At 32.6% G+C, this 64,991-nt stretch overlaps 3 protein-coding genes across 3 annotated transcripts; 1 reads left to right on the top strand and 2 right to left on the bottom strand.

Moving 5' to 3' along the window:
• Positions 1-4,475: 4,475 nt before the first annotated feature.
• Positions 4,476-16,080, bottom strand: LOC124367426 (cytochrome c oxidase subunit 6C). Its single transcript, XM_046824238.1, has 3 exons — positions 15,928-16,080; positions 8,253-8,413; positions 4,476-4,652 (listed from the first exon to the last, which is right to left on the bottom strand). The coding sequence occupies exons 2-3, from the start codon at positions 8,411-8,413 to the stop codon at positions 4,589-4,591; spliced, it is 225 nt and encodes a 74-aa protein (XP_046680194.1). The 5' UTR covers positions 15,928-16,080; the 3' UTR covers positions 4,476-4,588.
• A 7,064-nt stretch (positions 16,081-23,144) lies between these two features.
• LOC124367420 (protein bcn92) lies at positions 23,145-31,095 on the top strand. Its single transcript, XM_046824226.1, has 3 exons — positions 23,145-23,351; positions 25,635-25,755; positions 30,665-31,095. The coding sequence occupies exons 1-3, from the start codon at positions 23,269-23,271 to the stop codon at positions 30,728-30,730; spliced, it is 270 nt and encodes an 89-aa protein (XP_046680182.1). The 5' UTR covers positions 23,145-23,268; the 3' UTR covers positions 30,731-31,095.
• A 12,092-nt stretch (positions 31,096-43,187) lies between these two features.
• On the bottom strand, positions 43,188-50,710 carry LOC124367413 (extracellular matrix-binding protein ebh-like). Its single transcript, XM_046824215.1, has 2 exons — positions 50,576-50,710; positions 43,188-46,922 (listed from the first exon to the last, which is right to left on the bottom strand). The coding sequence occupies exons 1-2, from the start codon at positions 50,624-50,626 to the stop codon at positions 43,278-43,280; spliced, it is 3,696 nt and encodes a 1,231-aa protein (XP_046680171.1). The 5' UTR covers positions 50,627-50,710; the 3' UTR covers positions 43,188-43,277.
• Between the last annotated feature and the right edge of the window lie 14,281 nt (positions 50,711-64,991).

The raw sequence follows: 64,991 nt of genomic DNA, 5'->3' as shown, positions 1-64,991 counted from the left end.
CTATTCTTGAATAAGTATTTAACTTTATTGTTATACAGGCAACATTGTGCTCGTTGCCAAACAGTTGACCTGATAGGACAGAGTGGTAAACAATAAGAAAGAAATCAGTCACTTCAGCTTAGCCTTGATCGGTAATAATGTGTTTGGACCAAGCAGTTCATAGTTGAGCACCAACAAATAGTACAGCTCTTGGATGAAAACCCAGGTAGCTGTATGCGTTTTTGGATGCTCAATGAGGAAACTTACTTCCCAAGTGTTTTAGTGAGTTGGATGAGGATCAACTGAATTTGCATGATCGTCTATTGCTTTTGTACAACTTGTCCAAGGACCTTAACTCCTCTCATTATCTGAAGCGATCCTACTACACACTCGTGAATCAATTCGTCTTTCACTCCCTCCTTAAAAAAATAGAGGCTTAAATTGTTGGAACTTGATCAACAACTTAAGACCGGGCAATTGGATGCCATTCAACCACAGGGTGTAGCTGTATATTTAGATTCTTTCTCTACTGAAGTGAGCAAATTTCTTGGCATCAATGAATCTATTTTGCCTTCATGCACCGTCATCAGGTTGATTTATCCTTTTTCATCTTGCCTGTCACAGAGGGGGTGCTGATGCTTTTTCAGGACTTCTGAAAGTCTGTTCTGAGGAATTCAGTCCTACCCTGACCTAGCTTGCCAATTCCTTTTCCTCAGGTGTTTTCCCAGTGTTATTGAAGATGGCGACACAAAAGTGGTGACCATATACCAATGTGCTAACTATATACCAATTTCTACATTGTCTACTTTTTATAAGGTCTTGAAGAGCTCATGCTCGGTCTTCTCTTATCTTACCTTTCAGTGATATTTTAATCCCTGAACCGTTTAGTTTCAGATCAAACATATCAACTGTCTTCTTTTGACTTAAGTCGAACCCTTGACTTGATCACTCACAAACTTTTACTGCATAAGCATGAGATTTTTGGGTATAGTGGAACAGTTTTTGACTAGTTAACTTCCTATCTAGTTAGTCGCCGTCAAATGGTCAGGTCTCATACGTTGATAATAAGGGATGTCTGAAGTGTCAGTTATCAGAAGAAAATTAATTCCCTCTGGAGTCCTTCAGGGTTTCATTCTTTTTAATACTTTTTGTAAATGGCATCTCTAGAACTACAAATCTTACCAAACTAAGTTAATATACAAATGACCTCTTTGCTTGTTTTTAATCTGGATCCCTCTTCAGCAAAAATTGATGTCTTTAGAGGGTAGCTCACTGTTTCAGTGATTCACAAACAACTCTCCAATGCCAACAACACACAGAAAACAAAGGTGATTCATTTTTACATTTGTTCTCCCAATACAAATTTTTAGTCAAACGTCTCCTGGGAGACACGGAACTGCCAAACTTAACAACAATTTGCTATCTTGGTTTAATTACGCCTATGACTCAGTCTCCATACCAACACTTGCAAGTAAGTTATATGTTTTAGGAATCCCAGCAAAATTTGTAATGCACATTTTTAAATAGTTTACTTGTAGAAGGTTGACCTTCATCAGAAATCAGGGTACCATCATCAGAACTGCATATAGAGGCCTTCCCCAGGGGTGTGTGCTCAGTCCAATATTATTTTCACTGTATACTGCAGACATCGGTAGGTATATGCCAAGACAGGTACAACCTCTACTGTACGCAGATGACATAACCCTAATCTGTAGTCATAAAGAGCTAGACATTAGTGCAGCTGGGATCCAAGAAGCCTTGAACAATACCTGTTAAAGGTATCGCTTAATATAAATCCAAGAAAGTGTAAAATTATCATAATAAGTAGAAGGAAAGAAATCATAAATCCCACATTGACTGTTGACAATCAAGTTATTCCTGTAGTCAATAACCATAAGATCTTAGGTATTATAATCGATAATAAATTAAACTTTAAGGAGCACATCCAATCACTGGTAAGCAAATCCCTAAAAGACCTTGACATCCTGAGGTCACTGGCTTGTGGGAGGCTAGGTGTCCACCCGCAGCTTCTAACAAAGGTATATAAAAGTGTAATTAGATCTAAGCTGGAGTATGGTTGCTTTATTTTTGGTCATGCCCCAAAAGTCAACCTTAAAAGCCTACAAATAGTCCAAAACCATGCTTTAAGATGCATTCTCGGAGCTATGAAATCTTCCCCAACTAATACTCTGCATGCAGAGGCAGCGTTACCTCCCTTACATATAAGGAGAGAATTCTGAACAGAGAAAATCTATAATATAAAAATGAAACTGTTCATGTGTAACAGCATCACTCACAAACGGCTGGACGGATTCGCCTAATTTTTTTTTTAATTTGTTCGTCTTGATCTGTAGAAGGTTATAGGATACTTTTTATCCCTTTCCCGATTCAGGATTCCGCCCCACTGGTTACAGAAATACCCGTAAGAAATGCATTGCAGCAAACATATGTTATTAAGTGAAAGAGTCTTTTCAAATTTTTAATCAGCTGTTCTTTGTAAACATATATAATGCGACAAAAAATATATTTATATATAAATTTCTTTACACTTATAGTTTTAAAGCATAGAGTAAGCTTAAGAGAAACGACAAATTTTGTTTAAACTGTTTCTGCAATCATAATATATAAAAATGAATGTTTGTGTGTTTGTCCTTTATAGACTCAGAAACTATTGGACCGATCACTATGAAAATTTGTATTTTTCTATGTAGAAGGTTTATACGCAATGCCCATTGATGTAACTAACCACCAGGCTGTACTGCAAGATATAAAAGTTATCAAAGCGCCTGCACATTATAAACTGCAATTACAACACAGTAGTTACGTATATTAAAATATCCAAACACTATTTGAAGGCAAAGAAATATACGGGCAAAGCTTAAGAGACGCGTGCGAAGCCGCGGGAAACAGCTAGTATTGTTTAAAACACTAAGTAATCCACAACACCCATGCTATGTGAATATAAGATATTTACATGCAGTAGCTTATCATCATAAGTACTGGGTCAAAATAACCAAACCTCTATACATGGAACTGGTGAACACAGTAGATAATCTGGTGAATCTAAACAATATTGCAGTAAGTGATTCAAATCTTTTGGAATTCGTTGATAGCCCCCTACTGCTTAAGAACTTAAAAATATCATTTGAACTAGAGATTGATGACACAGTTGGGACAAAATCATTACTCCCACCAGAAGCCATTAAAGCATTATTTCTAGAATTAATGAGAAAGAAATATGAAAACTATCTAAGAATTTACACTGATGGCTCACGAAGCAAGGATGGCACAGGCTCTGCCGTGTATATACAGGACTTAAAAATAGAATGCAAATATAAACTTCCAAACCAGGCATCCAGCTATTCCACAGAACTGTATGCCATAAAGAAAGCTGTTGAAATAGCAAACGAACAAAATTATGATAACATTGTAGTATGTTCTGACTCAAAAGCTGCTATACTAGCCATAAAGGCAGCAAGTTCAACAGATTATGAAGAAAATCTGGCATCAGCCATTACAATCTGCATGATGAGAGGTAATAAATACTTCACTTTTCAATGGGTACCAAGTCATGTGGGGATAGGTCCCAATGAACATGTAGATAGGCTGGCAAAAGAGGCAACCCAAGCAGGTGAAGAACCAACAGATTTTAAAGTGTCATTGGAAGATTTTGTTGGCGCAATTAAACAATCACTACTTGCCCCTGATAGCCCCTCCCCATGGTATAATAATTACAAACTGAGTAGAAATAAAATAGTAACGATAAATAGACTAAGAATTGGATATGCTTGGGTTAATGAAACCCTATTTAAGATAAATTGTTATTTCACTCCGTTATGCCTCAAATGCAATGCAGGTTCCATAGAAAGTCTTCAACATTTAATCTTTGATTGTGTGCAATATAACGACTTCAGACATGAATTGCTCACTAAACTGAAAGTGAAGAAAATAGAACCACCTTATATATTGAAAGATCTTTTAACGAGCTTTGATATGGAAATAATACTGGAAATTGTAAGTTTTCTTAAATCTATAAATAAGTCATACATACAAGAATGTTTATCGAGGTTCCATGCTCAAAGTAAGCAGAACCTGCTGAAATTCAGCCAACAAGTAGAAAGAAAGGTTCTATATTTTTTAAATCAGGTTTGAATTAATAGGACTGATAGGTAGGGATTGTTACTGGAATGCTCTCCAGGTAAAACTAAAATGGTCTCTACTGGTTGAGAAAAAGTGCAGTGTAATAACAAATGTCTAATTATGCATGCTTTCATGTGTTATTTCAAATCAGTGGACCCTACAAGGAAGATTTCAGGGTAAGCTTGCTGATTTTCATATTTTAAAGTCATACTAACTTGTTTGACAGGAGAATCATTAATGCAAGCAACAGAAATCTCTAATTAAAAAATAATTCAGAAAATATATTATACTAAGGTGTTATTTATTTAAAAGTTGACAAATGAACAAACAACCGGGGAAATAATTGTAGTCTTAGGTAAATGTTTAACTTAATAAAAATTTATTAAATTAAGGTAGGAGTCATCACAAGAGTCTTCCTATTATAGTAAGATGCTAAATGGTATTAGAAAGTAAATCATTTTAAGACTAGCTAACAAGATTGAAATACTCCCGCTTTCTTCATCCTCTCAAACTCCTTGTCAGCGTCATAGTTCCTGTAACATATTACTCAATTTTAGTAAGATATGACAGTAATTAACCTAATATAGAGAAGTAACATTATATAAGTTAAATAGGTCTATTCTTAGATTTTATTGAGAATGATAAATGTCTATTTATAAAAGTACCAAAATCAAGTGTTTAATTTTAGCTACAAAGAATATACCAGGAATTTATTTTTAAGGATTGAAAAGGTTATAATTGACTTATAAAAGCGTACTTGATAGTTATTATAACAATGGTAATTTGATTATGTAGAGTGATACAGTTTAATCAAGAAACTTCTGGTTCCATTGAAAACATAAAATGTGAGCTGAAACAAGAAGAATGGCAGCAACTTACTTTGTTTTTGTGTTGACAATGCTTTTAATTAATGAATATACTCGTGTACTAACAAAATTTTCAGAGGAATGATATATTTTAACCCATTGAGGTAAACACACATGCTGGTTACATGGTCGGCATTGGACATTACACTGTTCATGTACTTCACTGTATTGCTAGACATCATTCGTATGTCTCTTACTAGGTGTTTGGATGCCACAAACAAATAAATAATTTCATTTTTATACTGTTATTAACCTCAATTTTTAAATATTTTGTGTCCATATCCCTGCTGATAGCTCATTTTTTACACTGTTTTCTATGACTGTTTGGTTGCATTATGTATAATGATGGAGCGTGAAAACTGGTGGAATTGTGAAGTTGATAAAATGTTGTACAATGATTGTGAGTATAATTCAAGTGACAGTGATAATATTTTTAAATTTGTTTACCCTACTGTTCTTTTGTGTTTAAATTGAGGTGTGATGATTCAAAAATATTAAAATATATTATTTGTGAAAGACAACAGAAGTCAGTCATTGCCTATGTAACACCTTTTTTATTAATTCACAAATTCAGATTTTCATTGTTATTATTATTCCTGCTCATATTTACCACTTTTTTATAAAAACAATTCAAATAACTTGCAATCTCCTAACAACAAATTTGAAAATAATAACAAAATCTGACTCCAAATGTATATACAACCAAAATAATAAATTTTTGTAAAAGATATTGTTTGTGGATGAGTAAAATATTTTTTGTCCCGAATACATTACAACTATTTATTTTTTTGTATTGTTCCATAGTTTATGTAAATAACAATGTTTGAAAACATCATACAATTTTTCTCATAAACTATTACAATTTTAGTAAAAATTTGCAATTCTTTTTGGTATAATCTTTTCTGTGCAGAGTAATAAGGACTTGTTACAAAGTCAAACTCAATAAAGGCAATAACGAAATTATTAAAGGAATTTTAGCAAATTAATAAATAAAATATTATTGTTTGCAATATAAATGGATTTAACCCTTTCAGCACCAAGCATATTGGGCAGGTCGCGTCAATATAACGCCATAGTTACTGGTGCGGAGGGTTTAGTCGTGTGCTGCAACTTAGCCACTGGGTACGTCAAACAGAGCAATTTTTCGAGTTATGACACACATAGACATAAATTGTTCTTATATCACTAAATTTTATGATAAAATAAATGATTTTAGTCTCAAGTTTTTATGTAATACATGTTCAACTTAGGTAGGAAAAACAGCACTTAAATATTTTTTCTTAAATAAATGAAAGTCTACAGTAAATAACACACTTTATAGAAGTATAATAAGATAATATAAGATTATAACAATACTAAGGCCTACAGGTGGTTATCATCTAACCTCAAATGCCACTGCATGATACAACTTTATTAAACATTACAACTATTATAAAAATTGCGTAAATAGAACAAATTAGTTCATATTGTTGAAGCAAATGTAGTTCTACATAGATCAGTACTAATTTTATTGATGTTAATCAATAAATGGATGTGTACTGTATGAAAATGTTAAGAGCCTAAATAAAGGCTCTTAGCACTTTACATCTGATCTTGCTCAAGCCTATGTACAGGCCCTTCTCCCTCAAAGGGTTAAGTAAGGTGTTTGACAGTATAAATCATGTGTTTATCACCTTCCACTTGGATGGGGCCATTCTGGTGACATTATAAATCAATGGCTGTTCAACATCAATACGGCTGGCTTTAATTACAGTATGAAATTTTAAAAACTTATAAGACTTTAACAAAAAATTAGCAGACTAACCTCTAATTCAACTTTCAGTTGAAATTAAGCCACTTTGGTTATAAATATAAAAAAAAGAATTAACAGGAAACCTAAAAAGATGTTAACAATCAAAGAAACCTCAACCAATAACATTCGTACACACACCATGATACTGAGGTCTAGGGCTAAAACAAAGGCTGGAGGCAGCTACCTCAATCCTTCCCATTCCAACCATTGCCTTTCTTATTGTTTTAGAAGACATGCCACAATACCACAGGAAATGCCAACATAGATTTTCTTATTAGCGTTCCACTTTCACTGGTGGGTGTGTGTGTGTGTGATGTGTTGTTTATGATATTGACTTCCATCCAGTGACAATGCTTGGATTCTTTTCTCAGCCTTAGATTTCAAGCTGTTGGTGTACCAGTTAAGCATGATACAAATTATTAATCTTTAAGTTTATGTATTCAGATTTTTACACCTGAGGGACAGGGTAGATTGTAATCTTTGAAACATATTGTTATACATTTTGTAACATGCTACAATAGCAAAAGTCCAAAATCCCACAATCCTTTCGAATAATCCATCGTCAGTAACAAACTTTAAACAAAGGAGTTAGGAATGTTATTACTTTAACTTGCTAATCTAGTTATCCAAGCTGTTTTACCTTAATATTTAAAAAAAGGCAATGAATATATATTTTTTGGCTGTGAAGTTTCATAGTTGCATAAAATGTTTGTTACAACATTGTGATTTGCTGACGACTGACGTAGTTTATTGGTTTCATGAATCCTGAATGCTATTTTGCATTGGTGATTGCGTTGCGTTAATTGCTACCACCACGCTCCCAGAGGCTTAAATAACTATTACCTTAATGAGTAAATAGGTACTTTACTGACCAAAACTATCCGTGTGTACACATATTACAGCATTTTTTTAAACTAAATGGTTTGGAATGGAAACATTGAGGTAAGCATTAAAAATAAAATTATTAAATGTACAATTCAAGAGCTAGAATTAACACTGTGAGTGCAGATTCCGCCATTTTACAGAATTAATCTTTTACTTTATTTAATTGATTCAGAAGTCCTCTATAAGACGTGTGTAGTTTTCACACTTAATGACATCTATAAGGATCTTGGTAACACAAGTCACCACTAGAATGTTCAAAATGGGTAGTTTTACTGTTTACAAAGTGAATTAACAGCTGATTAGCTTGCATCTGTTTTTGTCAGCTGTGAGCTTCTTCTAAGGGTCGAAAAAAATTACAAAATCTAGTTAAATATTATTTGGTAAAAAATGCTTAAAGTTGTTATGAGTATAAAACATGTTTTAAATAGTTGTATGCAAAAAATACTATAATTTGCTAAGTATAGTTTGTAATAATTTTTTGAAACCATTGAACACAGGCAACATTGTCTTAAGGACTTGTATTCAGGGGGCAGCACTGAAAGTGTTAATAATCTAATGAATAACTTCTTCTGGTAATATTTAAAACTAACTTGTAGAATTCTGCATATTTTTTCTTCCTCGCTTCAAGAACTCCCCATTTGTACGCAGCGCCGGCAACAAAGGACAGTCCAATGGCAATGGTCAAATTCCTTTTGATGTTAGTCTCCAACAGTCTTCGGAGCTGAGGCTTTGCTACCGCCTTTGTTGCCATCTGCAAAGTACACACAACTATGAATACAATTTTTCTATGAAGGTGAAGACAGACAAATTTAACATGCAATTTCCACTCTTCTAAAAAGATGTCAGATTCTAAAGAAACTTCCCAAGACTTCAGACAATTCTGAAATTGTGTATGTAGGTAGTCAGTTATAGTGTAAATAGCATATTTTTTTCAAATAAATCAAAAGGGACATTTTTTGGGTTTTTCAAAAACTGTTTTTGGGAGAACCAAAAAATTCCAAATGTATGAAACATACGTCATATGATATATCAAATTAAAGAGCATTTTGAATAGAAAAGAATGAAAATTTGAGCACTTTTGCTTCAATAGTCTTCAGGCTACATTACTTAGAAAATATTATAACATGGTCAAAAACTGGCTTTTTGTGGATCTTTAAAAGCTTATCACTCAAAAACCAATAGGCAGAAAAATGTAAAATTTTGCATTTTAACTATTCTTGGTAGGTTCAACTTCTATACAAAAAATGATCTAACACATTGATATAACAATGTTCTTACTTTTTATATTATATTAAATATAGTTGCAATACATTTAGAATAGCCTACTTGTATCAAATTTTGGCTGCATTATAATAAGAGGCCACCACCAAAATAGAATCATAGTATACTCTTAAAAACAGTAAAAAGTAACTAAATGTTAAACTGTTTTGTTTCTAACATTTTATAAATATACAACATAGATATTTTTTTATATAACATAATTCATGTCAACATTTTTGTTTCTATAGTAAAAGTTTAGATAATCAAAAATATGATTCTATTGTGGTGGTGGTCTCTTATTATACTGCAGCTCAAATTTTGTCATGAACAAAGAAATATACATTGCTGTAGGTTTTTTTAAGTGATTCATATTTACGTAATGTTATTTCTAACAATAATTAGTAACTACATAACAACGAATTGAAATGAAAACCAAAACAAAATACACTCTAGCAAAAATTCACACGTTCATATCTGAGCAACAACATACAATGCAAACACTTCGCTGGAAACAAAAGCTGATGAAAATTATGTACACTAATGTTTAGTACAGAGTACAAGAAATCAAAAGACCATGAAACATAAAGAAAAACTCATGGGCTTTAAAACGGTAAAGGCTATAATATAATTTGATCTGTAGGTTATTAGCGTCAGCAAAATGAGTTTAGACATGAATGTTTATCATCAAAATTTTTGATGATGACGTTTAGTGAAAGTACGAGTTATCAAAAATATTGATGATGGATGCTTGTAGGGTTAAACTTGATCAAAATCAATTACAATTTCAAAATTAAGGCTTTTTTATATTTTAGTGCTTATTAGAGGTAAACTTTAATAAAAGGCCTACACTCGTTATTCGATTGCTATTATCGAATGGTTTGATTGTTTTTATACAAAGGATAATTTGATATTACTATTTATTTAACTTATACTATGATTATAACTTATTAGTTATAGCAATTTAATGTAAACAATAAACAACAAGCAGTAACAAATATTCTAAACTTTGAAAATGGCGATGAATATGAGGAAAATATGCAAGATATTTCTCACAAGTGACAAGATTTGTTTAAGTAGCTTCAACATGTGGTAGTAATTTGGCTCCTGGTAACAGACGGAGAGAATTCTTTCCTCCATTTCACAAAAGCAGTTACTTATTGATATCAAGCTAGCAAAGTTATAAATATTGTACGGTTTCTTTGATATTTAAGTCTAGGCCATAGTTTATTTTGAATGTTATTGTAAAATTGATGTATTTAAAATTGTAACATACAAGATTCTTCTTGTTATGGTAATTTATTATAACTCTTATTGTGTACGATTTTTAAATACACCAAAGTTAATATATATCAAGTATATATATTATATAAGTATAGTATAATATATATAAGTTACAATATATCAAATTGTTCGATAATAGCAATTGAATAATGAGTGTAGGCAACTTCTTAAAGTCTCCCACTCATTAGGTAAAAAGAGATATATTCCTGTTCAGCAAGTAATTTTACAAGGAAATAGATAAAAAGTATTGATTTTTCCACAAGTACTAATGACTACATATATTATATTCTGGACTAGGCTATAAAGAACAGTTTTAACCCTAGAAGTGGCAGGCGCCGGATGTACGGCGCGGTCGGCCGTTGTCTAAGTGGCAGCAACGGAATTCCGGTCCGATTACGTTGCGTCGCATTACGTTATTTTTGAAGGAGTAAATATAATCTGATTGTGATAAAAATCATATATTAGGAAAGATGAAGAATCATACTATACAATAATAACGTATTTTATTAGGTTTTATACTATTTATAGATATCCTTTTAGATACTACCTTATAGATTTATAGATACTATTTATGGATATATATATATATATATATATATCAACTATTTATATATATATATATATATATATAAATAGTTGTGCAGCAGACATCTGGCCCACCCGCACAACATTTGTTTACTTTCTTGTGTTGTTCCAAGTCCATAGTTTGGAGTTTATTTCAGCTAGTTATTACTTATGAGCTAAATAATACTATATTACACATATATTTTTGTAAATAATTTGTTATAAATAAAATGAGTGAAATCTTTAGAGATAGATCAAGTGACTTGAGAGAACTGCTATTCTGAACTGCTGGTACTTTGGGATTATACCGACCACACCTGTATAAAGAACACAAAAATATAAATTTATAGAAACAAACATGATAGAACGAAAAAACAACTCTTTAATCACAAAATTACAACGATTATCAATTGTTAATGGGTAATGGGATCAGATTCCGTTATATGCCCCCAACGCTTAAACTTTTTTCAATGAACTTAGAATGTTATAAAACGATATAGTTGAGTAATAGAACTAACATTCCATCAATCAACAAGCATTTCCAGGTATTGTGACGTATTGTTATCTTATCTTTCTCGAGAATCCCGATTACGGCAGGCCGCACGGCATCACATGATTATTTAAGTTTTTTGCACGGTACATAATTGCCTTTCCATTACAATTCAATTTATATTTCTGATCAGCCCCTCTAGAATTTGATATTTTACTGATAGGTACTATCTCGAGGGATGTTTTTCTATCGTTGACATCAGCGCGGGGCTGCCCCGCGCTGATGGCCGGAGGCACTCGCATTTTGGGTGGCGGAGTGTGATCAAGAATAAAAACAAGTTTTGTTTTTTTCAATAAAGAGTTTAGTTTTTGTTTGGTAATGTTTGTTTTTGTTGAATTTTTGTGTTTGGAGAAATGTAGGGGTAAAACACGGAAGTACAACAAAGCGACACACCAGCTGAACGGACGGCGAGACTCTGCAATCATGTTATCTACTAGACCGCTCGACTTTGACCTCTGTCTGAGGATGGGGAGGGGTTTACGATAAGACAATTCCTGTTTTATATTGACGAAATATTGTTCTACGCTAATCTAGTAATCAGTAGAAGAAAAATGTTAAATAACGATTCATGTCTGGGTGTGGTCGGTATAATCCCAAAGTACCAAGCTGCTTGAGAAGATGAATTCTATACTTGTATATATTGTAAATATAGGTATGTAACATCAATGCGTTTTATATTTATTTTTTAGTTGATTTATAACCAAAATGATTCATAAAAATGGTTTTAGGGTATTGAATACATTATATGTCAACATGTATATATCGGCTTTAGTACTATATACCTGTGTGCATAAAAAATAAGTTCGTTGGTAAATTTCCGTAAAAAAACATAAAAAGTGTAAATATGGATTTTAAAAGTCATATAAACTATATATTTCTGATAGGCTATCACCAATAAATTCTAGATATTAGAATTGTTTTTTTATACGCTTGAAGTCAATCAAAACGGAATCCGAGGATAAAATTTAATTTTTTTACTTTTTTTAAAAACTTTTTGCTGCATCAAAAATTTTTGACAAGAAAAATATTTGGGTAGGGTACAATAAGCGGACTCAGTTTTTTATATCGAAGTTGGCAAACAATATTACTTAATCACAACCATCTATATAATCAATCAATACTGATTAATTATTTTGAACAATTAACTTAAAAAAACCTATATCAACAGCTGTAAACACTTTCAAATAATACATGTACGGTAATATTTCAATTTTACATATAAGTAACATTTATTATTGAAAATGGCAGTAAATTTTAGAAAACTACACGACATTGCTGCTTTGAAAGATGACAAGATATGTTTTAGTGGCTTCAAAATTTTGGACTGAAAAACCCATTATGTGAAATTTGTGGGAAAGAAACAACTGTAACTGTGAGGGGAGCAAATACGTTCGTCTTCAGTTTTCATAATTTTAGTTATAATAATTTGTTTGATCACTGTAAATATTAAATTTAGGTATTTATTTACAATACCGTGACCATGGAAAATGGACTTTTTTTCATGGGTTGGGCATTTATAGCCAAGTTCAAAATGGCGTCCCTTCTTTATTTGAGAGAGCCGCGGAGTTATACGAAACTGTCCAATAAGGAGGTTAAGAATAGACACGGAGGAACAAAATAGTTCAAAATGGAGTCCCTTCTTTTATTTAGAGAGCCGTGGAGTAATACCAAACTGTCAAATATGGATAGTGTTGCCAGAGGTACTGTCAAAAACAGAGTTTTCAGAGAATTTAAAAAAATCGTAACTCCTTTGATTTTCGTTGCCGACGAATTTTTTCTTCACTATTGTTTTCAGGAAAAATTGTAGTTTTCAGGAAAAAAAAAATGAAGGTAATTCTAAGCAATATATGGGTCAACCTCGATTTTTCTCATATTACAATATAATGTTCCAATAGTCAATTAGAAAAGGAAATGACTAGAATTTCTTGCCGGAAAGCAGTTATAGGGAGCAGGCAACCGCCAGACGGTCATATATTGCTTAGAGTTACCTATTAGTGATCAGGGGAACTGACGTGATCTGGGCTTCAAATTTGGAACTACTCGAGTTAATTTTTTTTTCTAAAAGAGCAAGCAGCGCGAAGCGCTGCGCAGCGGGCAGGCATCGTGCGTGATCCTTTTTTTTATTAAAAATTTCTGATAAATTGTTATTACATATTACAATATAATGTAGGTAATGTATGTAAAACAATTTTAAACACATAATTACATGCTGGAAAGCAAAGTAAACCAATATAATCCCGCCCAATACAAAATCTCCGTAAAAATCTGGTAAAGGAATCTGTGTCATTCCTTTGGCCTGAATCAATTCAGTATATACGAAGATCACGCACGATGCTTGCCCGCTGCGCAGCGCTTCGCGCTGCTTGCTCTTTTAGAAAAAAAATTAACTCGAGTAGTTCCAAATTTGAAGCCCAGATCACGTCAGTGCCCCTGATCACTAATAGGTAATTCTCGCGGTTGCCTGCTCCCTATAACTGCTTTCCAGCAAGAAATTCTAGTCATTTCCTTTTCTAATTGACTATTGGAACATTATATTGTAATATGAGTTGCCTGCTCCCTATAACTGCTTTCCGGCAAGAAATTCTAGTCATTTCCTTTTCTAATTGACTATTGGAACATTATATTGTAATATGAGAAAAATCGAGGTTGACCCATATATTGCTTAGAATTACCAAAATGAACATACCTTTCTATGGTCACGGTATTGTAAATTGATACCTAAATTTATATTTTAATTTAAAACATGATTGTTATTGAGGACTATAGATACTTTTATATAGATTGATAGTCTAGGATTTGTGATGGGAATATTAGGTATCGATGATTACATTCTTCATATAAAAAAACTGGGTAGGCTATGCTTATCGTGAGGACTATAGATACTTTGGTACCAGTAAGATTAAACGCCGGGGCGGCAAATCACGAATTTGACGTTACCAACGTATTCTGCTCACCCTCCTGAACAAAAAATATATATAGTACTAGGGGGTGCAAATGACAAATAACATGATTTTAGGGGGTATATTGATAAGTGGTAAAGTTTCTAATGTTTTAATGTTCAGTTTGTGTGCTGTGTCTGGATAATCTGTTTACTTGAATATTATCTGCGGCCGGGACTGATAGCAGCCTGATAGCATACCTGTTATCTGAGTTGTCCGGGGCATAGGTCAGTTCTACACAAGATATCGTGTTCAGTAGGTCGGATTGAGTGAGTGAGTTTACAATGATGAATCAACCATCCACTAGTTCAACCAACCCTAGTGAATTGTGTGTGTCGGAGTGTTTCGTAGGGCACGTAAAGAGCTTACGTTTTAACCGAAACGAAATTATCTCTTTTTTAATAGAACAGGGCATTTTTAAAAATGAGTGTATTTGTTCGTCGTGCGGTCGAGTGGTGTTTTTAAACCGGGAGACTGTGTCGTTTCGTTGTGATAGACCACTTTTTTGTTGCTGCTGTTTAGCTATATCCGCCAACACACTAATGGTAAGTGTTCTCTGTTAATATCCATCTATATATTTGAGTTTTTCATGATTTATTTAGTTTTTAAACTTTACATAATTGCCTTTGCATTACATTTCAATTTAAATTTTTGATCAGCCCCTCTAGAATTTTATATTTTACTGATAGGTACTATCTCGAGGGATGTTTTTCTTTTATTGACATCAGCGCGGGGCAGCACCGAAGGTGCTGCCGAAGCCCGCGCTGATGGCCGGAGGCACTCGTAATTAATTTTTTTCTCGAAATTAAGAAAAACATTATTAATTTTGATCAAAATTCTGCTCATTTCTGTAATTTCTCATTTACGTTTGCAAAGATGGCGGCGCAACCGATGACGTCATCACGAGGTTCAATCATTGGCCACAAAAGGTCACGTGACGCTAGACGTGGATGTAGAACATGGAGATATTACTGGAAAGTTATTTAATTTTTTATTTTCTAGAACTTCGTTATTTCTCATTTCCACCCCATCAAACCTTATACTTTTTTTATATAGGACGATTCCAATAAGTTAAAAACGCAAAACTCGTATTTTTCCGCCCCGGCGGTTAATATGATAATTACCGATACTTTTATATAGATTGATAGTCTAGGATTTGTGATGGGAATATTAGGTATCGATGATTACATTCTTCATATAAAAAAACTGGGTATGCTTATCGTACTCTACCCAAATATTTGGTATTTATTTACAATAGTGTGACCATGGAAAATGGACTTTTTTTCATGGGTTGGGCATTTATAGCCAAGTATTATTATCACAGGTGCATATAAACTGGGGGGAAAGTATATTATTGTATTATATTGATGCCTTTCTGTTAAGTTTGGAGTATTAGTTGAGGTAGTAATATATATTAGAAAAATACACGAACAGTTGGCCTAAAACACCGTGCCACTACAGAGAATTTACAATGCTACCTCTAGGGTTAACATAAGAGGTCAAACACAGAACCAAATTTTAGGCCCAAAATAGGCAAATCTTCTTCTTTGGAATCATTAATTATCAGTCTATTAACGTGTAAGAAAATGAATACTATTAATTTGTAGCAATATGTGTACTAAATTTCTAATTTAATGTGATAACGGAGATCGTAGCACTACATAAGCTTACCTTATCTTAGAAAATCTTTCAATAACGAATTATGATCGACTCGTTTCCTTCTTTAGGTCACAGAAAAGGAACAGCTGACAAAAAATATTCTAACCAAGGAATAAGAAAATCTATGTGATATATCAAAGACAAACAAACTTTGTGTTAATAAAATTACATTTGGTTTAATCTCATAGCATAGAGAATAAAAGAAAAAGTCCTATAACGTTCAGTATTAGTCCAGCCAATATGCATTCATAAGCACATGACCTAGATGTTCGTGAAATGTGTAAAGTAATTTCCAGGCTTAAAAATATCAGACCATATTTTTAAGTGCCTACATAAAAAAATTGTATTGACTGTAAAACTAAGTTATAACGGCAGCCAACAGTATGGAGACCTATTGGTTGAAAACAGTTTACTTATTTCGATTGATAACAATAATAAAGCTATTATTTACATTTTTGTTTTTGATTTTAAATGACTCAATACAAAAAAATATTACCTAAGAACATTTTTGTCATTATTTAACAGTTTTGATACCTTTCCACAGTTTTGAATCTCGCAAAAACTGTCACATATGTTACAATTGATTTCTCAGTGCAATGATCTCTATCGGTTAAAAAAAGGTTTGATATGATCCACATTGGTTTACGGCTTCTAGACTAATCTATTCCAGGATTCAAATCACATTCATATACTAGTGTCTCAATCAGATGTTTAAGATATTGTAGCCTACTATAATTCATTTGATATTTGCTCAATGTAAACAAACACGTTAACATCTTTATTAACATTTAATACTATTTAAAGTTGTTTCAAATTGCTCTAAGAGTCTTCAAACAAACACATGTTAGTAAAAATATCAAAAACAATTATAATTCACTTCTTACATGATTATTCCAATTAATCCATTGTTTTCATAATAATGTTAAATAACCAGATATGTAACATTTACCTTTTTTATATATCCTCAAATTCAATAAATACACAGGTGCACCACACAAGGCCAGGACCATTGGCGACAAGTACACAGGAAAACAACCAGAAGATCAGTGGAAGTAAGTGATACTGTATACCAGCCCGTCAACATCAACTTTAGATTTGCATCTAAAACCTTACATCAAATCAAATTTAATACGGATTTAGAACAATTCAAGCGGTTTTAGAAATGTAAAAAACAACGATCTTTACTTTATTAAGAAAGCTTACAACGTCATCAACAAACAAAAATCTGGGCCAAAATAAAGTATCAGAAACAATGCAGACTGTACCTTACGCCTAAAATTTTGACAATTTCGTTCCTAAAAAGAATGTTTTTCAAACTGAAAACTTCGTTTGAAAAATTACTCAGATAAAAAAATATAAGTTCAAATAAATAATACTATGCTAAACTATCATTCAATTCAATTTGGCATAATAATTTCAACACTTTTTTATAATTTTCGCCACCTAAGTCACCTAACGAACTAACCTATGATGGCTGATTCAAACTTCTAACAGAACATTTAAAGCCTAAGAAAAATATTCTTGTCTCTCAACACTAGATTCTATCAATCTATTAAGATGATCAGCAATCGATTTCAGAGTTTGTAACCAGTCAAAGAAGTAACGTAAGAAACTGTGACTTCACATATGTTTGTGAATGTAGAACATTCAAGTTTTCGTAGATAATTTCCAAATTGGTTCATCACTAGAACCATGACATGGTAAATATTGAAGACACTAGTAAAATTTGAAGTAGATTCAGGATCAGGATACACTTTTTTACCGCGAAACACGTTCAACCAACTAAATTTAAGTTTATCATTTCAGCATACAAACATACCCAAAATGTTTATACTCCATATGGGAAGGTAGTAGCTTACGTAAGTTACAAATCGAATGCTTTCAAAAGTGAAATTTACGTCGTACCAGACAACTACCCGCCTATATTACAGCGATTATGGATCCGAAATCTCAAAATCACTTATTTGATGTCGATAACCAGCGAGCAACTTCTCAACCCTTCAACTCTATCAATAACGACGACGTTTCATCATAATTCACTGTAATTTTTGAACATAAAATAGGTTGCGGTACCTGATTTCAAAGCGTCACTCAAGCTACGAGAAGGCACCAAGTCCGTATATCACAGAGAACGTGATGTTCTTTACGCATTGCGAAGGGAAGTATATCTTGATTTAGATTATCTCAAAGCGGAAGAATACTTATGTATGTTGGGTATCCAGAAAGTAGCAGACGTTTTTGAATGGTGCGGCAGAGAGCGAGGCTAAAGCCGCCGTCTTGGTGTTAAAACACTCTGGCGTTCAGTACGTATCGAGCTGTAGAGGCCGTGAGAAACGAGGCGGTCCCTGACCTTGAGCAGAGAAAGCAGTTAGAACCGGATTTTCAGTGGTGGGGACGGCAGACGCTTAGTTCGCTGCTATCTCTTTCGCAGTAAACATCGTGCCATACGCGCCTTACTAAAAACATTATTTCTCGTGATATATACGTGAAGTGCCAATTTCATAGTATTTAAGTACCGTAAGTTTAGTAAAACGTGTTACGTACCGTTATAACAGTGTGTATTTTACAATTTATATATACTTAGTAAATATTTTTGTTATAAATTTGTGAATAGTGTCGAGATGGGTGACAACAGAAAAAGCAAGGTCGGTGGTAAAATTTTACACAGCCAAGCTAGAGAAATAATTTTTAACTTGTACACTTTTATGAAAAGGGAAGCAGAACAAGGGCCAATATTATTAAAACAAGTTCAACGGCGTGTAGCAGAGGCCACAGGAATTTCTAAAACTAGTGTAAAAAGAATTGTGAGTGAAGAAAGAACCGCGCCGAGAAATGGTCCACGTTTCTCAACTCCCAGAAAAACATGGTCGAAAAAATTAAAAAAACAGCTGTTGACGACTTTGACAAGACTGTTATACGGCGGACTGTTCATGAATTCCACAGAATAGATGGTCAGCGACCTACCCTAAAAACTCTTCTTCCGGTATTAAAAGAAAAAATCGGGTTTAGAGGAGGAATATGGACTCTGAGACAAGTTCTCAAGGAACTTCAGTTTAAATGGAGAAAATCTACAGATAACAGAAAACTTTTAATAGAAAAACACGAAATAAGAGAACACAGAGTTCGTTTTATTAGAGCTATAAAACGTTACAGAGAAGAGGGTCGACCAATTGTTTATACGGATGAGACTTATGTCCACGCTTCGCACACAAAGCCCCACTCATGGTCAGATGGCAGCAACAAAGGCCTCTTAACACCTATTTCTAAGGGCGAATATGGAATAATTGTTCACGCAGGTAATGAGAACGGATTTATCGACAATGCATTGTTGGTGTTCAAATCAGGCCAAAAGTCAGGTGACTATCATGATTGTATGAATTTTAAAAATTACAAAAAATATCTGCAAGAAAAACTTATTCCAAATTTACCACCAAAAACCGTCCTTGTGATAGACAACGCATCATACCACAATAAACAACTAAACCCCGCACCTACCAGCAATTCCAAGAAAGCAGAGATAATTCAGTGGCTAGTTAACCATAACATCCCGTTCCATGACAAAATGCTTAAAACAGAACTCTATCAGATTGTGAAGCTTAATAAGAACCCGCACAAAATGTTTGAGATTGATTCCATACTTGCAGAACACGGTCACTCCGCTTTGCGCCTCCCTCCTTATCATCCCGATCTTAACCCGATAGAAATGATATGGTCACTGATAAAAAAACCACGTTGCCCTGAAAAACACGACCTTCAAATTAAATGACTGCATCAAGCTAGTGAGAGAAAAAGTCCAAGATATTACAAAAGAGGAATGGGCGAAGAGATGCCAGCACGTTATAAATATTGAAAAAAAGTATATGGAACATGAAGTATCTATTGATGACATCACAGAATCTTTCATCATAAATCTAGAAGCCGGCAGTAGTGATGACGACAGTGGAAGTGACAGTGAACACTCTAGCCATAGAGAAGACAGTGGCGGTGAAATGAGTGGAGTGGAAGTGCTTGAATAACATAAATGACAAGTAAGTGACGCAATTAATTTATTTGCTTATTAGGTTTAATAAAGAATATTTTATTTTGCAATTCTAAGATAATGAAACGTCAATAGTAAGTATTGATAATAATAAATATATAGAAAAATACAGCAAGTCTCTTTCATATTTTTATGACATAAAAATAATGTACATTAACTTTTCATGACAATATAAACTAATAACATACAGTCAGACAGACAATATTATATATTTATGCTACTAGCTAACGTGTTGCTCAAAATCGAACAAAAGTGAAATGTGTAGTTAAATACTAAAAACCAAACATTTAGTAAACAGCTGTTAAATTGTAGTTAGTAGACATCGATATAAAAATTGAATTTAGTTTGATCCAATGTCGAAGGATAGCGTCACTGTAGACCTTTACTGTATTAAAGTGATACTGTGATACCCGTACTGTTGTTAAAGTTCTAAGAAGTATTAGCAAATCTAGGTAAAGATACCTTTAATTTGACACCTCAAACGTTAATATCTATCAAGCCGTTATCGAATATTATGATTTCGAAGAAAAACCCCTAGCGTATCAATACAACGCTCCTACTGGGCTAACTTTTCTTCCTAGAGTAGTACATCACTGGGCCGCTATCATACACTTCCCCTCCACTGGCGAGCTATCCCACCATTACCCGCCTCTTCCCCTACTCAGGGCTCAGCTCGTTACTCACGTCCTCTAGTAGCGCGAGGTCTATATCTCATTTTTCGCACTGTGATTAATTACATGGTAGCTACAATTGAAAATTCCGTCACTTGTAAAGTGCGTTCAGTGATAAGGTTTTTGTTGTTAAAAACCCATAAACCAATTGAAACCTATCGCCAACTGTGTGAGGTTTATGTAAATGGAATAACGAGTGAAAGCAGAGTAAGGCCTTAGTTTATTGACTTTAAAAATGGCCGTACTAATGTTCTTGACGATAGTAGTATTGGTCGGCCCAGCCTAGTCATAGAAGATTTTATGTTGAAAATCAATTAAAAAAGTTCGTGAAAATCACCGTTTCACAACGACTGAACTCTCGGAACATATTTCACAAATTTCATGAAGTTTACTTCATGACTTGCTGCATCGTTAACTTTCCTTGATGAACACTACAAACATGGTAACGAACTTCTCGATCGTATTGTTATTGGTGATGAAACAAGGGTGAAGCATGTCAATTGTGAAACAAAAATGCAGTCTGTGGAATGGAGGTACACACATTCTAAAAAAAAAACCAAGAAAATGTCTCCAAACTCTGTCAGCGAGGAAAATCATGTCACTGTTTTTTGGGATGCTAAGAGTGTGATTCTAGTTGATTTTCTTGAACCAGCGTTAACAATCAATACAGAGGTACTATGAAACATTGCAGAAGCTACGGCGAGCAATACAGAACAAACGTAGGAGAAAATTGAGCTAAAAAATTGGGTTTTCCACGACAATGCACGTCCCCATACAGCCAATCGTACATGTGAAGTTTTGGATGATTTTGATTGCGAAGTGTTTGATCATCCGCCTTATAGCCCAGATTTGGTACCAAGCGACTACCGCCTCTTTCCACTAATGAAGACCTGGCTCGCAAGCTGGAATCGAAAAAATTGAGTCACTTTATGATAAATGTGTCAATTTGAACGGGGTTTACAATGGAAAATAGCCGTCGAGTGTAGCTTTGAAATGTATATAATAAAATGTTCTTATTTCAGTTGGTAGATTTTTTTAAAACAATTTCTAACGTCTGTTATTTTCTGGATAGTCCTAGCACAAATATTTTTATTTTTCGTGAAGACGAAAAAGGGAAGACGTTTAATAACATACCTGATATTTTTCTGATAAAAATCTGTATTTGGATTTTTACTGATTTTCCTGATTGTTAGGCGCCCAATATTATTAAGTTTTCTCTTATGTGCAGTATATCAGCTGTGTAACAAAAAGCATATTTGAGACTAGAAATAAATACATTTTCAAAGTTTACATTTCACTAGAAAAACAGAAAAAAACAAGTTTAAATTATCTAGTATTCTGTAGAACGCACTACATTAATCCTTAATAAACAGTTACAACCAACTTACATAAATAAAAATAATGGAAACATTAATTGTGAAGTTTTGCCACTCTTCTTGATCTTAACACAATGTACGTATGGCGCGGTGTCTGTAACCAAGAGTACAAGACTTTCTCAATACGTGTTAGATTTATTTAAGGACATTCCTCGTGTAAATCTTGCATTTAAGGGTACTTTGGGATTATACCGACCACACCAGTATGAAGAACACAAAAATAGAAATTTATAGAAACAAACATGATAGAACGAAAAAACAACTCTTCAATTACAAAATTACAAACTTACAAGCATTTCCAGGTATTGTGATCGGTATTGTTGTCGCTGTTATCTTATCTTTCTCGAGAATCCTGATTACGGCAGGCCGCGCGGCATCACGTGATTTGCACGGTACATCATTGCCTTTCCATTACAATTCAATTTATATTTCTGATTAGCCCCTCTAGAATTTGATATTTTACTGATAGGTACTATCTCGAGGGATGTTTTTCTTTCGTCGACATCAGCGCGGGGCAGCACCGAAGGTGCTGTCGAAGCCCGCGCTGATGGCCGGAGGCACTCGCATTTTGGGTGGCGGAATGTGATCAAGAATAAAAAACAAGTTTTGAGTGTTTTTTTAATAAAAAGTTTAGTTTGGTAAATGTTTGTTTTTGTTGAATTTTTGTGTTTGGAGAAATGTAGAGGTAAAACACGGAAGTACAACAAAGCGATGCACCAGCTGAACGGGCGGCGAGACTCTGCAATCACGTTATCTACTAGACGCTCGACTTTGACCTCTGTCTGAGGATGGGGAGGTGTTTGCGATAAGACAATTCCTGTTTTATATTGACGAAATATTGTTCTACGCTAATCTAGTAATCAGTAGAAACGAAATGTGAAATAACGATTCATGTCTGGGTGTGGTCGGTATAATCCCAAAGTACCCATTTAAGTTAATGGGTGTCTTTGAACGGAGTAATCCCAATGATATTCTTTTCTACATGTTAATTTGTTTTATCTATAATATACATTTAACCAAAATAAAGATTGTTAACAAGAATTACTCTCGTACTTGAACTTGCCCTCAAATCTAAGGTCTTTGCTAACCACCTAATCAGCTTGTTTCTGCCTTCCATCTTTTTCTTTCTTAACGCTCGCTCACTTCGTTCAGTCAGTCAGTCATACAGACTAAAATAGTAACGAAGGAGTTGGTAGGGGGCGGATTTGCAGTAATCGTAAAAAAACAGAATAGTCAGTTAATCACTGTAAACAATCACAAAGTCGTGATGGCGGTTAATTGTTCTCAAATTTTAAAACTATACAAGTCTTTACTTTCTGAGGCGTCGAGATTTCCTTTATATAACTTTAGGTAATTATTTTATATAGTTATATAGAAAATTAAATTATTTTACGTACACTTTCTATACTAACCTATAAATTTAGGTTAACCAATGCTACGAATTCTAATCGATGTTGCAATCCAGATATGTATGTTATTTTTAAAATTCGCAATCCTAGGGATTGGATGTCGAAGGGAAATTATTTTTCTGACTACAAACATTAATAGCCTAGATTATTTTACAATAAGTTACAACTAACTAGTTGTAACTTATTGTGGATTGAAATATAGCCTACTAGAGTCTTGATGGTTATTTAGCCAGACACCAATTGCAAAGTGTAGATAGAAGTAAGATTCTTCTTATGAAGTTAAATTGTATGAATTGTTATTGAACTTTTATTGTTTTTTATTAAGAAAATCACAATATTCTTGATGTATATAACAATAATTTTTTTCATTAATCTTACATAGTTTTCTATATATAACACACCTGCTGAGTTAGAAAATTAGAACTGTGTCGGGGCAAGGGTTTTAGTTTGAGTAAATATTTTAATATTTACCTTTATTTTATTTTGCTTTTAAAGTAATCAACAATTGAGCACTAAAACGATCACACTTTTATAATACCTACTATAATTATTTATATTTAATTTATATCAAATAATATAATCATTGATACTATTTATGGTAATTGTGAAGTTAACGGCCGACCCAGAAAAATACGAGTTTCGCATTATTAACCTATTGATGTCGTCCTCATGAACAAAACAATAAAAGATTTCAATGGGTGGAAATGACAATTAACAGAGTTATAGAACATTAAAAGTGGAACTACTTTTCTCGTGTACATTATATTGGTTGCTGACGTCAACCGTTATGCCATCTTAGGAAACTTAAAATAATAATGCTGAACTCGGGGGGATTTGACCCAAATAAATTACCTTTTTCCTAATCCTGAGAATTAAAAGTTCATACCGGCCTGACAGAAGTACCTCTGGCTATCAACGTGGAATACAGGAGGACCTTTGGTGCTGCCCTCCACTGATGGTAACAAATGTTTAAAACATCCCTTGAGCTAGTACCTATCACTATAAGATTGTGAAATCACCTAAATATTACTTCCTATCGTTTTGCATAAAAAATAATTCCACTTTTTATGTTCTAAAATTCATTATCTGCCATTTTCATCCTTAAAAACTATATATTGTTTTGTTCAGGAGGGCAATTATAATAGGGCTTAATAGTACGAATCTCGTTACCGGTGTAGATAAAAGTAAAGTTGAAAATAATGCAACCTATTTAACCAAACTCTCTACAAATGAATAGATTTTGTAAAAAATAATCGTTAGTTTAATAAATAAGCAAAACTAACAACTATAACTTCCTGGATATACATATTCACAATATAATTACAAACCACCAGGTAACTTCCAATTATATAAAAATATATTTTAATTTAAGAATTAACACAATTACACTACATCTAATACTCTCGCTCTGAAAAACATGATGACCAACTAAAAAGGAATAAATTAATTTCCTAATATTTTTACTGCTCACGTAATCCACACTCAAACACATAAATAACTTTAAAAAGTAATTGACAATGTCACTGTTGTAGTTGAGTAATGGACGTCATGGTTATCTACAAGGCAATGAAGGCTACTACACTGGACGGTTGTTGGTGCTGTAATAATCTGTTCAAACCAAAAAAAGACTCAGATATGCAGTCGGGAACAGCTAACGCTGAAAATCATAGATAACAAAAAGTACATCACACAAATATAACAACAAAATGACATTTCCATTTCACTTATTAAGAAACATATATTCATTTGTGATTTCCAACCTCTAAAACCATATATACCGTAATTTTGTTCAGGAGGGCGAGCAGAATACATTAATAACATTGAAATTGTTATTGGCATTCCGGCTGTTAACTTCACTTATACCAAATAGTTCTTTCTGTCTAGATAACTGTACTTCTATACACAGCGGTATTCAACACCAGTCCGTATTATGAAGACACGAAAATACAGTTTTAATTACCTTTAAAACTATTTAATTTCATCATTCTATTTAACTATCATTCTTGCATGAACATTTTTGTATGAAATCACTTTTAGAATGAATATTATTTTTACAGGAAATTATACAAATGTTAAGTTATTTGTTACTAGTTAATCAATACGGTTGATAATCTAATAACATTTATTTAAACCATGTAGAAACTTATCAATGAGTAAATATTTTAATTTTAACTGTACATTTGATTTGACAACTTCTTTACTTTGCTTTATTTTTGTATTATAGAATGTATGCTCTGAGGAGAATCCGTGATAAATTTCATGAGAATAAGTTTTTAAAGGATCCAGCAGCAATAGAGGAACAGTACAAAGAAGGTCTGAAGTCTCTTGAGCTCATCAAAAGACAGGTAATTAATAGTCTTAGGTACTTTATTTGGAGCTAAAGAATATTGATTACAAACAATGAACTTCATTGAGATCTGTGACAGCATATTAGTGGCTTATAAGATTGAGTTTTAGCAATTTAAGAAGTTCAATCACATAATACAGGCAGTGGTTTTTATTAAGATCTAAGTTATGATTGTAATTGGCTCGAAAAATAAAGTTCCTTAAAAATATTACTGTGAACCAGTGGCGTAGATAGACAGAGTGGCGCCCTCTCCACAGTGTAGTGAAATGCACCCTTCCTGTCTGCTCTAGTACCCCCTCCCATCTCTTTCGACCTACCTGTATCTTTCTATATATAGCCTACTTCTTCGTCGGAGTACATATGTTCTCATGATGTTTATATGCTTCAAAGTTGTGCAAAGACATGATGTATTATGTACAATTATAGTATGCATAGATTCTGTAAAAAGGAAGAGAAAATATTATTTATCATCAAGATTTATTTATGCGTTATCTTAGTTAGAAAACACAAGATATGGAAATAGTTAATATAAATAATAGTCAAGTAGGTTATAGTTGATCTACACCTATTTAAAACCTTCTTTTCTTATAATTGAAATATTTGTCAGCCAACTTATTCAAGTCGATACTACGAGCCCGTTGATGGTCTATGCTCATCTTAAATCTTATAGCTTAACACTTGCCAATCATTTATTAAATCTTTATATCAAGCATTTTTTAATTTAGGATCGGTTCTGTTAGCAAAGAACCAAAAAGTTTCATAGTAAACTCCATTTAATAAATGCGAATAACAAAGCCAAAACCTTTCTAGTTTTTAGCCTGTTCTGCAGCTTTATAATAAAAAATCACTGCTAAAAGATCTTTTGCTTGTTAGACCTTTAGGAAAAGGTCCTATAAGCCTACATGGTTCAGAATTCAAAATAAAAGTTTTATCTTATTCTTGTAAGATAGTACTTATTATATAATAAAATGATACTCCATCTTTACTGTAGAGCCCAACATCAGTTTTTTAAACAAGCTAAATAGTTTTGTAGGCTTTTGATCGAATTTATTAGTATCAATACCAAAATAATTGTTTTGATCAATGTCTACGATACAGGTATGGCTGTTTTAACTTACCTTAATGTCTAGACTCACGTTTGGTTCGTTATTTGTGAATTCAGGTGGGGTCGGTGTGAATTTTTCATTTTCAATCTCAATGGTAGGTAGGTTGGAACTTATTTCACTACACTCACTAACAAAACCGAAAGTTTCTTTTCCCCTACACTTTCATTGCTTTTACTTTTAGATACATTAAATTTAAAAAAAAATTCTAATGTGTTTTTGCTTTTTTCTGCTCCCTCCTTTGCTTCTGTACTCCTCACCACTAGGTTTTTCAAATAGGTATTGTTTTATTATTTTAATTTTTTAGAAAATCGGATCAATAATTGTAAATTGTCTGTTGAGAAGTAACACAGTTAAAACTTATCTTTAAAAGCTGTCACAGTTGTACTAATTAAATCATCACCTTCGAGAAGAGCAGTAAACATAACAAGTGACCATTAAGTACTGAGAAGTAATTAAGAAGGGAAAAAGGAATAAATAGGGGTGGGAAGTGAGTAACACATGAAAATGCTGCAAACATGCTGTGGTCTATGAATACACTTGATTGGCTACTGGCGTGGCATGGTAGTTGTTCGGTAAACAATTTGCTTGTTTTAGTTTTGAAGACTACCTTATCGTTGTAACAAGTAAGGTCTTGAATTCATTATAATGTCAATACTTGGTAATGACATTTGATTAATACATTTGACATTATAATTAAAACAGTAATATTTGTCATAAAAGAGTAATGTGTTGAAATCGGACTGCATTTTTACTTATTTTATTAACATTTCTTAATTTTTCATCACCCCCGGTTGTGCCCCTTGACATGCAGCCTCCCCCCTCCCTCGCAATGCGGCGGTGTACTGTACACCACTGCTTTGAGCTATAAAGTGTACACCTTACAGGGTGATCAATAAATTTGTAATAACAGCTCAAATTTATTTTCACTTAATTCTATTTTTATGGTTAGATAAATAATAGTAATAATTAGTTATAATAACAATACAAAACTACACAAAAAACATGATTTTTCAACAAACTATCTCATACTGACATGGTATTGCACAACTCGTCTAATACAACAAAAGAATGGTTTCTTTTAGGTCAATATTCTGGAGGTTAAGTGTGCTTTGAATGAAATTACGGATAATAAAGAGTTACAAATCGTTCAATACATAGCACAGAAAAATAATTGCAATCAAGATGAAATCTTTAAACTACGCAGAGACATAAGAAGAAACTCAAAAAAATAAACTCCCAACAAACCACATGAAATTCACATCAGTGGAAGACAGCATAAATTTTAAATATATTTTGACCTATAAATATAATAATCACAAATTATCGCAACAAATCACTGGATACAGTTAATAAGCCAAACATTTATTTCAGTTCAGGGATTAAGATACTAAAATTCACTGAAATTGAACTTTAATTCCTTTACTATGTGTTAAGTTGTTTATGTGTGTAGACTTAATTGTGTTTTTATGTATGTATGTTTGACGATGCCTATATTGTGCTAAATGCTTCTTGAAAACTGAGCTTAAACGGATTGTTTTTAAGTTCTTAGCCCAATATATAAGATTAATATCGACAGTCTCTGAACCTTACCCAATTAGAAATGTTTGAAGTGTAGTGAGAAATTGCAAGTCTTTTGTGTGGACTGTGATATAAGGGAGGTAAGGCATTATCATAAATTTTCTTTTTCCTTATAATAGTTCAAGCTACAAGGAAGACACCATATAGTGCTATATCAATTGCTGTACATGCAATACCAAGATTACTGAACACACAGTGACCATATTAAGCGTCAAGAGGCTATGGGACACTTGGGTGGAGGGATTGGATGTTGGCACAAGAATAGCACAAGAGCAGTTGTTTGATTCTGGTGTGAGACACAATAAATTGTTATAAGTGGTGTATTATATAAAAAAGAATGATTCCGAGGTACAGGGGGTGTACACCAGTAAATAAATCTTGGCCTTCAGAATTGCTAACAGTCAACTTCATCAGCATATTTCATCAGCACATATGAGGAACAGAAGTAAATTAGAAAGATTACACCATCTCCCTGAAGAAATTATCCTGAATGAACATGGTCTCTCCAAAAAAAAACTTGAGAACACATGAGTAGAGATATATTCATAATAATGGACTACTCTAGAGAAAATTAAAATTTAGGAGGTGTTGCTATTAATTCCAAACAAGAAGTTATACTAAAACAGACTACTGTGACATTTCTGACATATGTACAGAACTGACATACGAAGCAGCTCTTGTTAGACTAACATGCAAGGAAAAAATAATCTACACCCTCAAGAGTTTACAGAACATCCAGTAAAAATGTGCCAGCTTGCATGGAAAACCTATTACGTATTCTCAGCTATATACAAGTACATAAAAAATATATAGTACTGATAGGAGACATTAACATTGACAAGTTGAAGGACACTACAGACAGTACAAACCTAGAGCAAGAGCTGGACACTTTTGAAGCTGAACACAAAAAGACTGCCTCTGCTAGTAACATGTATTACCTTCGACACAGCAACATCCATTGACTGTATCTTTACAAATATCCCACATAATGAGATAGCAAACTGCAAACTGGTCTTGCAGATCACTCTGCACAAATCTGCCAAATAACTATCTGTAAAAGAACAGGTGGGATCCAGCAAAAAACTATGAGAAGACTAATGAGTACATTGAATCTTGGCAGCCTGTCCACAAAGCATCAGATCCTTAGTATACAAAAAGTTTCAACTAATCAATACAGCATTGTGTATTGCATACTCAATTAAGACATTCAAAGCAAAGACTTAGGTGCAAAAAGTTAGCTCTGATCCAGAGGTGAAGACTTTAAAGAACAATTACATAAAAGCTCTAAACAGATACAAAACAATGGGAAGAGCAGAAAATAAACAAACAATGGTACTCAAAAAAGAAGTTATATGATAACAAGCTAAGGCTACTAAGACAACAAGCTAATGCCACCTATATCTATGAGGCTGATAACAAAACAAAAGCACTGTGAAACATAGTCAACAAAGAGTGAAATGTTAAACCTATGCTGAATATAACAGTAACAGCCCACATGAGATTACTGAAAGTTTCAATACTTTCTTCGCACAAATAGCTAAAAAGACACTAGACAAAAAAAAAAAAAATAATAAAACAACCCATTTGCCTGTCATAAGCCTACTTACTTCACAGTACATACCCTTTAACACTTAAACTTTTAAATATAGAACTTAAGCACAAGAAAGGATTGCCCTCACACCCAGAAAATTATCAGCCAATACCTCTGATTGTACATTATCATGTTTGTTTTTGGGGCCCTATTGTTCCTTCTGGGTGTAGGTTAATCTTTCTTGTTTTATTATTAGTTATAATATAATTTTTTATTGTTATAGATTGGTAGTGTTAACGGAGGGAAGGAATATTATATTATAAAATCAAACAATATATTGTTTGTGCCTACAACAAAGGAAATAACTTCTTGATTATTGTTGAAAAGTGAGGTTTGATGTATATGTGTGAATTTTTGATGGTTGAGGTTTGATGTATATGTGTGAATTAAATTGAAAATTTTAATTTACAATTTTTTGTAAATAAATACTTTTTGATTTGTAACAACAACTGAATAATAATTATAGATTTGCTGTGTGAATATTCACATAAATATTAAAAAAAGGCTAATTGTTGTACCTTGCAGTAAATTTTACTGATGAGATGATACTAAAATACTGGGACATACCAATTTATGTTATGTCCTTGTCAAGGCATTCAGTTTTAAAAACACTAAATTAAATTAATTTACAGATTATTATCAGTCAACTCTACAATCCGGAGAAATTGATAATTGAAAAACTGAAGGAGAAGAAATGAAAGTTGAAGCTCCAAATACTCTGCACCATCGTAGAACCATCTAAAACATCATTCACATAGCACGTCCTTGAGAAATAGCAACATCATTATCATCCATCGGTATGATTCATTGATAGAGGAAGACTGAGGATATAGTGTTTAGTTGATTCAGAATTTAGTATATAAATTTAAATTATTCTTTGTTAAAATTGAGTTATTAGGATTTTTTAGGTTTTATATTTTCACAGGGTATTATTGATATCAATACTTATTTTGTGAGGCCTCGTTTGTCTTGTCTCCAAATTGTTTATGATATATAGAAAGTTTATTATGTATATATTTGTTTATTGTATATAGTATTTTGTAAATAAATGAATCCAATTGTGGTAGGTGTATTTATTTCAGTTTATTCTGTTTTACAGTTCTCAATTTTTATTTCCTTCCAGTATCACTACTGGCTAATAAGATTTTTCCAATCATGCAAACAGAATTATAATAGCTTAAACCGTTAATTTTATAAAAATCATCTTATAAAAATACTTATAAGTTGTAGTGTCTACTGTTACATAATAACTTTAACGAGATATTTTCATTTTATAGCTCCTATTTATAATACAATCAAGTAAAAAAGGTAACCGATTAGCTGATAGGATTCTTGATCGATTCATGTATGATAGTATTTTATATCATGGGTTGGTAACTCTTCCATCTGTTGAAGTTGAATGAAGAATGCAATCTTATTAATACAATTTCGCCATTACAGTTTAGTATAGGTACATAGAACAGTTTTCTTCTTTTTCATTGCTTAATTGATATTGAGCCAAATAAAGATTGTGTTAACTGTTCTGTTAATCTCATTTAATCTCAGAAGAAATCGTAAATATTTTAATATAATTTTATATTGGAAGACTACATTTTGAAATGGAAGAATCAGAATGTGTTTGACCTTTCACATTTTAATTTTTACTGTACTCATTTCTTCTTTATCCATACATATTTTGTGCATTCTGTTAAAACTTTACTTGACCTAATTTAAAATTGATTTCTAAAGAAGCTTTTGTTTCTGTAATTCTTATGTATTCTTATTTTTTTGTTATGGAATTCTTATTTATATCGTGTATAAAAAATAAAATTTATTTATTGCAAAAAGATGGCTTTCAATATACAATTTTTTTGTAGTGTATAAAGCATATTTTTTTAGTATTAGGATAAACCTAGTAATAAAATATGTTTTCCTTTACTTTATTTATAAAAGTAGGTTTTTATGAATAGCGTTGATATACAATGTTTTACTGCTTTGTCTATGATGATTAAAATATATAAGACAAAAAAATTACAACTAATTGGTTGATATGCCCACAATGATAATCATAATAGCTGAACTTACATATTAATCAAAGGCTACATGGGCTTTTATGAACTTTATAACTGTACTGAAAATGTACTCAAGGGAAAAATATACACTGAAGTATCATAGTATTCTTTTCAAGTTTTTATTTCCACTATCAATACTTGGTACTTTACATTTGATTTTGGTGTTCAAGGACAGTAAGTGCCAGTTCCATACATTTTAAGGGGAGGATAAAGTTATCTCAAAATAAGTGGGGAGATTTTTAGAATGGGAGGAAACAATGAGGTAATTTTCATTTTATAGCTCTATTTATAATACAATCAAGTAAAAAAGGTAACCGATTAGCTGATAGGATTCTTGATCGATTCATGTATGATAGTATTTTATATCATGGGTTGGTAACTCTTCCATCTGTTGAAGTTGAATGAAGAATGCAATCTTATTAATACAATTTTGCCATTACAGTTTAGTATAGGTACATAGAACAGTTTTCTTCTTTTTCATTGCTTAATTGATATTGAGCCAAATAAAGATTGTGTTAACTGTTCTGTTAATCTCATTTAATCTCAGAAGAAATCGTAAATATTTTAATATAATTTTATATTGGAAGACTACATTTTGAAATGGAAGAATCAGAATGTGTTTGACCTTTCACATTTTAATTTTTACTGTACTCATTTCTTCTATTATCCATACATATTTTGTGCATTCTGTTAAAACTTTACTTGACCTAATTTAAAATTGATTTCTAAAGAAGCTTTTGTTTCTGTAATTCTTATGTATTCTTATTTTTTTGTTATGGAATTCTTATTTATATCGTGTATAAAAAATAAAATTTATTTATTGCAAAAAGATGGCTTTCAATATACAATTTTTTTGTAGTGTATAAAGCATATTTTTTTTAGTATTAGGATAAACCTAGTAATAAAATATGTTTTCCTTTACTTTATTTATAAAAGTAGGTTTTTATGAATAGCGTTGATATACAATGTTTTACTGCTTTGTCTATGATGATTAAAATATATAAGACAAAAAAATTACAACTAATTGGTTGATATGCCCACAATGATAATCATAATAGCTGAACTTACATATTAATCAAAGGCTACATGGGCTTTTATGAACTTTATAACTGTACTGAAAATGTACTCAAGGGAAAAATATACACTGAAGTATCATAGTATTCTTTTCAAGTTTTTATTTCCACTATCAATACTTGGTACTTTACATTTGATTTTGGTGTTCAAGGACAGTAAGTGCCAGTTCCATACATTTTAAGGGGAGGATAAAGTTATCTCAAAATAAGTGGGGAGATTTTTAGAATGGGAGGAAACAATGAGGTAAGTAATGCTCTTGATTATGGATCCTTCTAGATATATCACCCTTATGGGACGGGTGTGTACAGCCAGTGTACCCAGTTTTACTTAGTTTGGGTACTCACCACCAGAGTTGCAACCATCACTTCACACATCAGCCCCTCCCTCCGATAGCCCCTCCCTCCGATAGCCACTCCCTCCGATAGCCCCTCCCTCCTATAGCCCCTCCCCTACCCACAAAATTCCTGACCCTGTAAGGAAGGCCAGCAGATGTTCCGGGTTTGTCGATGGTAGTCGGAACTGCTCGGCTCTGTCTAACTGCTTTTCGCTACGACTCGTTGCCTGTTTCAGGTCTCTGAAACAATGTTCTAAGACACTCGTGCAAAATTCTTGTGAATTGAATAGCTCACCGAGTAGCTGAGCGACAATCTTGCAACTCTAAAGTGTAAGCCCAATAGCGCAATGGCACAATTATTACACAGTGGCCGCTGAAGTACATTAGTTTGAATTATTATGGATTTGGATAAACGTATTATAAACTATGTTTATTTGTAGGGAAAGAAACCTATCACTTAATGCAAATAAATAAATTTATATTACATATATTTTCAAATATTAGTAATTTGCAGACAGTACTCAATATGTTAACGCGTATATTTTATTATTTTATAACTACATTAAGGTATGAAAATCTTATGAAATTAGTTAAAATGTAAATTATTAATACATAAAGAAAACATAATTTAATGCAAATAAATACAAGTACAATAACTTAAACATTAAATTTGTTAATGTTATAGAGTTAGCAAATTAAAAGACAAATTTCTTAGAAGGAGCATCTCTCACTTCTTTTGGTTAATGTGCTCAATGGCCCATAATGCCTCTCACCCTCAATAAAACTCATTCTCTCTTCCAGTGCATGTATTCATAACTTAAAATGATTATTCTGGAAATCCCAATGTTTCTAAGTGCCAGGTGTGGGTAGACACTTCTTTGAAATGGGGTGGCTGCTTCTGTATTAATTTTACACATCCTCCTCTTTCTAGCAAAAGAGATTATAACGAGTGGCTATTATTTTAGGTTTTGTGTTTGTAGGACCAGTTCTAGTTCAAATTAAGTAGTTAACTCATTATTTCAGTTAACTAATTAACAGGAGTTTTTCCCCTCTCCCCTAAAAGTGGCAAAAGGGCATCCAATTTATAAGAAATAAAATCCAAATTCAGTAAGTAACTATCAGCCTGACTCTATTTTGCCTGTATTGAGCAAAATACTTGAAACACTTTTTGTCAAGAATGATAAATTTTTTGAACAAACACAACCAGCTTTCAGAAGTCCAATTTGGTTTCAGACTGAGAAAATCGACAATGTACGCTATAGTGAATTTTGTCAATATGGTTGTAGAGGGAATTGAAGGTCATAATAACACATTAAGTGTGTTTCTTGACCTTTCTAAAACATTTGACTGTGTTGATCACAAAACACTGCTTGAAAAATTAGAATACCACGGCATTAGAGGTGTGCCGCTTTTATGGATTAGTTTATTCCTAACCCATAGAAAACAGGTCGTCCAAATATCGAATCAAATTTCAAAACCTTCTGCCCTGAGCTATGGAGTCCCCCAGGGGTCAAGTACTGATTACGGCGTACTATGGCTTAATTTATCACTACCTTTCATATGGAATCGTATTGTGGGGAGCCTGTGTAAACAACCATTTTATGAGAGTTTTCAATTTTATAAAAAACAATTCGCATTATCACTAATTTGCATTTCAGAGAGTTATACAGGACAGCGTTTAAAAATGTGCAATTGTTGACTTTGCCATGTCTCTACATTTTGGAAACAATCTTATATTGTTTGTCTAAGTGTGCCTTAACCAGAAGATGAGACATACATGAATATGAGACAATAGGCAGGGATAAATACCGTTCGGGAATACCCAGAACGGTGGTTTATCAATATTTACCTTTACAGGTGTTCATTTTATAAACTGATTGCCAAACTCAATCAAAAATGCCTCAATGCCCAAGATTTTAAAAACTCGTATCAAACTCTGCCTGGCGTCAAACACTTTTTACAGTGTTTATGAGTTTCTGGCATTCAACTGGGAGAAAACGCAATGAGGAAACTGACTCCAGCGCCAGGAGTAGGTGTAATTGTCATGGAATGAATGGGGTGTAAATGTTTGAATGTGGCCTTGAGGTGGGAAGAATTAAAAAATGTAGAAATCAAAATTGATGTTTGCTATGCAATGTATATTATTAACTGCAATTAAACAATTTGATTTGAACTATATTTCCGACACCAAATTTGAGTTTCCTTTTTAACCCCGATAAATAATATATACAGGCCTATATACATATTTTTGTAGTGAGATTAAATTCAATACAACAAAGAAAAATTAGTGAACATGTTTATATTTCGAGTATCCTAAACCCATGAGCAATTAAATTTCCATAAGTTTTTAAATAGAGTAGTAGCAATTACGTGTGATTTCATATGCAATTTTCAAAGGTCTTGGAAAACTACTTCGGTCAAAAAACCGTTAACTTCCAACCATTTACATTCACTTTCAGGCTCAGGTATTTTCACTGATATTGTTGCCCCCAAGATGACGAAAATATGTTCAAACAGAAACCTACTTTGGTCAAAAAGCGTCACTTCCAGCCCTAATGATCTATTTCCGGTCTTAGATATCTCCAGTACCATAAGTTGAGTTTACTCAACAAAATATACTCTTACATGCATACGCAGTTCTAAGAAGCCTACTTCTGCCAAAAAAAAACTAAGATTGGGTCTTATAAGGTCTTAAAATCTGCTATCCACAGCTAAACAGTAACTGTGTTTTTGATATCGGCATTTCACAACTTAACAAATACTGCATACGTAATGTTTGCTAAAATGTTCTGTTCAAAGTATAGTGGGACTAAAATTTCCAATTTTATCATCTGAAGAAAAGGATGGTTCAGTAATAATTCGTGCTTTTAACATTATTCTATGGCTTGGAGACTAAATTGACACACATTTTTGAATTAAGTGAGATAAACATATTATAGTTTTGTTGAAATCCAATGTTGACTTAGAACAGTTGATTACATTTAGCAAGCTCTCTCAATGAATATTTCATAACTTTGGGGATCGTTGAGGCATAGCCCAGAGGGATTTTTAAAATAATAATTGGCCTAAATTCATACTAGGGACGCTAAAAATATCCATGTTAAGTTTCAGTGGAATCAGTTGAATAGTTTGCGTAAAAACAAAGCAACTTTCGAATTTGTATTATAATTATAATTTGTAAAGTATGTGTGTATTATATTATGAGTAAAAATAAAAATGTTTTAATTAGTAATTGAGATTTAGACTGCTTAAATTTAAAGTTAGCTAATGTCAATTTCAATATTCCTAAATTTATTAGATAGAGATATAAATTAGGTTCACCTACAGGATTTATGACATGTTGCTCATTGTTCATATTTTAATGTGTGATTTGAAATAAATAAAAATTCTGATCCCTGAAATGAGTGAAATTAGGTCCAGGGTTTGTTTCTAAAATAATGATAAATATTGTTTTTAAGTTGAAGGAATTTTTGAAATGATTTTGGTTATGTTGAATCATATGTGCAGATAATGGTCTCTCATGTTTGTTACGCCAACTTTAAACACATGCTCATAATCAAGACAGGTAGATGGCCGCAGGGACATCAATGCAGGGTTGCAGCCTCAGAAGGATTCATAATCAAGGGTTGCGGTGAGCAGCTATGGCAATTGTGCGCGTGGGTGTGTTAACATCGCTCCACCATTTACCAGTTCTAAACTGCGGGTGCTGCACTAGTTCTTCGACACTCTACTTCGTGCTGTTCGCCTGTCACTAATAGCGCGTGTTTCTAGCGTTAGCCACTAGATGGCACATCAGTCGAGGGATTTCAAGTGGGTACAACTTTTAGCATTGAAAAGTTTATCTTCTTGATGATCCATAATGAAAGGTAATGCAAATCAAAACATTAAATTTACATTAATTCAGTATTCATTTTTAATTATTTTTGGGTACTCGATTTTTATATTTATTTTAAACATTAGAACTATGCAAGACATTTACATTAGGTTATTTTACAACAAAAGTAGATGACTGAGATTCTTATCTATTTTACTAACAACATTTTCAGATTTAACACCAATACATCCTAATAATATTATAAATACGACAGTGCCTTTGTTTGTTTTCCTTTCACGCAAACTACTCAACTGACTGTACTGAAATTTTAGATGGACATTCGTATGGTCTCTGGGATGAATATAGGCCTCTTCTTATTTTGAAAATCTTTCCGGGCTATGCCCCACTGGTCGGTCTTTAAAGTTGCAAAAAATCCCATCTTGGTCTCTAAAGTTGTGTAATATTAATTGAATGAGCCTGTCAAATATAATCAACTGTTCTGTGTAAACATAGTTTATTATTTTCAATTTATTTACATTTATAGTAAGTAAGTATTAAAAAAGTAAACTTGGTCTCTAAAGTTGTGTAATATTAATTGAATGAGCCTGTCAAATATAATCAACTGTTCTGTGTAAACATAGTATTTATTATTTTCAATTTATTTACATTTATAGTAAGTAAAATGTCTTAAGAAAACCAATAATTTTTCAGTTTTAGATTTCAGCAATTAAGTAAGACAAGTACTAATCTACCTTATAAAATGTTCTAAAACATAAGAAGGTCAGAATTTGAATCCAAAGACAATGCTGATATAATTTTCCTGGGCTGGTCTTTTGAACTAATATACCAATTACAGCTCTAAATGTTCAAAACTTTTACTGTAAATTTAAAGACTGATATAAAACCCATCTTAGTTCTCTTTTGACAGTAGTAGACTTCTCTGATCTCTGATATATATATTTTCTTGATCGGGAAAAAAAAAACAAAATCAACCATGGAACACACCATACTAAGAACGAAGTAAATTATAACAATCATAATAATTATAAACTTTTTTATGAATTTTCTTGATCATGGCAACAAGGCAAACTCAAAATAGGCGTTGGAAATATAATTAACTCGAACTAGCAGTGGTCATAAACATACACTGAATTTCAGCAGATAACTGCTAGTAGTGCAAATACAAAAGATAATGTAGTCTAACTTTTATTATAAATTTAAAGACGGTTATGAAAACTATCTAAGTTGTCTTTTGACAAAAGTAGGCTTTTCAGAGATATATTTTCTTGGAGAGAGAGGCAAAATCATCTTTGAAACAAAAAAATTAAACATTGGCATCGGAAATATAATTAACTCGAACCAGAAGTGCTCATGCAGGTGCAAAACATACGAAATAGCATGCAGAGTCGTGGGTAACTCCTAGTCTGTTAATAAAAATAAGCTAGACTGCTTACTGTTTCTGGACCTACAGTGACTACTTACATAGTTTTTAAGGGGTGCAGGCAGGAAACTAATCTTTCTACTTTAGCTGTGGTTGCAGGCATTACACCTAATTGTCTCCTTGTCTAATTTCTTAACAAAGTTCAGTTTTAGTTATTTTGCACAAAAAACTCCAAATCACTTGGTTTCTTCTTAGGTACTGTTATTTATTAAGGCTGAAATTGCTATAATAAATTACAAAATGGCATTAAACTGGTACACATACCGTAGCGCCTTGTGCAATGATGCATGTACAAATCAGTCTGGGAGTTTCTAACCCCCTTGTATACACAGTAGCAGTAGTTGACACTGGATAAGGATGTCTAGTCCAATATAGTCTGCAAAGGAGGTGAAGACAGATGTAACAACACCAATGTGGTAAGTTGAATTCCTGTGTTAAAGGACCAAGTATAGATATTACTCATTGGAAATGTATATGGTTGAAGATGGTTATGCTCTGAAGTACAATGTGAAGACTAGGAGGTCATAACATAGATATGATGACACTAAGGTGGCAAGTTCAGTTCCTGTGTTAAGTGGCCAAGTATGATAAATCTAATTCTGAACCTGATCTGTATCTTAAGTACAATTTCAAGGTCAGTAGGTGATGTAGATGTGATGACACTAAGGTGGTAAGTTCAGTACCTGTGTTAAGTGGCCAAGTATGATAAATATAATTCTGAACCTGATCTGTATCTTAAGTACAATTTCAAGGTCAGTAGGTGATGTAGATGTGATGACACTAAGGTGTTGTCATACTGTTAAGTGGCCAGATATATGGTTGAAGATGGTCTGTCTCTGAAGAACAATTTTCAGGCCAGTATGTGATAACAAACATGTGATGACCCTAAGGTGATAAGTTGAGATCTGCTTTTAAGTGACCATGTATGATATAACTCATTGGTTGAAGTTGGTCAGTCCATAAAATACAATGTCAAGTCCAGGAGTTGATGATCCCTTCAGTGACTATCCAGCTGTGCTAATAAGAGGTTAGTTTTGCTCCTTTTTGTTTTACAATGTGTGACACAATTGAAAATCCTGTGAGTTGTGAAGTGTGGTCGGCAATACGGTTTTTATTCCCTAAGCATAATAAATCAAGTGAGATTTATTGCCAACTCTGTGAAGTTTGTGGGAACGATGTGATTACTGAAGGTAATATACGAGGGAAAAGTAACAAGTTGTAGCACTAAGTGCTTGTTCATTTATTTATACTATAAGCTATGCAAGTATACCAAATTTGTGCGGTACAACCACTAGTTCTTCTGGGAGTTACAATTAGATATATTGTTAGCGAACTTGAATAACATAAATTACAATTTCTAGAAAAGTATGCCATTACGAAGCAATCTCTGTATGTAACAATTGATAGATGTAGGTTGGTAGGTGATTTGAAAGGGCCAAAGATTCACGATCACACTACCAAGCTGATGCCGATGTTATGAAAAATTTGTGTTGAATGAAAATAGCCAACAATCTAACCAGCTTGTGTTGTTCGTTTACTCTGACAGTAGCCAAACGCAATTTTTTCACTATAATAACTTTAAATTGGAACAGGTTGTTCGGTTATTTAAGTTTCATTTGTTACTAAAATGTTTGTGAATAATGTTAATGCAACATGGTAAAGTTGTTACGTTGCATGGTCCATTGAACCGTTCTACCGTTCGATGGACATTCAATTATAAATGAATGTCTTTTGTAATTTAGAGCTCGTAACATAAATCACATTTTAATCTTTAGTGTGTATTTTAATTTTTGTTCTTTATGCAAATATTTTAGTTGGCTCAAAATTAAGCAAATGTTTAGCTCAGAAGCATAACTGAAGGGCTTAATAATAGGAATTTAATGTTTGGTGGCAAGTTTAGTCATAAGTTGAAAATCGGGTTTTGAATGGGGTGTCACAAGCCAAAACTGCTCCGGGACACAAAAAGACTCTGGGCGATCATGTCTTAACCTTATTATTGAAGCGCTTATTTTGCATTTTTCAATTGTAGGGGTAAACTCTAGGAGAATGGTTCAGGAATTCAAAGAATACTGATTCGAAAAAATCTGTAAGAATTTTAACTAACTCTGATCAGAAAGCAAGTTGTAAGCCATTTTCCACTAGAAGTCTATATCACCTGTTATTAACGTATACATTTATTTTGTGTTGTTATTATGAAGACTAATTTAAGTGATTATGTATTAAGAGGAAGTCTGCACTCTCAAAACATGAGAACCATTTAAGAAAAAAAAAAGATTTTGTTAGGCTCAGTAAAACATAGTCAAATAAAGTTACACTTTTTAATAGATGTTACCATATAGTAGACACTGTTGATACAAATAGAAAACATTAGTGGGATTGGTTACTTACACATTCCTTTTATTATATACATGAATTTCTGTCTTTAGTGATACTGATTGTATATTCTAATTTTGGTCTTTCTGATGTTTTAAAAAAATATTTATTAGTAGAAATTTTATTGCATTGTTGATATATCTTTTCTTGTTATTGTTGTTACATTTTTAAAAAATTATTAAAAAGGTCACGGTCAGTGTTCATCTTGAACCTATTGCCCGTGTACTATTGTACAAGTTGTAAACTTCTCAAAAAATGTGTGTGGCCTTTGTCTAGAAACTTTATAATTTATAAAAAACATGTAAATACAAACTTTGTTGTAGATTACTTGAGTAATCTTAATTTGTTAAGTTTTACTCTACAATGCATAATAACTAAGTCTATTCTATAACAATTCCTTTTCTAAATTTGGAATGACTACCATAACAGTTCAAAAGGTTTTGATTGATACTATAAGAGATATAAACAAAGTAATAAGAATAAAAATAGCTTGAAAATTGTATAATCTGTGTTATCTTTGATGTATGCTGTAGAATAACTTATATAAGAATTTTACATAAATGTGATTGCTGCCATATTGAAATATGTTATTGTTTAAGACTGGCTGGCAAACTCATCCAAACAATATTTAAGTCTTATCTATGTATAAAGTTTAGTTTATATCAAGGTTATAAAATCCTACAACTATTGCTTTTACACCCATTTCTACAATGTTATTCAGAAATGTATGTATGTTTTGTATATTTCTTAAAACTTTGTACACCTGTTACCTTAATTTTTGAGATATCTTCAGCCTACAGTGCTCTATGCCTTTGTGAACGTACAGACACAGAACTCTGACTCATGAAGCTCCTGCTATGAGGAGGTTTGTAATATTTTGGAAATTTTTGTTTATGTGAGCCCCTGATATCTAAAACCTCCTGACATCTAAAAAACTAAAAGTTCAAGGACACTTTGGAGCTTGGACTATTGGCTCTTTCTCGCCTGGAGGAGCTTTTAATCTCCTGACCTTTGTGGACTCCCTACCTCTGTGAGTAACTGATGTAATCTGCTATTGGCAAAAAAAGGCAAAATCAGTTAGAATTTGTCTGGGCGGTTTCAGACACTGGGAATGATATCCCTGCCATGTCTTAGAAAGCTTTCTGTCTTTTTTCTACATACTGTAAAAGCGTTTAGTGTCTAGGAGCTCTTAATCTCTGGGAGCTCCTGGCTTTTAGAAGGTCCTAACCCTTGAGAGCACTCAGCCTGTAGTAGTTGGTTGAACTTACTCTTGACAATTACTAGTTGAATTTTCATGAAAGTTTTGGTTTTCGGATCCATATATCATTAGAGCGGCCATGATTGTTGAGCAAAAAATGGTTTTGGCTCTGGGGATCTGCATCCTTGACTAAAAAATCATAAGGTATGTTTGGTTATCCACTGAATGTCCATTCGTCCTCAGTAATTGTGTAGAAAATGATTTTTACATAGAAGTTCATCCTTTCAGTCATATAGGCCTGAGTAAGAAATTTTATATACATATATACATATAAATTTTCACAGTTTTTTATTGGAAAAGAAGCAATTTCCTAAAGGTGCTTTAAGCTCCTTAGTGGAAGTGAAGATAAATAGACATGGCAATATAAATATTTAGTCAACATGTATAACAAGTTGAAGTGCAACTATGACTATAATATTGATTATGGAGAATCATCTGACACTAAGTAATATTACAAGATAATACTTGCATTGTCATCAACAATACTTGTACAACATTATATGACTTCAAGCAAGGTTCAGGATGATAGAATTGTTAAGAAAAAAATCAAAATAACAGATTTAGCAGCAGTTGCTAAGATTGATAAATTCATGTAGATATTTTTCCTAGAAGTTTTGTAAAATTTTGTAATTAATATCTGTAACTAAACACAATTTAATTGTAAAAAAGAATATTTTTATGAATTACCAATTATTCATATGAATTCCTTGAGAAAGTAAATGCATTGTATATGCTAACGGATATTGTAAAATATATTTAAATTGAACTATTTCTTATTTGATTAATGAAGGGAAGGTATAAATCGTTGCGTTTTAAAACATCACTTTAATAATGCAAGTCATTACACAAGCCAGTGATAAAACATTTTTCAGAGCATATTCATACTGTGAATATTGGATACTAATACGAGTCATCTCTGAATGGTCTTGGGATTATTCTACGACGTTTAAAGACAACCTTACGTACTGGAATAATTTCTGTTCGTACTAGGGGTGAATTTTTAGGAGCATATTTAATTTTCTTCAATCTCTGTGATTGAACTTGTTCAGATTCATTTTCTTCTTTTTTAATTTTACGGGTTTGTTGAAGATAAGATGAACCTGATTTAAATTTTTGAGATACTGGTTTAATAGATTGATTAAGTTGATCTCTTGCTCTTGATTGTTTAACTGGAACGTTCAGTTGATTAAACAAGCCTGTTAAGTCTGATCTTAGTTTATCAGTTGCAGATTGTGTAGCTGTTTGTTGTTGTGCTTTGTTTAATGCTGACAAAAATCCAGTCTTTGAGGTTTTTGAGCCAGTTTCTGAACTTTGTGAGGCTGATTGTTTTATCGGTTCCTGGATTTTTGTAATAACTGACAATGCAGCATTTCTTGATTTTTCAGCAATTATATCTGATTCCTTTTTCTTTTCTTGAATGGTGATACCTGTTGATAAGCCTATATTTGGCTTATTAACACCTGACCCAGTAACCTCTTGAACTGTTTGTTTGATTGGCTCTTGTACTTTATTCACTTCAGCTAATAACCCTGATTTTGACTTTTCATTTGTAATATCTGACATTTTTGAATCACTTTTTTGTTGTTTTTGAACTTTATCAACAAGTTTTGACAAACCAGAATTGGATTTTTCAGAGGTAGAGCCCACAGATTGTGCAACTGTTTGTTTAATTGGTTCCTGGACAGCTGCAATCAAGCCTGATTTTGATTTCTCTGTGGCAGACCCAACTAGTTGTTTTAATGGATCTTGAACTTTGCTAACTATTGCAAAGACACCTGAATTCGATTTCTCATTTGTAGCGGCTACAATCTGAGAACCAGTTTGTTTTTGTTCCTCTTGATTCTTATTTATAACAGATGCTAGACCTATTTTTGGTTTTTCAGTAGCGGTATCAACAATTTGTTTGACAGGCTCTTGGATTTTGTTAGCAATGGTCAATAGTCCTAATTTAGAATTTTTATTAGTAATTTCTGTAGCTTGTTTTTGTTGTTCTTGAACTTTACTAACAACCGATGGAAAATTAGGTTTCCCTGGTTCTGAAACAGATCCAATGGATTGTTTGATTGGTTCTTGGACTTTGTTAATTACTGCCATAAAACCTGATTTAGAAATTCCAGTTGTAGTTGTAAACGGGTTAGAGACATCCTGTTTTTTATTTACTTCCTCTGAGGAAGTTTGCTTGGGTTTTTCAGTTCCTATGTCTTCATTTTGTGAAATTTTCTGTGTTATTGGATTTTGAACTGAGTTAAGTCCAGGAATTTCAATTTTATCAGTTGTTGGATTAATTGCAGATTGGTAGGATTTTGATAGTTTCTGAGTGGTTTGTTGTAAAGTGTTTTTAATTTTCCCAAATAAATTTAATGTATTTATTTTTATTTTGTCAGTAGCAGGTTTCACATATTGAGAAACTTTGTTGTGCACATTATTAATTGATTCTTTTGCTTTATCTTTTATACTTCCAAAATCTTGATCAGGTGTTGAGTTGAATGTTGATTGATAGGCTTTTGATAGTTTTTGAGTGGTTTGGTCTACTGAATTTTTAATGTTATCAAGTAAATTCTTTGTACCTTCTTTTAATTTGTCAGTAGCAGGTTTCACATTTTGAGAAAGTTTGTTGTGCACATTTTTAATTGATTCTTTGGCTTTATTTGTCATTTTGCCAAGATCTTGACCAGGCGTTGAGTTAAATGTTGATTGATAGGATTTTGCTAGTGTTTGAGTAGTTTGATCTACTGAATCTTTAATGTTAACGAGTATATTTATTGTACCTTCTTTTAATTTGTCAGTAGCAGGTTTCATATATTGAGAAACTTTGTTATTTACTTTATTAATTGATTCTTTTGCTTTATCTTTTATAATTCCAAAATCTTGATCAGGTGTTGAGTTGAATGTTGATTGATAGGCTTTTGATAATTGTTGAGTGGTTTGGTCTACTGAATTTTTAATGTTACCAAGTAAATTCTTTGTACCTTCCTTTAATTTTTCAGTAGCAGGTTTCACATTTTGAGACAGTTTGTTGTGTACATTTTTAATTGATTCTTTGGCTTTATCTTTCATTTTTCCAAGATCTTGACCAGGTGTTGAGTTAAATGTTGATTGATAGGATTTTGCTAATTTTTGAGTAGTTTGATCTACCGAATTTTTAATGTTACCAAGTATATTTCTTGTACCTACTTTTAATTTGTCAGTAGCAGGTTTCATATATTGATAAACTTTGTTGTGGACTGTTTTAATTGATTCTTTGGTTTTATCTTTCACTTTTACAAGATCTTGACCAACCGGTGAGTTAATTGTTGCTTGATATGATTTTGCTAGTTTTTGAGTAGTTTGATCTACTGAATTTTTAATGTTATTAAGTAAATTCTTTGTACCTTCTTTCAATTTGTCAGTAGCAGGTTTTACGTCTTGAGAAAGTTTGTTGTGTGCATTTTTAATTGATTCTTTGGCTTTATCCACAATTTTTCCAAGATCTTGACCAACTGGTGAGTTAATTGTTGCTTGATATGATTTTGCTAGTTTTTGAGTAGTTTGATCTACTGAATTTTTAATGTTATCAAGTAAATTCTTTGTACCTTCTTTCAATTTGTCAGTAGCAGGTTTTACGTTTTGAGAAAGTTTGTTGTGTGCATTTTTAATCGATTCTTTGGCTTTATCCGCAATTTTTCCAAGATCTTGACCAACCGGTGAGTTAATTGTTGCTTGATATGATTTTGCTAGTTTTTGAGTAGTTTGATCTACTGAATTTTTAATGTTATTAAGTAAATTCTTTGTACCTTCTTTCAATTTGTCAGTAGCAGGTTTTACGTTTTGAGAAAGTTTGTTGTGTGCATTTTTAATTGATTCTTTGGCTTTATCCGCAATTTTTCCAAGATCTTGACCAACCGGTGAGTTAATTGTTGCTTGATATGATTTTGCTAATTTTTGAGTTGTTTGACCTACTGAAGTTTTAATGTTACCAAGTATATTTCTTGTACCTTCTTTTAATTTATCAGTAGCAGGTTTCACGTATTGTGAAACTTTGTTATGGACATTTGTAATGGATTCTTTTGCCTTATCTTTCATATTCCCAATATCCATTTTTTGTGTGTACATCTGTGCTGCTGTGAGTGTATTTGCTATTTGTGGCTTAGTCTGAGTTTGAATTAGGTCTATCAGAGAAGTCACATCTGACTTGAGTTTTTCAACTTTCCCTTGAGGCTTTTTCTGTTTGCCTGATTCATCTTTCAATCCTTGCTTTGCTCTTATAACATCCAGTATTTCATTGTCAGTGATGACAATTTTTTGGGGTACATACCAGACCCAGACTGTGCAGTAAGCCACTCCCACATCTATTTCACAGTCATTGAGACTAAGTTCTCCGGATTTCACAAGAGATTTGACAAGTGTGTCAAGTTCCAACACACAGCTGGTGTAGTTGGTACTGGCCTCCTCCCCAGAAGATGGTTCTAGAGAGAGACATGTCGAGTACTTGTTCACTGCAAGTTTGGCTGTGGGACTGCCGCTATTGTTGACGATGAACTGACCCCCGTATAACAACGAAGCAAGCTGTAACGTAAAGAACAATAATCATGACAAACATTAGAGTAGTGCACTTAATTTTGTATAGATATCAAAATGATAAAGTGTTTCTTAAAGTTCTAATATTGTTAAAGACGAATTAGAGAGTATACAAATTTTAACAACTGCATGTTCAAGTTCATTAAAGGCTCATTTTTCCTGTCCAATTTAAACATTATGCTACTCATTGTAGAAAACAAATAAGCCAAAAAACAAAAGAACAAATTACTGTTAATAATTAGTTTTTAAAATATTTTACTAAACCAATTGGCATCAGTTGATTCCTTGTTTGGCACAGTATATGTCCAGTATTTGTAACGTTTGTAAATTTCTTTAAATTTTACAATTTATAATAATAGCAATAACATTTTTTTGTCCTAACAATTATCCAAATCAATGGAGTAGGTTACTGCACAATATATAGGGATTTTCGTCTTTAATAAAATGCCTGTATATTCCTTGACATCATATTGCTAAAACAATAAATAAAAAATTATAAATAATGGTCAGTTAATAAATACCATAATTTATTCAAAGTTTCTTAATTTGAGGGGAGTTGCAAAAACGGAAATTTATATGTACACAGGGTGACGACGCATATGTCAGTTTCCCCAGAAGAGAAATTTAAAGGCATCATAGGTTAATTGAACAAAAGACTTTTAGGAAAGAATAGAAATTCATTATATGAAATTACTTACATATTACCATACTATGTTATTAGTAATTATTCGAATTGTCCATCTTGATTTTGTATACATTTCATACAACGACTGAGAACAGAATCAAATATTATTTAGCAATAAAGGTTTATAGTTATTAACAAGTTCAAATGCATTTCTAATTAGGTTTCTGAGTTCGTCAAGGTTTTGCGGTTTTCAAGCATACACAGTCTCCTTTATAATACCCACAGTGAAAAATCACATGGGATCAGGTCTGGTGAGCGTGCAGGCCAATCAATTGTACCATGGTGACCAATCCATTCATTAAATGTGTTATTTAAAAAATCTCAAACTTGGATACCAAAATGTTCTGGGCACCATCTTGTTGCCAGATGAGCGAATGAATATTGAAAACAGGATTGTGTCTGAGCTCGGAAACTACTACTTCTTGCAGCAACCGTAAGTAACTTTCTGAGTTAACATTTCCTTGAAGAAAATAAGGACCAATCAATGCAGTACTTGAAATACCTCCCCATTCTATAACACCAGGCACATTGCGTTCTGCTTGGATTACGTTATTTAGTACGAAACATGTTTCATTACACCACAAAATTGATCACAAGAAATTTGGATCAGCCTCTGAGTGCAAAACTATTGCTTCACAGAATTCAAATCGCCTATCGGAATCATCCTTGTGAAGCGCTTGGAGTAAAGACGGACAGTATGGCTTAGATTATAATTTTTTTAACATTCTTTGCACGCTTCTTGATATTACTAGTGCAACAGATGCCTTACGAGTCAATTTACCAGGACTGGCTACAAAAGCTTGAGCAGCTGTCTGCAGGTTTTCTTCGTTGCAAATTGATTGTGGACGACCACACTTTGGGTTATTTAAAACACTTCCTGTGTTTTCAAATTTGTTATTTAACTTCCGCATATACTGTCGAGTGGGTATCGCGATATCTAGATATTTACCACTAAATTCTTCAATTATTACAGCAGTATTTTTATTTTGTTTCCACCACAACTGAAAGATGTAAATTCGTTGGGTTTTAAACATTTTAAAAACACACAAACAAATAACAGAAGCAAAGAGCGTCACTTTACCCTAGCCATTGGAACAGACAGCAATGAACTTACTATGTGTTGTTGCCAATTTAATATTGTTACCAACCTATTGAAACAAAATATCCCAATTTATGGGGAAACTGACATATTCGCCACCCTGTATATATATATATATATATATATATATATATATATATATATATATTTACATTAAATTGTATAAATGGCAATAGCCTTATTTAATTTTCAATAAACATTGAATCACAAAAAGTACTTGCTCCGCCGGGAGTCGAACCCGGATCTCTCACTTGCCGGGTGAATGTGCTACCATTACATCACAGAGCGCTTACTTTTTCCGATTCAATTATTTTGTATTTGGCCGTATCTATCACATATGCGTTTAAATAAGCAAACTAACATATGATCGGAAGACTACATTGTCTTTTATATGTGCTTGCTAGTAGTTTTGCACGCAATTTAGTAGGCGTTGTACATGTATGACCATTGCTGGTTAGAGTGAACTAGATTTCTGGTGCCAATGTTGAGTTTGCTTTTGTCATGCCAATGTTGATCAATAATTTATGTCAAAAAGTGCATATTTATGGCCATTGGAATTTACTACGGCCTTAGTTTTTTTTTGTTTCATAGATGATTTTGTTTCCCAATCAAGAAAATATATATTATAGATCAAAGAAATTTACTTCTATCAAAAGACAGCCAAGATAGGTTTTATAACAGTCTTTACATTATAGTCAAAGTTATATGGTAACTTTGTTTTTTATATTTCATGATACTTGCTAAAAATCAACAGTAAAAATTACACTAACAATGAAACTATTTATGTGTTTGTTTCTTTATAAACTCAAATCAAATCAAATCAAAAATTCTTTATTAACATATACATTGAGTACAGTTTTAGCATCAAAAAAATCATACATTTAATTAATTAAACATTATACAATCAAAAGGTTACAAAAAGATACAGAGTCAACTGAAAAATATCTTTGATATTGTAGAACATTTGAATTCGGACATAGTTCAAAAGAACAGTCCAGCTAACTTCCATCTAGCATAGTTCTGGAGATCAAAGTGGAGTTTTTTGATACATTAAACACCAATTGGGGCGTAGTCCGTAGGGATTTCCATTATTTCATCAAAACGTAGACTGTGTGTTATGTCTGATTTAATATAAAACACTACTGCTCAAACAGATCAAATGTAAAAAATGCAAATATTTTAAAACAGCTTTGTAGGAAGCAATTATTAATTTTTAAATTTACCATTGGAAGTCCAAAGTCGTTGTGAGATATGGTCAAATATAATAGCAATAACAATTACGGCTTCTTGCAGTCCTGGGCGAGAGTGGGTTGCACATGATTGTTTGCAATCACCACCCTCAGCATTCTGTCGATTTGTACAATGAAACTGAAGCTAAAAATTAAGTCCATAACATGACCAATGATGAATATTTTGAAACGCCCAGTCAAAATAGTTATGATGGTAATTTGATGAATAATATAATATTATGTTTTATAATGTTTTGTAAATATTTTATTATGAATATGAAAAATAAAATTTAAAGTTTTGCCGTCCTGTTTGAACACATAATAACATGTGCCTAAATACAGGCTTGTATACAACTTAGTTTTGGTATCTTCTATTATGTTATAAGGAAAAATTGAAAAAAAACTAAAAAAGTGTAATGTGATTAAAGCCATTGAGATCCAAACCATGACTTTCCAGAACTACCAGTGGCATTTTCAAAATTCTCTGGCAATGTGGATATGACAATATATGTTTTCTAGCATGTACAGGTAAAATCGATGTGCTGTATTGTGGCACTTTTTTTATAAAACAAAAGAATATTCTTAATTTTAAAAAATAATTACAATTGTATATGTTATTAAAACTTACCATAAGCAACCCACTAGCGAATGTTCCCCCCACAACTACTTGAGGTAACATTTTAGGTTCCTCCTCAGTTGCGTATCAATGAAGAGAGATGAGACTTGAATAAGGACAGCTGAAGTTCGTACATCCTATTTGACATATCGGTCATAATTTTGTAGTAATCAAACAAAAAACAGTTGTTACATTGCAATTATAAGCTATTTTCTTGTCACTATGATTGGTGGTGTGGGTTCGGTGGCATATGTGAAATGTTCAGATGTTACGTTTAATTTAAAGTTGTCTTTGGAGTAATGACAAGCATATGGACAATATTAACTGAATTGAAATTAGCAGAAAAATAATAAATATAAGCATATTAAGTGGAACATGCTTTAATAATGTCTTAATGGCTTAATCAGTAAAGTAGAGAATGCACACCAAAACAGGATCTGGTCCTTTTTACACTGGCAGCAACATAATAAATTAGGAACTTGAGGAAAAATATTGACAAGGAAACAAAGGAAAGGGCACTCTTTTATTATCCACATTTGGGAATGGGTGGATGCGCTATTGGATCCAAAGACAATCCAAAATGAATTGCATTCTCTGACCTTCCAAGACATGGTAATTTGTTGACGCTATACAGTCAGATGTCTTATTCTTGTTGAGAGGCACCTGAGTAAGTATGGTAAAGGATTTCAAAGGAAAAGAGTCTATTCAAAAAAACTCAACTCTAACTCTATGTTTTTATTGCACCAGCTCATATGAATGATGCATATAGTTAAAATAAACTGATAAAACGGAATATCAAAGGACCCAACAGAATGTAATGAGTGTTATCAACCATTTCAAAAAAAGCTTCATAATATATGTTACTGTATCACATGATAGTGTCATATCATTGTACTAAATATAAACAAATATGTTTATTGTGTAATTTTCTTTTAGCTATCATGGTTGCCCATAAGACCAATGTAAATCTTATAGCATTGTTTTCTTTTAATTTTCACCTAAAAATCAATAGAATTCTATGGAATAAGATAAACCTAATTACCAAGTTTCAAGCTTCTAAGGCCTTTCTATCAAGTGTTTTGCTTACATAGATAGACAATCAGATAAACAAAGTCTCAGTTTTAAAAATGCATTGAAGAATTCTTCTTAATAATATCTCATTTTACAGGTCTTTATAAAATGGATTAATGATGGAAAAACATTAATGGTCTCCAATGAATTGACATTCAAAGTATTTTGATGCAGGATAACAATAAACTATGTACTAAATTTTGTGCAAACAATTCACTTAGTAATTGACTTAAATGTAAATTTAAATCAGTAAGAGATTGTTTCAGGAAGCTGTATTAGGATAACAATAAACTATGTACTAAATTTTGTGCAAACAATTCACTTAGTAATTGACTTAAGTGTAAATTTAAATCAGTAAGAGATTGTTTCAGGAAGCTGTATTTTAAAACTCGAGGTGTAGGGGTTTACACTTCTATATTAAATAAAACAAACTTTTTAATGTACCCTTTTTGTGGCTCAATATTTTTAGCTCTCATAACTCTAATACATTTTTAAATCAGATTTTTGTGAATATATGCAAACAGTTAGTGATGTACTGTAATATCCAGCATTCAAAATAGCATATTATAGTACACTTCTTTGGTTACAAATTGTTTTTATATAATCATTCTCATCACATTTTACACTAGATTCTAATCAGCCATTATTCCACTGGAAAGGTATTGTTTTGATTTTCCTCTGTTGGCATAAAAATATCCTGATGTAATGATCAAATATAGAAATAAATTGTATCCAAAGTTTAACTTTTACTTTTTGATTAAAAAGTTCCATTCTTAACAATGTACTACAGACTACAATAACAGATAATATATCCACGCATAGGGGCCACATTAAAATTTTAATACTAGTTCAATATAAAACAAACTATCAGAATAAAATATTTGGAATGAATGGAGAACGTAAACTGAGAAACACCCTTGGTTGATACAATTATATACAAATTTATTTTATAGTAAGCAAGATGGTATTCAAGGACATGCACAATTTTATTTAAGGTAGTAGAACATATTACCTAATTATACAAGTACATTTGTGAAAACCTTTAATATTTTAAGAACATAATTAATAGTTTATTTGAAAATTAATTGGTTAGAATCCCCTCTGTACAATACTTACGTGAAAATATTACCTTAACCATGAAGAATAGATATGAAAGTTATCCTTCATATCATAAAAATGTGTAATAAATTATAATATATTATAGTGAACGATTTAATCAATTAGGAGTGCCTGAAAAAAGTTATGCAATATTTCAGAGCTTCTGTGTACTGCGGGTGAGTTAAAATAAATATGAAGGCAGCTACAATAATCTTTGGTGGATGTAGGTGGTTTACCAATCGTAAAAATAAAAAAAAGGTTTTGACTTAGAACACGCATCGAAGATAATAGATCATGTTTTTATAAAAATAGATTTATGATTTAAGTAACGAAACAATATTGTAAAAGTTATCAAATTTTCATGAAAGCAACTAACGGCAATACATAGAGGTTACATTCTGTCTTATCTCTTTACAAATGATTCACAACGGATCTATATGAAATTGTAATTCTGCTGATCGAATTAGCGTGGAGTTTGCTCTGCGGAACTACGAACTCTGTGACGGTTGGAGGGGGGGGGAGGCTAGTTGTGCGAATCGCCGATCCAATTGTGAGTATTACCACAATCCAGTTAGTAGAACGGCCTAACCCTGAGTCACAGTCTGCGTGCGGTCGGCATGTTTTTGTGTAATTTATATATGAAGATGGCGCAAGCCATTTCAGTAAATTATTTTGTTATGTTAAATTAAGATAACTTCACTGAACACAGAAAAAAGTAGAACAAAAATCTGTTTAAATTGTAGGGATTTTCGAAGTAGGAATATGAATGTTGACCAGGGACCCTAAGAATGTCCATGTACAATTTCAGTGTGTAATAGTTTTTATATGATTTAGTAACATACATACAAACAGAGATACCATTAGAGTGCTACTTAATAGTGGCTATAGATAAAATGTATTCATCAAAAGGTCATTGTATTCCTATTCTTTATTTTAGTAAAATATAGACTACAAGTAATGAAAATGATTCAAGCAAGTAAACATTATTTTGTGTCTTGGAATAAATAATCAGTAAAATGCATTAAAAACATTCGTTTGTGACAAACTTTATATTTTAATCTTTTCAAATAGACAGATCAAAATTTGAAATAAATGCTATGGAATAATGAAACAATAGCCTACCTACACATCCATAAATTAATTTAAAAGTAACCCGTGTTTAATGTTATTCGTAGTTGTTATGTCAATGTTTTTAATGACATACTTTAATCATTAAATCATCAATTTAATGCGAATTCCTTTTCAATGAACTTCGTATTTACTAGCAGTTCAGTCAAATGGTAGATTTCCGTAACATAAGTATAGAAGCATACGTATGGTTTTTGAGATGCTGTATCTACACAGCTGTCTTGTATAAGGTCGGCTTCATAAGGAAAATTGCAATAAACTTTAACATTGTCGAAATTGTGACGGGTTTCCAATTTTAAAGTTACTGCGGTAAAAAAGTGTCTTCCGAATATCTAAATTCACTTCCTGCCTAATTTATTTACTGTTTCACAGTTGAATATGCGTTGTTGCCCCGGCCAAGAAAATATATACACATGTAGGTCTCAGAAACCAACTTAGAATAAAAAGCGTCTAATTCAGCTGTAAAATATTTCTGGTGCTACTAGGTATTGCTTTAGTTTGTTTACCTCGATTAAGAAAATATATGTGTAAGTAAACTTAAAAAGACTACTTTGGTCGAAAACCATCGGCTTTGATTGCTTGTGTTCTGTTGAAGATATAAGTGGAAAATCCTTTAAACTAAGATAACATTCAAAATAATAGTTGATAATAACTTTTGCGTGATAGGAGTCTTGTTTTTCGGACTGTAGTTTGGGAGAGAATGGCTCGCTGAGGAGTTTGTGACCACCTCCCTGTTACTCATTAAAACACACTAAAATCCCATACACAATCTCAAGGGAGCCAACCAGTTTCGGGTACCCTTATGTGCAAATAAACATTTACAGCTTTGTCCATTGAGGGGGGCTTTATAACGAGAGTTTAAATAGAATTTCCAATGCATTAGATGGTTCAAATTCGTCACTTGTGAAATCAGTAGAAAAAATTAGATAGTAATTTTGTCTTTACAATTTGCATTACACAAATGATTAAGCACTGTTGTATTTAATATTTTCTAAAATATAACTGTAAAATGTGTAAACCAATGTTTCTGCTTCTTTGGGGAACTTCAGATGAGAATGTCAACGTCTGCTAAGTTAAATTTGGATTATGTTTCGTAAATATTATCATTATGTTTTCCGAATTCTAAAATATTCTAAACACCTTTCCGATTTTCCCTCTATAAAAACCTATCAACGAATATTAGACAAGAATTAGACAGATTGGTCCACTGGTTCTCGAGATTAGTGCTTAGCAACACATTCAATTATTTATAACACTAGTTGTTACCCGCGCTTTCGCAGGCAATTTTTTAAACCGAAGTGCTTAAGCCTACGTGTATAATGTAATATGATGGTGTTCTATGATATCATCATATTGCTTAAATGATAGTAGGATAAGTAGGGGTAAAATAAAAAAATTATAAATAATGGTCAGTTAATAAATACCATAATTTATTAAAAGTTTCTTAATCTCTTAATTTGAGGGGAGTTGCAAAAACAGAAATTTATATATAGACAGGGTGACGCATATGTTAGTTTCCTCAGAACAGAAATTTAAAGGCGTTATAGGTTAGTTGAATAAAACACTTGTAGTCAAGAAAACAAATTCATTATATGAAATTACTTACATATTACCATACAATGTTATAGCAGTTGTTCGAAATGTCACCTTGATTTTGTATACACTTCATACAACGACTGAGAACAGAATCACAAATTTTTAGCAATAAACATTTATCGTTATTAACAAGTTCAAATGCATATTTTGTAATTAGGTTTCTGAGTTCGTCAAGGTTTTGCGGTTTTGAAGCACACGCAGTCTCCTTTATAATACTTCACAGTGAAAAATCACATGTGGTCAGGTCTGGCGAGCGCGCAGGACAATCGATTGTACCACGGCGACCAATCCATTCATTAAATGTGCTATTAAAAAAATCTCGAACTTGGATACCGAAATGTGCTGGGGCATTGATTTAGATTTAGAATTTGGTCCAAATTAAATTGTTTATTTGATAAATTTTGTATTTATAAATTATTGTTGTTGATTTTGGAATGTTCTACATTGGACCAGCTGATAGTCTAAGAGCCCGCGACGCCCAGGCATTCGTTATTTCATAAAAGCTGACAACTTGTCAGTATACGAGTACTATACAGGTATAAACGTACCTCGAGTATAGAGCCTGGGTCGCGGTGGCTTCGGCAGGTAACAGGTAGTAAAGGTGAGTGAAATCACAGTTTAAATTCGTAATAGTGTAAAGCTCAGTTTTTATACATTTCAACATTAAACAACGATAGAAAGTTGCATGTGCGATGCCGGACACTTAGTATAGTTCCAACCCCCTGCCAGACACCCCTAAAGTACGATTAATAAAAATAGTACTTTCGTCATATTATAAAACCTGAAATTTATATATGTAATTAGGGGAACCATAAAAAGATGTTTTCTCAGTTCGGAGTATAAGACAGCTGATGCGCAGTAAAAGATCGCCGTAGACATGTTGAACCTATCTTGCCGCTTATGTACAGGGTACACGAAAACGTTAAAAAATCAGGAGATTGTGGGTAAATTTATTCCAACTACCTGCACAAATGTAGAGAGACGATATTTTTATTGAAAACTAATGATGAGATGGATTATCGAAAATATCATCAAATGCCACCCTACCCTAAAATTTACACATTTTAAAAATACATAGAATTTTGAAATACTTGACAGCCCCAATCTGCAAAAAATCAAATAGCAACCTAGGTTGTGTTGTACATAATTAGAAAGGTCTTTAAAAATAAACATTTTCTACATTTAGTTTGTCTCTATCTCCAATGGTTTCAATACTGTAGTACAAAAATAGATTTTTTTAATAATTTTACTCAATGTATTTATTATAAAAGTTAGTGCAATGTGCAAGTAAAAAAAAAGTTCCAACAGTAAACTCGTCTTTTATGTTTATGATCGAAAAAAATACTGTATCCAATTTTTAAAAGAGTCTTTTAAAATTCAAAAAGGTATTGGAACAATGTCTTAAGATAAGTGCTGAGTTCTCTCATGAAACAGGAAAATTACCCAGTTATTAAATTAGTACATTTTCAATTATAAAAAGTGTTACACTTAAATTACACAAAATGTATAGGAGAAAACCTGTTGTTATTTAATCATTGATGTGAAGGAAGTAATATCCTGCCATTATTAAAAAAAATAAACACTTCAAACTGGCTTTGAAAACAAATCTACCATGTTACAGCAGCATCATGGTAAATTATCAATATGACAATTATCAATTATCAAACTAAAACCAACAATAACCTAGTAACTGACCTCATGAAGAGTTAAAACCGGCGCTCAAACTGAAACCCATTGTTTTCCAGACAGAGTTCAATCCTTGAGGTGAAGCTATCTACAGCTCTAATTATCTCTTCTCTACTAATCGTTTTTATAGCATCCCTTATCCTCTGCATCATATCCTCTCTAGTTGTTGGTCTTGATTTATACACTAGTTCTTTTAGTCTACCCCACAAGTAAAAGTCCATACACGTTAAATCAGGAGATTTGGCTGGGTAGTTCATAGGGCCGCCTCTTCCAATCCATCTGTCAGGGTATTGCTCGTTTAGAATTAATCGAGAATCTTCGGCGTAGTGTGCTGGTGCCCCATCGTGCATAAACCACATACGTTGTAAGACTTCCTCAGGGATTTCGATGAATAAATTAGGCAAGTGACCAATGAGAAAGTTGATATAAACTACTCGGTCTAGGCGATCGTCAAAGAAGAATGGCCCTACAATTTTGTCACCGATAATACCGCACCAGGTATTATATTGTCCAGTACCTTTGGTTGTCCACTTCTCGCATCCAGTGTGAGTTTTCAAACGCCCAGTATCTCATATTGTGATGGTTCACTTCTCCATTACTTCTAAACGTGGCCTCATCACACCACAGAATGTTACGGTGAAAGTTTTGATTTTGTTGTAGTTTTTCTCGAGCCCACAAACAAAAGTTCATTCTATGAAGGTAATCATCTCCATGGAGTTCTTGATGTAATGACATCCTATATGGGTGCATTTTATGATCGTGAACGATTCTTAAAACAGATCTTTGACTCATACCAGAATCAAGAGCTACTCTTCGTGTAGAATCATGCGGATTCAGTTCAAAGGCTGCCAAAACTTCGGGTGCCCTATCACTTCTCACGGGTCTAGCGAGTTCCTTTCCTTTGTTGTGGTCAGGTTGAACATGACCTGTTTCACGAACTCGACTAGCAAGTCTTTGAAAAACGTTCCTGGAGTGATGTTCGCTGTCTGGGTAACGTTGGGCATAAAGAAGAGTGGCAGCTGAGTAATTTTGGAAACATTCCCTTAACATCATAAGCATCTGGAATGCCTCCTCATTTGAGAACGGCATTTTAGAACAAACAAAACTTACATTACGTACTTTAAAAAAATTTAAATTAATATCTACCTCATACCACGTGGTCACAAGAACAACTGAACAGGGAGACGATAATAACAGAGATTAGATAAGAGACTAAGGAATTGGTTCCAAAGTTCTTCCAGGGGCAAATCGTTTATTTGGGATTGGTAAAACATGAACACCACGGTTAGATTGCTTTTGAAACATGTTACACTGATAGAAATCCTGATGTGTTGTTTACTACATTATTTAAAAACAAATTAAACTTAAACGTCCGACTTGTTTTCCATTTTTTTCATTAGATTTTGATATTAATACAAACTAACTTAGTAAAATTATTAAAAAATCTATTTTTGTACTACAGTTTTGAAACCATTGGAGATAGATACAAACTTTGAATGTAGAAAATGTTTATTTTTTAAAGACCTTTCTAATTATGTACAACACAACCTAGGTTGCTATTTTATTTTTTTCAGATTGGGGCTGTTAAGTATTTCAAAATTCTATGTATTTTTAAAATGTGTAAATTTTAGGGTAGGGTAGCATTTGATGATATTTTTCGATAATCCACCTCATCATTAGTTTTCAATAAAAATATCGTCTCTCTACATTTGTGCAGCTAGTTGGAATAAATTTACCCACAAACCCCTGATTTTTTAATGTTTTGGTGTACCCTGTACCTAAGCGGCAAGATAGGTTCTAAAATTTTCCATCAAAATAATCAGTGAAGAAATACCTTTAAAATGAGATATAACTCAACATACCTTTAGATTTGAAAATTTTCCAAAAACCACCCCTACCCCCCAAAAACTACCCTTTTGGGGAGTTTTAGAGATTTCAAAATAATTTCTCCAAATTCTTTGGGGTGGAAATAGGGGGTTTAAGTTGTTACGAATAATCTACCTCCTTTGGTTTGGCCGATATACGTACTGTACGGGTGGTCTGCCTCAGCCTGTGTATCTTTTCTTGATCGGAAAAAAGGCAAAATCGACAGTGGAACAAAAATACTATGACCGGAGTAAATTACAATTGCCATAAATACACATTTTAACACATTTTCTTTATCGTCCCAAGAAGGCACTAATTCCCTCGAACCAGAGGTGCTCATACATGTACAAAATGTACGAAATTGCGTGCGAAGCTGAGGTAATTGACAGTATTAATTATTTTCTAAACTTTAAATGTAAAAAATGTTTCTACCTTTTTGGTGAACTTTATCTGAAGGTCTCAACAATGGTTTAGGGTCAATTTACTTTGGACTACGCGTCGTAAGTATTAGAATTATTTTCCTGAATTCTTAAATATTCCAGGAAACTGTTCCAATTTATCTGTTCATTAAAACTTTACTCAGACTTCAACGGAATAATAATATTAAAGAAACGGATATATTAGAAAAAATTGCCGAATATGTTAAGGAGTTCTCAAGGTTAGGGCTTAGCAACACATTTAGTGATTCATTTTTATTTATAAGATTATTGCAATTGGCTAGCATTCTGTTAAACTTTTCAATTAGCTTTATAATTTAGAATAGACACTATTAAGCAGAGTGATCAGTGCTTGGTGTTACACAACATTTGGTTTATAATACAATGTAAATGCAAAACAACGGTGGATTTATAAACCTAACTGGTGTTACACAACATTTGGTTTATAATACAATGTAAATGCAAAACAACGGTGGATTTATAAACCTAACTAAACAAAATAATTTACAAATGAACTATTTTACTGAAAATTCCGTATTTTTTACAAATGTGACACATCTTGACAACCAGTAAACATACGCAAAACCGTTACATTTCAAATTTGAAACGTCATTGGTTTGAATGGTAAGGGATGAAAATTGATTTTCAGGTTGAATTAAATGCAAGGTTAAGTTTGAGAAAAACTAAAAGATCACTGAATCAATTTTATATGATTATGATTCTGTATTCTGTATTCAATAAGGTGCTGTCATAACAAAGGCTTTGCAATTTAATAACAATTAATATTATATGCCATATGATCATGATTAACTATGTATGGCCTACTTTTGGCAGTATGTTTAATATTCCAAAACACAGTGAGCTAAAATATTTAAAAATCAATAATAACTGAACTTGACTTTTATGATAATATTTTATAAAGCAACGAATCGATGGTTATAAAAGGTAACTCAGTTTGAATAATAAGTAAAGTCAACTTTGCACTTTGATTTGACCTAAAGATCAATTTTCTTTTTTTATTCATCAAACCAATATTTTTTCAGATCTGAAATTTAACGGGTAATCTAAAAATAACTAGTTTACACATGTATACTTGGCAATAAATATCACATTTGTATAGACAACACTGCGTTTGTCAGTCAACCACCCTGTCTGTATAAAGTAAAATTATACCCACTTTAATTAATTCCAATGTAAAATTTTAAACGAAGACGTATATACAATATCTTTATCTCTATTTGACGTCAAGAATGTGGTATTATTCAGTGTTTAGAACTGAATAAACATTTAACAGATGCTTAGTGTTTGGTTTGATACAGGTCAAGGAAAGCAATTGAATGTTTTCTTCTCTAATTCATTCAAATTTTAATAAATTTCGGGCGAGAGAAACAAATACAACCTTGGAAATGCATATTAGCTCTAGCTTTTGAGATATTCTATAGTTAATAATATTTTTTAATTGGGAGTAAACAATAAATTTGTTATTTTATTTACAATTAACACAGAAAGTATTTAGAGTTTTTAATTTATAGAAAATTACCTAGGTTTAAAGAGAATATTACAACAACCTAATACATTTGTTTTCTTTTGGCTTGTCCCTTACAAGTGAGTTCTTGAGTATCCATGTGGACACAAACAACCGGTAATTCGCGAGCATAATTCCTACGATCTTGATATCGTATTTTATGATAGAAATGTTCTGATGAAATGTTTATGTTTACTAAGAGTTTAAATCCTAGGTAGGAATGAATACTTTGATTTGTGTACGTGGCATTTTCCAGCGGTCTGCAACTGATTGTAGTGCTCTTCTCTTTTGTTGACTAGAAGTTCACGAATGGGACTTTCCAAGCTTCTTCATCCTTTCTTCCCAAAATTTCGCTTACGCAAAAAGATCCTCCATACGTGAAACAATGTATGGCTCAAAAAAATAACCTTCTTTTTTTTATTACATTCAAACGGCAAACAAGCCAATGTACAAGCGGGTAGTATACATATATAAATATTTAAATATCAACTGAAAGAAAGAAACAATGAGTTAAATAACAATAAAGTTGACAGTGATAACAATCTAACAAAAACAACAACATAAATGATTAAATATAACAATTAATACTACAAGTAAAGAGTAACAACATACGGCATAATACATAACAACAAAGCAGTTCTTCGAGTTTGCCTAAATTAAAGAACAAGATTTGTCTCTGAAGTACTTGGAGGCCTGTCCTTAGTTAAACCTTTGAGAAAAACTTTCTTTAAATCCAACTTAACATGTACGGATGGAAGAAAAACTTATTTGAGTCTACAAGAGATAGTCAGCCACTACAGTTTTCCTGCTTTCGTTAAGTTTTCTTGGAGACCAATCTGTCTTTAATGCGATTTTGTATGCCTGCTGTCCTACATACATAAAGTCGCAGTTTTTATTGTACCCTAACGTATTCCAAGTAGAAAAGAAACAACGCTCCGATCACATTAGATTTTCTAGTTGTGCTCAGAATTTTTCATTGAGTTAAGGAGGGCTTTCATCTTTTGCATATATATGTAAGCTGAGTAACCAACAGGATTACAAGGAATATTATGGCCATTGTAAAGTAATAGACTACGTATAGCATTCAGACTAAGTCTGGAAGAGTCTATGAATAGCCTCGTTTCAGTTGGGCCGTGGTTAAAGCTTAGGAATTCCACCAAACACTAAACGTTGCAGCATTTAAGGTTATTTACCTTCTTAAAAAGTTTGAGAAGTCGATAATATTCAACAGCAACTAGAGGTCTCACAGTAGCTTGATCATCTGGACTGTGAGACCCTGGAACCGCATTGAAGCAGATTCCATTCTTATAATCTGGACTCTATAAGTTTTGTAGTTTCCTATCACATGTCAAGGTCTCATATCACAGCTCAATTCTGCTTCACTCAATGTAGGCTGTTAATAATGTTTGCCCTTTAATCAGGACCGTGGTATGTAGACGACTTTTTGAGTTATTCTTGTTCCACACTATCTTCATTGTCTACTTTCAGATCTGAGTTTTGAGATGGAGCACGGACTGGTGTATATGAATATATGAATGATCGAATTGATCGAATAGCTGATTGAACATTCGGACCCCTCTATTCTCTTTTCTTTATTGACAAACCTTCTTTATATTTGCATAAGTGAAGCAGATGTAATAGTCATCTGTAAAGTTCGTGGCTCCTTTTAAATCATAGAAACAACAACAGTTATATGTCGTCTTTTATTTTTCAATTGTGAACAATATAAGTGAAACCCATGAAATTTTCTGCTTCCCTACCTATATACGAAAATATTGGTGTTAAGCAGTCTTCGCAAGAGGCGTAAGGTTATGTTTCTGTAAAAAAATGTAATTTCACCAAAAAAGAATCTAAGTTCTTTTATTGAATTAACAAATTTATGTGAAAATTTGATTTAAAAAATTTGACAGTTGAAATATTCCAAATTATAAATCTTGCACAAATTACAGTACAACATAAAAATATGAACCTCACAAGTATATCATTAGCAACAATGTTTGTAAACTACTCGTACATAACCTATAGAACCAGGTATATGGGAGGTATATATAACATCCTCCCAACTCTGGTTACAATTATTAAATAATTTAGAACTTGAAACATTTGTTTTATCGGGAAGTGATTGACTACAAACCTGTATTCATCACTGAGGTGGCGGGGAGGGATGGAGGGATAAAATAACAATATTTTCTCTGCACTACTATTATTCTTTGTTCTTCATTCACTTATGAATAAATGAATTTTATTTCCAATCAATATAAACATAATTTATAAACATTATCATTTTTGGAAATAGACTGACCACTTTTACAAGTAGTGTGGCCAGTAGCATCTTATATTACTTTGAGCCGCCATTTGGGTATCTACAAAAAATATTTATGCAATAATAGAATTCAGAAAATAAATTACATACAATAAACAAGTACACAAAATAAATCAATTATACACCACAATACATACATGCTCTATTATATACTACTATATAATACAGTCAACTACATTCTGGCACATTTCCATAAGTGGTGGCATGTACAAATCAAACTTCAATTTGAGTAGAAGTTTCATCTGGAGTGCTGGATAGCTGGATTTGCGCTTGATATTAAAGAATCTTTATTGTGTTTGTAGACTCTATAAGAGTTAGAGCAGAACAGTGACTGATTGATTATAGGCAATATTATTCAAATATAATTAAAAGATCTATATTGTTGCTTGATCAATTACTTATAATTCTGACCAATCAGTACTTATTAAGAGACCAGACACTTATTAAAATAGTGATTGATCGACTTAAGTCAAGTTATCCAAGCAATCAGAAACAGCTTTCGAACATCTTTGAAAGTTAAATGACTCAGAAGTTATATCAACAGTTTTCAGATACATAGTGAGTGATTTCATGGAATTAACGGGCAAAATATAACTTAATAAAGTGTGTTTTTGAAATACCATATGAGATGTTCCCATAGGTACCATAGATAGGACAATTTTGAATATTTTTATATTTGGGCTTGAAAAGCAAGAAAAAGAAATTATCATGTTGCATACAAAAACAATCCTTAGTTTTTGTGGAATTAAATATGAAAATAATAATGTTTTGTTATCTTCATACTTCAAAGTTTTGTGGAAGCTATTAATTTTATCACTTATCATATTATATACTGTTAATTTTGTAGCAATTTCGAGACATCCCAAACTCACTGAATCATCATTTTCCCATCAATGAATAAAGTATATTTAAATATAGACATTTATTATTATTATTTATTAATTTTTTATTATTGAAACAATCGATAACTGAGCTGGTTCTTGAAGTTTAGACGCAAAGTAGGAAATGAAATGCATACATTTAACTTTAAATGTGATATCAAAATAAAGATTGTCTGCAAATAATCTGTTATAAGTTACTTCACGAAATTTAACTTCTGGAAGTAGGGAAAGGAGCGAACTGAAATTGACTTATGAAGCTGGCATAGATGTGTCCTAGTTATAGATCTACAGAATAGCAAGTGAATATATTATTACATTATTCGTTGCTCTTAATAAAATTTCCCCCACTTTTAAGTAAAAGTTTACAGGATGACCACACCCAATAAACATATCGAGTAAAATCAGTGTGGCCACCAAAAGAAAAGTGAAGACTAAATTCTTCTCGGTTGGCAACCGGATCAAACAAAGAGAAGAAGAAGAAATGGTCCACAAATCAGGAGTGTGCAGCTAATAATTATAATCAAGTATGTACATCATAAAGACATAATGATAGAGGAGAGAGCCCGGGGGCGGGGGCGGTCTTAATGGCGGGCAATACCCTGGGATTTGTAACCCGTTCGGCGCAATTTGGGCCCGTAACACTGACGTGCGTGCCGTGGCGTGCCATGTCGTGCCGGTGCCGTACCGCGCAAACGGCAAAAAACGCCGAAAACAAAAATAAGGTAAGATGTTTGTGTGCTGCAAGGTGCATGATAAAGCTTCGTTATGGACAGTTTGACGTCTCGCTCTGAGGGTTGCGCGATACATTGAGTATGAG

Source organism: Homalodisca vitripennis, chromosome 1, assembly GCF_021130785.1.
Source record: "Homalodisca vitripennis isolate AUS2020 chromosome 1, UT_GWSS_2.1, whole genome shotgun sequence".
Taxonomy (NCBI): Eukaryota; Metazoa; Arthropoda; class Insecta; order Hemiptera; family Cicadellidae; genus Homalodisca; species Homalodisca vitripennis.
This window is presented reverse-complemented; position numbering and strand designations above follow the sequence as displayed.

Coding starts and splice junctions, on each gene's coding strand:
- LOC124367426 (XM_046824238.1), bottom strand. CDS start 8,413: ATGGCAACAAAGGCGGTAGCAAAGCCTCAGCTCCGAAGACTGTTGGAG. Junction 4,653..8,252: donor AAATATGCAGAATTCTACAA/GTTAGTTTTAAA, acceptor AATATGTTACAG/GAACTATGACGCTGACAAGG.
- LOC124367420 (XM_046824226.1), top strand. CDS start 23,269: ATGGCGGTTAATTGTTCTCAAATTTTAAAACTATACAAGTCTTTACTT. Junction 23,352..25,634: donor TTTCCTTTATATAACTTTAG/GTAATTATTTTA, acceptor TTTGTATTATAG/AATGTATGCTCTGAGGAGAA. Junction 25,756..30,664: donor TTGAGCTCATCAAAAGACAG/GTAATTAATAGT, acceptor ATTAATTTACAG/ATTATTATCAGTCAACTCTA.
- LOC124367413 (XM_046824215.1), bottom strand. CDS start 50,626: ATGTTACCTCAAGTAGTTGTGGGGGGAACATTCGCTAGTGGGTTGCTT. Junction 46,923..50,575: donor TCGCTAGTGGGTTGCTTATG/GTAAGTTTTAAT, acceptor TTTACGTTACAG/CTTGCTTCGTTGTTATACGG.